At 30.8% G+C, this 72,089-nt stretch overlaps 3 protein-coding genes across 5 annotated transcripts; all 3 read right to left on the minus strand.

The window, feature by feature from the left end:
* Window positions 1-5,688: 5,688 nt before the first annotated feature.
* On the minus strand, window positions 5,689-7,890 carry LOC116765845 (translation initiation factor eIF-2B subunit gamma). The gene is made up of 5 exons (XM_032655468.2): window positions 7,763-7,890; window positions 7,490-7,660; window positions 6,585-7,411; window positions 6,191-6,420; window positions 5,689-5,895 (listed from the first exon to the last, which is right to left on the minus strand). Exons 2-5 carry the CDS (start codon window positions 7,647-7,649, stop codon window positions 5,733-5,735), a joined length of 1,380 nt encoding a protein of 459 aa, XP_032511359.2. The 5' UTR covers window positions 7,650-7,660; window positions 7,763-7,890; the 3' UTR covers window positions 5,689-5,732.
* A 715-nt stretch (window positions 7,891-8,605) lies between these two features.
* On the minus strand, window positions 8,606-14,686 carry LOC116765844 (myosin-9-like). 2 transcript variants are annotated; one of them, XM_032655465.2, is made up of 17 exons: window positions 14,142-14,686; window positions 13,379-13,933; window positions 13,239-13,316; window positions 12,854-12,917; window positions 12,741-12,767; window positions 12,619-12,660; window positions 12,266-12,552; window positions 11,917-12,197; window positions 11,746-11,852; window positions 11,562-11,674; window positions 11,252-11,354; window positions 11,055-11,167; window positions 10,459-10,659; window positions 9,974-10,341; window positions 9,770-9,902; window positions 9,030-9,126; window positions 8,606-8,957 (listed from the first exon to the last, which is right to left on the minus strand). In XM_032655465.2, exons 1-17 carry the CDS (start codon window positions 14,202-14,204, stop codon window positions 8,842-8,844), a joined length of 2,748 nt encoding a protein of 915 aa, XP_032511356.1. In that variant the 5' UTR covers window positions 14,205-14,686; the 3' UTR covers window positions 8,606-8,841. The 2 variants fall into 2 exon arrangements, with proteins under 2 accessions (XP_032511356.1, XP_032511358.1); XM_032655467.2 differs by lacking the exon at window positions 13,239-13,316.
* An 829-nt stretch (window positions 14,687-15,515) lies between these two features.
* On the minus strand, window positions 15,516-49,771 carry LOC116765652 (mucin-2-like). Of its 2 annotated transcripts, none has more exons than XM_032655212.2 (7): window positions 49,511-49,771; window positions 35,900-36,035; window positions 18,712-18,778; window positions 18,536-18,603; window positions 18,145-18,321; window positions 17,527-17,890; window positions 15,516-17,302 (listed from the first exon to the last, which is right to left on the minus strand). In XM_032655212.2, exons 3-7 carry the CDS (start codon window positions 18,776-18,778, stop codon window positions 15,873-15,875), a joined length of 2,106 nt encoding a protein of 701 aa, XP_032511103.2. In that variant the 5' UTR covers window positions 35,900-36,035; window positions 49,511-49,771; the 3' UTR covers window positions 15,516-15,872. The 2 variants fall into 2 exon arrangements, with proteins under 2 accessions (XP_032511103.2, XP_061377858.1); XM_061521874.1 differs by having other exon boundaries at window positions 18,712-18,796.
* Window positions 49,772-72,089: the final 22,318 nt, after the last annotated feature.

Raw genomic sequence — 72,089 nt, forward strand, 5'->3', positions numbered from 1 at the left:
AACGTCAAAAAAAGGTAATTATATTGAGATTCATAAAGCTTCTGGGTATTATATACATAATTTAAATAAGAAAACACCATTTTATTTCAATATACCTCATTTTAACATCCTGAGTAAATTATAAATTTTAAAGACGTTCTAAGAATAAATTGTTAGTTCTTGACAGGCCCAAGTGTTTTAGTAGGTTGTAGAGAGATTAAGCTGTTAGCTACCGCTTACATTTGTCATGAACCTATTCTTAGTGAGTTTGTTAGTGAGCTCGTAATACTTCTTGACCTTGTTGATATTATAATATTTTTAAATATTAAACATAAAATTAACACAAATTATTTGTTACATGTAATACAAGTTTATACATCAGAAACGTAAACTTTTTAGTATTATTATAAAAAAAAAAACTATTGAAAACAAAGCGTTTCTTCAGGAAATATAGACAAAAATCTAAAATTATATAAAATTTAGTTATAGTAAAATTTTATTTAGGAAACGATGTGTATATTATGACACGACACATATTTGAGAAATACAGCATTGGTTCAAACGTTGTGAACAAATCCAATGAGCTGCAGCGTTACATAAGGTAATGCTGATGAAATTACAGCACGCGAATCCAGAATACACATTAATGCTTAATCGTCATTTTATTTATACTCGTTTGATGTTAACTCTATTCGTTTACATTAAAAACTTTGTCCTTATTTAAGTAGGTATGTGCCAATTTATAAAGTTTTTGTTTGTATATGATGAAATTATTAAGGTGAAAATCCTTAGTAATGTAGATGTTTATTTTGATTTGACGTGGTACTATACTTTCGATGTATACACTATTTTGATCTCTAAAGATATTATCGATATTCCTCAAGTAGGAGAATGTAACAAGATAGTAAAATTTATAGCAATAGTTATTTGTTTGAAACGGAGAAACTATATGAAAAGTCTTAATAAAAACCAAGTAATTATTCTTCCTATTACGTTTCCAGTTTATGAAAGTATTAATGTTGTGCGACATTGTTAATTATTTATTATTGAATGTAGCTTTTTATGAGCTCCTCTTATGTTTATATATTTTTCTAGCCAGTACACACTTCGTCTGTAACTGTAACCTTACAAAATCTTCGCATTGTCACATTAGATCCGGCGTGTTTCCAGCTTTTTTATTTTAAAATCTTTGCACTTGACATTTTCAACGTCAGTTTATGAAATAAAATCTTCAAACCTTCGATATTTAAGTAGGTAACTTTTCGTATATTAACTCTTAAAAAGTTCATTGGAATGCGAACGCTGCTTTTATATAGCTGGATTTTTTTTACATATTAATGCTTGATGAGTTAATACGATGTTTAATAATATGCCTTTGTTTCCATTTCAAAGTATTCGCAGAAACTAAAACGATTCAATTTCTGCGAATACTTGCGAATAGTTGTGATGTTTTAAACTTAACTTTTTTCAAGCATTTAAAATGATTTTCAAGTGTGTTTTTTGGAGTAAGTTTATTTATCATCGCAATTCGGTCAGCACTTTCACTTCACCTAAATTCTACTTAAGAAAACACAGAATTTAAAATATGTTGTAAATTGCAGTTCATTCAATTAAATTAAAAAGTGGACTAACATATAGTTATTTACTATCTTTGAAATTTCATAGATACTTTATATCCATATTAATATTACTAAGTTTAGTCAGATAGGGTAAAGGTACGGTTAAGGTAAGTAGATGTTGATGGGATGTATGCTACTTCTTGATAGCGGTCAAACTCGTGTCACCATGATAGGAATCTAGAAATTGTACGTGAAGCGGTTAGTCGTTCGGTATTCAGTACTAATAATAAAAAATAACATACACACAAGTTTAATGTATCACAAATCTAAACAAAAATTGAGACAGGGGCCATATTTTAAAACGACTTCTATAGGGTTTTCCATTAAGGGCGCTTGATCTTTGAAATGCAAAAAAAATACATGTAGGAAAGATATTTGCGAAATTTTTTTTTTATTTGGAAGGTCTATCGACCCCATTATGTATGGAATATGACATCATTCAAATGACCGCCACGGCTTCGGTTGGTGGCGCGCACACGAAAGGTCCAATTTTCGTTGACTCTGGCGCACAAATCGGGCTGTATTTGATCGATGGCGTGGCGTATGTTGACTTTGAGGGCATCGGTGGTTTGCGGCTTGTTGGCATAGACCTGCGACTTAAGAAAACCCCACAAGAAAAAGTCCAGCGGGGTCAAATCGCACGATCTCGGTGGCCAGTTCACGTCGCCTCCGCGCGAGATGACCATGTCCAGAAATTGCTCGTGCAGAACTTCCATCGTAGCGTGTGCTGTGTGGCACGTAGCGCCGTCCTGTTGAAACCACATGTTGTCCAGATCCATATTCTCGATTTCAGGCCAAAAGAAGTTGGTTATCATCGACCGGTATCGCTCACCATTGACGGTGACGGCCACACCATTATCGTTTTCGAAAAAATACGGACCAATCACGCCTCCGGCCCAAAATCCGCACCAAACAGTCACTTTCTGCGGGTGCATTGCCACTTGGTGAACCTCGTGTGGATTGGTCTCGTCCCAAATACGGCAATTTTGCTTGTTGACATAGCCATTCATCCAAAAATGCGCCTCGTCGCTGAAGATGATTTTTTTGCCAAAATCGGCGTCAACTTCCAACTGCTCTAATGCCCAGTCAGCGAACACACGGCGCTGTCTATGGTCATTAACCTTGAGCTCTTGGGTCAGCTGGATCTTGTACGGGTGCAGGCTCAAGTCACAACGCAAAATTCGCCAAGTTGTCGTCTGCGAAAGGCCGAGTTCCTGTGCGCGACGCGGAATTGACTGCCGCGGGTTTTCGAGGACACTGTCGCGCACAGCGGCGATATTCTCGGCAGATCTCGCGTTACGTTGACGCACGGGAACCGGCTGATTGTTAACTGACCCGGTTGACTCGAATTTGTCCACCAATCGACGGATAGTCGACTCGGCAGGACGATCATCGCGACCGTAAAACGGGCGAAGTGCGCGGAACGTTGCTCGAACTGAAGACCCATTTTCATAAAACAATTTTATGATTTGCACGTGCTGCTCGACACTGTAACCTGCCATGGTGGTTTGGGAGGACGGAATGAATATAACACACTGCATTTGACAGCTGTCACTCAAACAACATGGCCGCAATCAGCTGTCAAAGTTCAAGCGTCCCTATTGGAAAACCCCATATGACCTCAACTTTAATATGTAAAGGAAGTTTTTTCTTAAGTGAAATAGCGTAGACAGAATATGAAATTGTGAAAAAGAAAGACGAGTTAAAAGAACTTTAAAAGTAAACTTTTGTTTAGTTTTAGAGCGCGGAGAATCGTTGTAAGAATTGTGAAAAAACTCGAAATTTTTAAGTAGTCTGATGTCGTTCTTTTGAATAGGATGGAGTAGAGAAGAGAGATGATGAAAATATTCTTACGGAAACGGTAGCACTTTTTATTTTACGCGAATAATAAATATATGGTCATATTTTCGAAGTCCAAGACAAAACTAAGGCAAACGTTTTGAAGATGCTCTGGTTTTAATAATTGTTCTTACTCAGGCTCTCGACAGCAAAAGTTTGGGTCATGTATAATGAGAAGAAGGAGAGATTGAGCAAAAACAATTTTACTAGAAGTTGGAAGAAAATTACGAAACTTTTTTAAGAAACAAAGAGATGTATACATCTTCCTGCTCAGTTCAGTTGGCCCCAAGGCTAAGTTTGATCTAAAATGACATCAAGGTTCATTCATTCATGAGAGCTTTAACAATTTTATTTTAGATTATAAGTATTATTGCAGGTTAGTGAATGTGCACCGGAAAAATATTTGTATGTCGTGTGATGATGGAAACTTGACTATGCAGAGTGCATACTGTGTCTGGAACCTCTTCACGACTCATCTGATTATATCAAAAGGAATTGAAGTAAATAGGATCTTGCGAGAGAAAGTAAATATCCTTTGTAACGATGAACGAGAACAGATTGGGTGAAGGCTTCATATAAAATATTTATAATTTTCTTTAATTTTTATCACTTAATAAATTCAATTCAATAAAATTATTAAGATGGCAATAGTTTGAAAAAATCGTATCCTATCCTACTAATATTATAAATGTGAAAGTTTGTGAGAATGTATGGATGTATGGTTGAAATAAGGTCTGTACTCTGTAGGTAGGTGATACCTTGGATTAACATATAGGCTACTTTTTATCTCGGTCAACAGGGGTGAAACCGTATAACTAACGATATTTATTTTACAATGTAGAAAAAAATAAGTTTTTAGGACCTTTTAACGAAAACGTTGCCTAAACCCTTTAAGATATAATAAAATAATGTATAGTGTAATTGTGTATCTTATATAGGTCTACATAAAAGTCCGCGTTACCATATGTCTATCTTTTAAGGGTGACATACTATATCCTTTTTAATACTTTAACAAATGGGCAATTATAGAACGCTAACTTGGAAAGCTATTTACACAAATACAGTATTATTCCTTATCATTTTAAATAGGCTGCTTGGCATAAGCATTTCATGAAGATTTTTTTTTTATATCAATCAAATTAAAAAAAATATTTTGGTTTATTTTAATTATTATTACTTAGGTTACGTAGGTTGGTAATAATAATAATAAAATTAATTCAGTTTAGTCCATGATTAGTATGTAGTTAATTATAAGCATTTCTTTGTTTTTATCTACATTGAACAGTTATACATAGGTAGGTAATCGTTGTTTTTGGTAACAATATACACTTGTGTGATAATAGAATAACACTTGCAGCGTGATTTTGTTTTAAAATTAGGAAAATAAAATGATTGTATTGCTGTAATTTTAATTGAAAAGGCAATATTGTATTTTTTTCGAAGTGTAAAAAAGTAGGTACATACTAAGAATTGTGTCGCGAAAGCGTAAGCCTAATCTTTCCCAAGGCTCTAATCATTGCAATTTCCTAACGCTCGAATTAAAATGCGCTTCACATTTTTGTATCGTGACATCTACCCATTATTCAAATAATCAGTTTATAAAATATTCCATCCCGGACCGGAACTACACGGTCGGAAGCATGAAGTGCAGTTCAGTTTTAGTGGCTGTTGTGGAAGAGAACAACCCTGATGTCCACGCTGACAGAGTCGCGTGCAAAGGCTAGTAGTAAATAGCGCGAAATGTTGGGAAGTGGTCATGGGCCTCATTGATACTTGCAGATGTCGGTACTGGACTTATATCCTATTTATTACTTCTTCTTCTTTTTGGTTAGTGGCGTTTCCTTATAGCATTTATTACTCAGAAAGAAAAAGTTAATGTAATTTCAATGTGTACATGATTTTTTTTTAAATTAAGTCAACTAGTAACATTGCTCGTATGTTTCTAAAAGGCGTTTGGCAATTTTTCTCTTTAATGTTCAGGCATAAACAAACGACTTTATTCCATTCTACAAACTCCTTTGTGTTTTCTCAGCACAGTACCCAATATTAAAGTTCGCCCAACAAATAAACAGTAACAGTGCGAATGAAGCCATAGCATAAAACAAAAAAAAAAGGTTTAGTCACATGGTGCACTTAGGGCTGACTAAAATTGTTAATTTTATATTAAGTGTACATTTATTGAAACGTATATAATAAATGTTAAAGTTGTTCTTATTTTAGGTTAATTTATTCAAGTAAATAAAACGTACGGTTATTAAGATAAATAAAAGTTTAAAATATATTTGATAAAGGCATTCAACCGAGTGTAATCATATTGTCTGTTATTTCAGCAAACAACTGGTGATTTCCTTTTTTCGATGACGATACAACGTGATGTGGCCCAACAATGCAGTATTGCAAGTTGCAATTCACATCCACTGTTACACCCGTATATAATATACAGTCTTGTAGAACACATCTGAAATTAAAAGACAAATTAATATGAAAAAAGTAATAAACAACCGTTATAAATATTTATTTGATTCTATCACTTTCATTCATTCATACATTTTCATATGGTGCTAATACCATAGTTATTTTTTTTTTATATAAATGTAAAACTTTTTGGGTTTGTTTTGTCGATACTCAGGGCGGGAGGTACTGACTGGATTCAAAGAAGAAAGGAAATTCCTTCCTAATTAGATTTATAGTATGTAAGAACATGCACACACATGCGTGTATGTGTGTGTGTGTGTTTGTAAAAATCAACTCACCCTTCTTTGACGGTAACATTATTCATTAATATGCAATTGGTTAATCTGACTTTGTTTTCGATGGTGCAATTACTACCAATGAATGTGCTTTTTAATGATGTCTTCTCACTAATGCAACTTTTTTCTCCGACTGTACAGTTTTCATCGATTTGTTTTGTGCTAACTTCACTATTAGGATGTATCCTCTCTAATAGTTCTGTACCTGTTATTTCTTGCCATTTTGATAGTATCTAGAAGATTTTAACATGTAAAAAAATTAACATATAATAATAGGTGAAATTTATTTTAACATATGGTACTCGGTTGTATCAATTTACTATGTGACAAAAAATATAAAGGTTTTTAACATAATCAGATAAGAAGTTATTTGTAAAACAATTATTATGAAAATTACCTTGCTGTTAGACAAGTACAATGCAGATAATGTGTTCACTCGGATACCAAAAGTATTTTTATCGGGTATATGGGCATAGCACCGCAAAGTATCATTATAGTAAACACCTTTACTTCCTAAGGTATGATCATTGTAAGCTGACATTTTTCGTATCTTACTCTCATAGCCTTGTTCTACGGCATAATCAAAAATATCTTTAGTTATATCAACATTCTTCTCTGAGGTTCCTTTTCTTTCAACTTGGTTTTTCGGCTTAGCGAGCTGTTTCTTAACAATATGAGGGATTAATTCTCCTTTGACTGAAGTAAATTTGTCTGTATCAACTACATAATTCACTACCCACTTCTTCATTACATATACATGGGCGTCTAATAGTCTACTGTACATGCTTATAGAATTAAATTTCTTGATGAGTAATCTTGGTGTTGTGACATTTTCTTCAAAATCACTAGCGCTGGCAAGAAAAACTAATCTTTCTGTTTCTTTGTCTATGCAAACTAAATCTCGATCTGGTTTGGCTTTAGTTTTAAGTCCAGGTAATTCAATCCATTCTTCTGGGCCATTGTTGAAGAAGAGTGTAGCAAGAGCTGCATCATGTTTTCGGTAAAGGTTTAATACATCATTTAAATTTATGTTGGTTATGAGATCTCCTGAGACTATTATAAGATCTGTGTTCACTTTACTACTAACATGTTTCAGAGAGTTAGCCGTACCCCAATCTTCTTCTGATGGAATAACAATCAAGTCGTATTTGATTTTCAATGGGCATTTTTCGAGTGCATTAATGATGTTAGATTTATCTTCATCCAATACAACCAACATGGTTTCTGAAACACCAATATTAAATTATTACTTGACAATTATTTAATTACTTGGGAAATTCAAAATTTTTATCTATAAAGTACCTTGAAATCCAAACTTTTCTAACATGTTTAATGAATACCATAGTACAGGATATGGACCAACAGGTAAGAGACATTTAGACACTGTTCCTCCTACATCAGGCATGCGAGATCCTCGTCCCGCCGCCAACACGACTGCTTGAAATTCTAGTATCTTATGCATTTTTTTTATATCTGGGAAAATGTATAGGTTAGCAATGATAATACCGAAGACTATTTATTATACTTTAAGTTATTTTTATTATGCAGTAGGAAATGTAGTAACTCTTTATTTACCTTTAAATTATAATTTGTTTAAAATTTTCAATTTAAAATGACGAGAACCAATTTAACATATTTAATGAATGACAACTGTCAACTGTGTACCTAACTACTTACGAATAAACGAATAGATAATTGACAATAACAGTGATTGTGTTGCCCGTTAGCAGGAAAACTATACTATATATATTCTTATCCAAAGCAGAGGAGTTAAATTAAAAAATAGTTTTAAAAATAATGGATATTGCTTCAAACTACAATACAATACAGTATATACGTACAATTGTACAATAATTCTTTTGCATATTGACAGTCATAAAAATAATAGTTTATAATAAATCCAACTACATACATAAACCACATCCTTTCAGGTCACATTAACCGTTTGCTTTGCTTTATAAATACATTTATTTTGATCTACATTATATATAACATATAATCCATATAAAAATAACAGTAACTTATTAAATGAAATAAATAATGCAATAAATATAAACACCGTTATGACAAATGTCATCTTGCAAACTTATAATACTGCCTTATTATCACTGCCTTAAACGAACTGAAGCTGAGAGATGTTTCTTCCGATAATACCATTTCCAACGTTCTCGTCACGTATTTACCAGTTTAAATTAAAAGTACGTTACACCGTCTTGTTTTTAAAAGAATGATAATTTCATGATAGTATTGTAATATAACTATATTTCAAAATGTAAAGCGTTTGCACTCGGAAAATCCAAAGGTCAGTCATTGTTTTCACTTCTTTGACGTAAACAAATAATCCTTATCGTGGAGTGGCTGACAAATGGTGTAATAAAGAATATTATTTAATGTAACGTAGTGTACAACCTTTACTAGTTAACGACATTAGAACTATAAAAGTTATTAAAAGAACGTTTTATTTTTAATAGGTATTCAATTTAATATTTTTTTTTACAGTAGGTACTTCAAATTTGTAGTAAAATGTACCGTATTTTTAATAGAAATAGAAGATTTATAATATTTATACTGATTAAGATTTAAATAAAAAAACAAGATTGATATTTAAAAAAATAAATATAAAATATTTAAATAAGGCATTCATAAAAATGTGTTTAGTCATCGTCGAGAGGGGGTGGTGGAGTGACTGAGATGCTATCCACCGGAATTGCTAACGATCCAGTTTGCATTAGAAAGTTGAGTGAAGCAGATTCCATGTCAACTGTAGGTGCTGGAAGAATAAAATAATACGAATATTATCTTTCTTCTAAAAGCATAAACGTTTTATGTTTGTTAGTAATACCTTCGTCAGCTTCTGATGGTTGAGGAGGCACTGGTTTCGGTACATTACAAGGTAAACAGGGTTTTATCTGCTGATCTGGCGCATCAGTCAAATATACCTTGTCAGGAAAATAAGTTTCAAATTATAAGCAAAGTACCACTAAAACTACTCTCCTAGTGCGAAATTCTGTTTAAAATCATTAACTTTAATGATTAAAAAAAAGTAAGAGTACATAAATGCAAAAGCTTTTCTTGAACAGTACATACGCAACCAAGAAAACACTAAGGATTCTACACACTACAACGTAGTAACTATGACCATAACAGGAACGTGTCAGACAAAAAAAATATTTGTATGGAAAAGTATGAGATTATGCCCACTAGCTCGTTACGTCGCCGATAAGTGAATAGTATTGTAGGGCATATCGTTTTGCATGTCACTTCTGATATGTTCCTAGAAAGGTCAAAGTATGTTACATTGTGGTGGGTAGACTCTTTTAATTGGTTTGAATTGGCGAAAAGATTGACCCGAATGAATTCTAGTATTTGTTACGTGGTAAACTGCCTTTCCATTTGGAATGTACTATTTTCCGGATGTGAAGTAGCAGATCAGTCAAGCTGAACCGATGATGAAAGTTAAAGAGAGAATTTAGTTTGAATATAGATATTTTTCGTAGATTGCATTAAGTCAAGCTCTAAAGGCAAGTTTTGTTATAGATAAAAAGAAGCCCGTATCCATGAAACTAGTTTGTAAGAATTTACTTTGCCATCAGTTCCAATTCCTGTAGTGATGCGTCTTTGGAGTGGAGTGATAATCATACCTACTGGAGCCCGACTTACAGCTCCAGTAATTATGGTATGCGAGCCTCCACAATACCTTTGACAAATATGGGATCTGCAATATTAATAGTAGAATTTATTTTTCTTATTTTATATCTATCAATAATTATTTAAACCCACAAATACCTAGGATCTTTCGGATGTGGGATTGGTCGACCTGGGTAACATAATAAATGGTCACCATCTTCCTTTGGTTTGTTCGTTTCACTATCAGTAGCAGGCTGATCGCCCGATTTTGGAAAAGCTGGAAGAGCTGGTATCAAATCAGGTTTTTCAAGTTCCATATTTGCTGGAGAAGCACATGAAAGGCATGCCGTATCATGGAACAGTTTTTTGGATACAGCGGCGGCATTTGGCTCTCCTACTATATCCATAATTGACTTAATATTTTTCCTTAACTTTTCTAAGTTAGCGTTTACATCATCACGTAATGACGCAACTTGTATCCAATCAGCTTTCTCATTCAATTCTCTTAAGAGGTCGTCTATAGCTTTCTGTAAGTTTTTTTTAATAACATTTTCATAAACGTTTTAATTTATATTGAAAATATTTCGAAACTGTGTAATTTTGATTATTGATACAATATGAGAATTCTATACTTTATTTCTTACTTGCCAAATAATCTCTTGATTATTAAATTTGTCATAAGCGGCACCTATGCGTTTTTCGAAGTCTCCCCGAACAGCGTCAAATTGCTGTTGTGATACAAGACCATTCAGAGCGCCGAGACCTGCTTTGTCTCTTAATGCATCAGCAACTTCCTCACGATCAGATTTAGTTTCACGAAGGATCTCAATTTGTTTCCATAAACCCTAATATGTTATAACAAGTTAAAAATGTTAAAACTGCTAGACTACAGATATTGCAACTTGATCATTAAATTTTGAATTAACAAAGAATAAAGACAAAAACATTATCCGTGTCATTAAAAATTCAAATAGAAAATAGGCCGTTAAATATTAATAGACCCGAACAGGATCCAATCTGCATCCGCTGGTGCAACGAAATATTCCGTAAGCGGTAGATTTGAATCCTGCTAATGAAGATAAATTATTCTATATTTTTATTTGAGTTTTAACATAATTATAGGAATTAACAGTTTTAACCCATTGATGAAAACGGTGTGTGAAATACTCTTATATTGCAGTTTATGGTCACAGCTTCAGATAGAATCTAGAACGAAGTATTTAAATTTTATACAATTTACCTCAAGGTCTATAAAAAGAAGACCCTGCTGATCCTTCAAGTTCTTCTGTTTAATATTTGCAGTATCAAATTCCATTTGTAAATTCGTGATGTTAGTGTTTAATTCTGCTGCAGCTGAAATTATATTTCAAACATTAATAAAATAGAGTTAGAAAAGTTGTTTCAAAACTTGATGTATCATTTTATTTTGGATCATACCAGCAGTATCTCCTCCAGTATTGGCGATGGCCTCAGACATTGATTCTAATCCAACCTCTAAGTCATGTTGCATTTGTGTAAGCTGTTCTTGATAGTCAGTCATCTGTCATAAATATTTTTGAGTTATGAATAAAAAAAAAAATAATTAAAAGATAACACTTCTGTAATTTATAGCGTTTGAAGAACAAAATGTTATTTGTATTTAGAAAATTGAACAGGCATCATTCATATCAAATAGGTTAAAATATCAAATTTAGTTTGGGGTCTCAATTTTTGGTTACCTTTACAGATATATAGTTGGAAAACTTACGTATGCAGATAAACCCGTGTCTAAAGAATTTATTTGGGTAGCGTACTCTGTTACTAAAGTTTCTAAATCATCCATTCTAGTGTTCAAATTCAGAGCATCGTTAAGTTTTCTTTCTGTTGTAAATTATAGAAAGTTGCAGATAAATTTATAACTATCTCAAAGTATTTTTTGTATTATTAGGTACCTAAACGAGTTGCAATATTTAAAGCACTATCGGCGCTTGATGATGATTTACCAATATTGATTGTTACTGCTTTCAAAAGGGTATCATGAAGTAGTGCCATCGCATCACTGTAATTAAAAATGTGTATAGATATAATATTTTAATTTGTAAGTCTACTCCTTAAAGACGCACTCTAATTCCTGGTGGGTGACCAAATTGGGCTTAAAAGCTGGAGTTAGAATATCTGAATCTCCTGATGGTGGTATGTCTTCATAGCGAGCATCTATTTCTTGTATTGCTTCACCAGACGTTGTGGGTGGTCCAATTTCTACTTTTTCATAAGGAGTCACTACAGTTGATTTTCTTATCCCTCGTAGTTGTTTTTGAGATTTTTTGCGTGAACTTTTCTGACCCATTTCTGATGATCCTGGTCCTCCAAACAAAACTTCAGTTTCAACATCCGCGCCGTCTTTCTAAAAATAAATCATAAGTCTTTATTTTGTCACATTAGATTTATATTAGGTAAATTTAGTGTACTAACCTCTAGCAATGTTGATATATCGACCCCTTTTTGTTTTGCAACATCAGTTACTAAAGTCATCATTTGCTCTAAAGCTTTTTCCGCAGCTTCAACGCGGGCTGATAGTTGTAATGCTGCCATAGCATCAGTTAAAGATGCACCCCTTCGAAGCTCTTGCATCAATTCAATATTTTCCGGAAACTCTGCTCTACCAACGGTACCGAATTTTTCTTGTAATTCTCTTACCTGTTTAGCTAGACGGTCATACTGATCTTGGGTTACAACCGATAGTGGTTGATCTCTTTTATCTGACAAAACAAAATGGGGCTATGACTATCATTATTTTTTTTTGTTAATGTTCGAGTAATTTATACCTGTTTTTGCTTCAACACCAGTGTCTGTAGGCACGCGCTCAACTGGAAAACAAAACTCCTTTGTCAGTGGCATGTTGACTTTTTACGAGAGCACCTTCTAAATGTTTATTTTAATATCTTACCAATGAGAAGTTTTTCGTATTGTGCCTCTGTAATTTTTTTTACTTAGTCATAATAAGTAGTGATACCGATTGAAAAAACAGTATTTTATTAAAATCTTTCTAATCTTTCTAACCCATTTCATCTAATGAAGCCATAGGAGTTGGTAATTTCTTTGCTTCCTCTCTTGAGTCTGCTCTCTGCAACAGATTTTAGATCAAATTACAAAAATGCGAAGAAATTGACTATAAATATAAAAAACTTGGTGATAAGTAAATAAATCAGTTTAAGATAATTAAAATGTATTAAAGGCTGGTAGGAAATTATATTTTTTATGTTGTTAGAGCTCCATAAAGCTGTCGACAATATTAATATTTCTATATTGTGTAATATACTTACCTGGATATAGGTGGTAGTTGGAAAATAACATGAAAAAAAATAAAGTCAAGCCACCAAACTGAGCTAAAAAAAAGAATAAAACAAAAGAATATAAACGCTGTATGGGATATATGTAGATGAACCTGATTGACAACTCGAAGTTCTTGCTCTCTCTGCTGCTCAATAATCTCCAACAGCTGATGATAATCTTGAGAGGAGAACTAAACAAAATGTTAGTAATATCTTGAAATATTATCCACATGTTATCGTTACTAGTGCATACCTTTTTCTTAAGTGACTCTGTAGTCGCTTCTGTAGAATCCTTAATGGTTGATTTCATTTCAGAAGATTTGTCTATACTCGATTTTTCAGTTTTAGAGGAGAGTGATGTCGATGTTTTAAATATTGAGGATGAAGTAGTTTTGTCTGTAGTTGACTTTGAAGTTGTTTTATCCGTCGAAGTTATTTCAGATGACTTGTCAGTTTCTGATTTTTCTGCAATGTCTTCACCTGCAAGTTCATTTCTGTCTCTCGTTTGTTCTCTCAGCCGTCCCCCACCAATTCCTTTAGCACTTTCACCAACCCCACCCTTTCCCTTTCTACCACCACCTCCACCTCCGCTACTACCGCTACTACCGCCGCCACCGCCACTTGCTTTGGGTTTTTTCCTCTTTTTTGGAACATTTGCTTTAATTTTGACTTCCGTCACTGAAAGAGTTGAAGGTACTCTTGCCATGTAGGGATCAATTTCAACTTCTACTTTTCTTTGCAAAAGCCGTAATTGGCTTGCGAGAATAAAGAATATAGTATGTAGTAGTTTGAAATTAACTACATTTTGCTGAAACAATAATTTCAAATTTAAATTTCAAAATAGTATATCATATATACATACTTTAAGAGAATGAGGCACCTCAGTAAATATAAGTTAAAAAATTGTTTATTTGTTTACGATGGTATATGGATGGTAGTCGGTAGATAGGTATGTTTATCTTAAAACAGTATATGTTTTTTAAATGTTGATGAAAAAATACATAGGGAAAACTCACTTTCTCTTCTCCGAAAGCTGAATCTATCATTTCTTGAATAGTCAATAGACTGTAGTTCGACATTTTATGTATAAATAATCTCTTTTAAACAAGTTAAATGTAATAAAAACCCTTATTAAATGAACTTACAATCTTAATATCTGAATGAATTAGAAAATAGTTAAAATCTGGTAGGAATTCGCATGAACTATCTGTCAATAAATAACAAATATATATTTTTATTTCTGTCCATGTGGATAATGTCCTATAAGAACTTTTTTTACGATTCATTAAATAATTTAAGTAATATATTTTGTTTTGTACTCAATAACCCCAAAATCTTTGTAGCGTGCCCTACAAAGTGCTCAGATTCTAGTTAATAATCAAACAGCACATTTTTTTATCGTAAAAGATATGTGTGCGGAGGAAGAAAACTACCCTTTTTTTTCTGCGTAAAAAAATGTTTCTTTTATTTTCATCTAAATCTTCGATACCATTATATACCTTTGGCAGTGTTGCTCTCATTAGAGAAGTTCGAACATTTTGAATTATCTCAAGGCATTATAATTTTGTACTTGTCTTAATAATCTTAATTCTTATTACTATAAATACCTTTATTGTGTCTATGATAAGATATGCATGTAATTTGGAGATTTGGAATGGATATTAACTTCCTTTCCTTTTATAAAATGATGTCTCTCCAAACAAATGTGAGCGAGTGATATATATATTTACATAACTTAACAGTTTAAATTTGCCTAAAAAAGTAAATAAATTTTAGTTATACAGTAATGACACGCACCTTTAGAGAAAAAGTATACTATGTGTATTTAAGTACTCGGTATATACTCGTATGTAGTTTGAAACAAGACTAAAATTACGTAATTACTTTTTTTTCTACACAAAGAAATCTAGCGACTAGTTTTTTGCCACACAGGATATCTTATGACAACATAAATAATTCACGACAATAGTTTTTAAATAACAATAATATTTTTCCTTTTTATCGCATGCGAATAACTTTTCCTTTTTACATTATAATCTTTTCAAGTATCGATATATTTTTCACTTCAAGCCCATTACATTTGTTGCCCACATGGTAGAAATGCACTAAAAATTAAAAAAACTCATTCCATAGTCGTTAATGTGCTGTCATGTTAAGTTAAAAATGATGTCACGAAGCTAACCATACATTGTCATCATCACTGAACGTCCTTTCATAATTCCAGCTCAATCGTTGATGATAGCTGCAAAATTGAATTGTAAATTTAATTTGAGCAAATTGCATACATGTAAATGCATGCATTACAAAATAAATAAAAGATTCTAATAGTGAATACATACTGATGGCATTTGGATTGAGGCAACATTTTTAGTATATATGAAATAAAAAAGTTATAAAAAAAAATTCTTTATTTTATTATACATACATATTTACAAGATTTTTTAATTATAAATATTAACATAATAAAGTTTTATACTATATCGGACACAACTGTTATGTGGTGATTTTAATTTTTGATTGGTCTTATTTACAATAAGAAATGATATTTCTTAAATATAGATATATTTTATACATATTATATTAAATAAATAACAATAGGCTGCAAAATGCATTGCAACATAATTATAATGAAATAAAATATTATTAATTGAAAAAATCTTTAAGTGCAAAAGGAATCAATCCAAATTATTTAATTTAACTACCTATTAAATATGCGACTACTTATCTATGTATTTAGTGACCTAATATTAGGCACGAATCCGACAGTCAGAAGAGCGCGAAGTAATGCAAGCGGGAGCCTCGATAGGAATCGGTGAGGTGACCGGCAAAGTAGCCTCAGTACCCACACTTTGACTAGAGATTTCATGCGCTATAGAAGACGTCGGTTTGGCTTGTTCCTTGGATATGTCAACCTTGTTATAATTCGATTTAATCCCAATAACATCGTTCAATAATCTGTCTTGTTTCATAATTTTTATATCCGTAACTAACACTGCTAAAGGTGGAGGTGGTGGAATATAATATGAATGTGGTTCATAATTATCATCAACATAGTCCTCGGGATTCCAGGCTGCTGTGGTTGTGGTTGTTGTAGAAGTTGAAGTCATTTTAATAGGTTTCGCCTTATGAATTGTCGGTAAAACCTTTTCTTTAATATTTTTTGCAGACATGGTTGCTGTCATTGGGACATTAACTATTTTTCTAATATTACTTGATCTAGTCTTCCTTCGTGATTGTAGTTTTGGCACATCGAGAAAGAATGGGTCAAATATGAGGTCAGATTCTTTATAATCATCGTAGTTTATTGCCACGATTGGCTTAACTGCATTAACCACATTACCGACGGTATAGTTCAACCTTTTGCCGTTACTGTCGCTTACAGATGCACTAGCCGTCACTATAACACGTGGTGGGCTTTTTGGTTTGGGCAGATTACGTTCTGTTACTGTAAGGGGTGGTACAGATCTTGCTGATAGTGAAGATTCATTTTCTTGGCTGGAATCCTCACTGCGTTTGCGATCATAATAAAATGGATTAAAAGGTAATGGTTGCTGCGGGGGTAAATGTTGTGGGTAATTTTGATGGCGATGTTTCACTGTAGTTTCTAACCTTTCAGAAGATTGTGAACTTTGACCAGGCCGTAATATTTGGTCTCGTGGATCAGCTGTAGTTGGACGAAAAGGCGTCGGCTGTGGACGCTGCACAAATGGCACTGGACGTGATGGGCGAGGTGCAGTTCTTGAAGATTCGTATTGGAAATGGTCAAACTGCTGTGGCGGGGCATGAGTTATATATATGCCATCAGCCGGACGAAAACTTTGTCTTTGAAAGGATATGGCTTCAGATCCTGGACCTCGATGCCGATATATAAATTCTTGAGGTGAAAGTAATGAAGGGTCTAAAGTTGATGACGGTATTATGGATGGTTTTATTGAGGGTATTTGAGGTGAATAAGAAGAAATAGATGGCGTAGACGAAGTAATAAAATGCGGTATAGGAGTGGGTGGCGACGATGGTGACACTGTCGATAGTGGTGGCAATTGGCTCGTTGACGGCTTTCGAGTTGTGGTAGATGTAGAAGTGATTCCTTCAGCAGTTGTTGAACTCAAAGGCGGTGCGATGTCTTCTTCATATTCGACGTCATCATCATCGATACTGTCATCATCCTCTTCATAATCTGTAATCACGGATATTTGGATATAATATTTTATTTTCGTATTTATATCTTTTTGTGACTTAATGTTAATATCACTTTAAAAGACATTCTAAATTTTCACATATAAGCTTTTGTAGGGGATGCATTTCCATATATTTAAATGTCATGTGAATAAAATGTTTTTCTTTTCATGTGACTGAATATTGTTTTGTTTCTATTTCATCACATGCTCCTGTATTAATTACCTTTCTTATTTTCTTCTTGTTTAGATTGCAAATTGGAGTAAGATGCAGAATTTTTGTTATCATCCTGTTTTATTTCCTGGATTGGGTCTTCAGTAGAATCTATGGTTTCCGAAGACTGATTTTGTGTCTTATCAGGTATAGTAGACAAGTCATTAGTAAATGGATCTGATAGGTCGGTTGTGGTGGGTTTATTGGATGTTTGTGTATTCGATGATTCTGTAGGTTTTGGTTGTAATTTAGTTTCTGGTATTTCAGGTTGTATAATGGGAGGTGCAGTACTTCCGTACAATTCTAAATTTAAACTATAGAACTTTTCAGACTTTGTACAGTCGACTTCGTCTACTCTTTCGCAGACTCTCGTTTCCTGGAATGTAAATAATAGAAGTTTTAATATTCACCATTTATATAACAGCAATATCATTTCAATTTATTTTACAAAGAATGAATACAATCTGTTTTTGATTTAATTTAAGTTTTATTTCAATAGTATAAGTATCTTTTTTAATGTGATTAAATCAAGAAACAAATAATTTTGAATGGAAAGTGTCTCTGTATATTGATATATTTAAATAAATTTAAATCATCACCATACCAGCCAATGCGAAAATGTGATCGTACCTGATCAAACACAGTGCCGTTGAGGCAAAGGAATTTGATATCCATAGGTTCTTCGTGCTGACCGACGGTGCACACGTGGAACATCTGACATGAAGTCTCCAAATCAGCATAATAACCCCCAATCACTTTGCCAGTGCATGTGAAATTCGTGTCTGGGAGGTTGTCAAAGTCCAAATACTGTAAAAAAAATCGGAATATGTTTATTTGGGCATTAGACATATATTTTTTATTGTTTGGTTATCGTACGGATATTATTGTCAATGACATTTAGCACCGCCGTTGTCGGATGCTATCGTTTTTTACTGTATTTAATCTTATGTTTAAAGCCTATTCAGTACAGTGCAATGTTTATATTAGTAATCAATAGAAAATATTATGTTTTAATACTTACTCCTGGTTGAATGGACCCTGATATCCGGAATTCATTTTGAAAAACAAACAGTAGCAACCACAGCCAAACTGAAACGATATAAATGAAATTATTGTATTTAGCAATAATTTGGACACCGAGTAATTTACATCACTGTCTTGTTGTAATATAAACAATAGACGTGTTAATGTATTTACCTTGTAAAGCAGAGGCGGTACGCGCTACAAGCGTGCCGCCGACTGTAAACCGAGCCTGCCGCCGCATCTGTGGAAGAAAAATATACTATGAACATTATTATTGTTGTTTATAATTATTAAAAAAATAAATTATATTTATTCAAATACATTTCTTTATTATCTACAGTTTTCGATTGCTAAAAGTATGTTTATTATTTAAATAAAATAAATTTTGTAGCAAAGTTCTTTGTGATATTATCTTTGTGAAATCTGTTTATAGTGTTTTAAGAAGAAATTCCATTAAGTACCAATAGTACAATAGTTTAATAGTGAATATTTTAAACAGAAATTATTATAGGACGTTTCAAAATGTCGAATTTATTGACCCATAATAAAATCAAAGAGTCCATATTATTTTCTTTTTTTTAGTTTATAATTATCATCATTTGTAACTTTTGCAAGAGAAGACAAGTAATTGTTATTTTAGTACGTAATGTAACGTTACAGGGAAATGGTTCTTTGTTTTGGAAGTTAGTAGGTTTATGTATTTCCTTATTACATAAAATGTTCGTTGTTGTCGAGTGATTCCAACATTGCTATGTAGAATTTAGACCATCAGTTTTCTAAAGTCCCAGCTTGTAATCAATGTTTACTAGTACTTCATTCTAATAACGGAGATCGATATAATGTTGCGATAATAATAAATCCAACAATGGCTTGTTCAAAATTTTCGCACGCGCATCACAAAATAACAATAGCATTTCGACATTTACAATTAGCCATCTACAATGAATTGTTCCAATATGTTTCATACAAATTGCATAAGAAAACAATTATATGTTTCGATGTTAAAATGCTCCACTTTTACGAACTTTGGCAGAAGGTGATTTATTTTATAAATGAAGTATACAATTTACACTGGATTTTTTTTTATACAGATTAAAAATTATGAAGATTTTTTTTATAAATTTATTACATGCATATTTAGCCAAACATGAACACTTAATTAACACAAAAACGTATATTTGATATTTTATTAAGTAGATTACAAAAGTTAAATATCCTTTTTTTTTTAATAGAACTGTTTTACACTCCAGTATTGTGTTTTGAATTGAATTTTAAACACAATATCCGGATTGGAATGTAAGTCAACAACGTATCGCAAATCTAAGAAGAGTAATAATTAGAATTAAATTAATAAGTAAGGATTAAATAGCGCAGCTTAATTCGGAAATTACTGAACAATTAAGAAGGGAAACGGATTTGAACAAGCAAACAGATACACCATCGCATCTTCTTTATTCACAATCACAATCACAATAACCATTCAGACACATATTATAGTTACTAGCCCCACAACTTGCAGTATTACACAATTTGATGCTTCTACACAGACATTTTGTTTGACAATTTGACATGACTAGTTCACAACACAAAAATAGAATACACTCTAAGCTTAGAAATCCCACAACAAGAAAACATTGAAGAAGAAAAGAATCTTTTAGAAACAGCACTTACAAAATTTCAAGGTACTGATCCTGACACCCGACTAAAATGACCGCGTTTAAAAGAGAGTAAAGTACTTTATGGTCTTATTTACACCTTTAATATTCGTATACTATCTACTTTTTTCTCATTGGATTCCGACTTACAACATCTACATACATTAATATATTGTTCTGATTTAGTAATAATAACAAAACTTGGCTATTAACTAGAGCTAGGAAATGTAGAAGATACAAGCATACAGAAGAAAAAGAATCATAAGCCAGCTTGGGAATTTAGATTAGAAAACGATATTAAAAAGCTTAGAGCAGACATTGGTAGCTTAACTGAATATATAAAAGGCAATAGATCTAAAAAAACTAATAGACAAAGTAGAGATAATATTAAAAAATACGAAATTGCACACTATCCACGTACAAGAAAACAAGAAACCAGAAGAATATATAGACACTCTTAAGCAGAAACTATCTTTGAAAGCATATAGACTTGAAAGATACACGAAAGCACTTAATAGAAAACACAACAATAATTTTTATTGTATCCACGAAAAAACTTTCTATACATCATTGAATAGTACAAACAATGAACAACAAATACCAAATAAAGATGAACTTAAAAACTACTAGCCAGGGATTTGGGAAAAAGGGAACGACCACAATTTACAGGCAAAATGGATTGAAGAAGAGAATCAGAATTGGGGTGATATGAAACAGATGGAATTTATAGAATTAAAATTAGATATTTAACTGAAGTTTTAAAGCAGACGAAAAATTTGAAAGCTGGTGAAATAGACTAGATACATAATTTCTGGTATAAAAAGTTTACGTCCTTACATGATATTCTAACGAAAACAATTTTAGACTTAATTAATTGTAGAGCTGCTCTTCCAAATTTATAACAACTGGTTTGACCTGTATGCTACCAAAAAGCCAAAACACCCATGATCCATCACACTACCGTCCCATAACATGCCTACGAACAATATATAAAATAATCACATTCTGCATTACCAAAAAATTCTGGATTTACCACCACTCACATACATCACCATGCAAAAAGTTGCTATTTTAAATACCTATTGGAAAGTAGGTAAGTTTTTGGAATCTGATAATGAGATGACTGACTTTTCACTCCCCAGAAACACTTGGTCACTGACCCGTGTGACTGGAATATTTGCCCCATTATTAGGGAGATATATAGTATAAGCTAAAAAATAATAATAGTTTGATATGACATTCTGTAAATTTGATTATAGATTATAAATGGAGAAAGTATACATTGCCAGTATTACTAATTTTTTTCGCTTTAACGAGGCTAATAAAAATTATGTAAAATGTGAACATTAAAACTGTAACACTATTAATACGTTACTAAAAGATTACAACAATTACGAAACAGACTTTCAAATTCAAGCCAACATTTTATTTTAATTACAATAATAGAGTATTTTTATACTAAGTGTGTATTGCTACAAATGGAGGATTATTAGCTTTTCATTGATAAATACTCGCAAATTATAACTAGGGTTGTTGAATGAGAAAGGAAAACGTTTTTAATGCAAAACATGTACTGAACACATATATTTCTAAAATTAAGAAATTTTATAAATTAATATATATCGACACATTTGCTATTTTATAATTTGTCATCATTATTCTCAATTGACTCTTTGTTTGCCTCCTTTTTGTAAAAAGTGTTGTGACGGAAAAATTAAGTTTGTTATGATAAAATAAACACCTGAAGGTTTTTGCAAGAATTATTGACTGTAGTTCGTTGTTGTCTTTAGGTGGTTGTCTAATATAAGTCTTTATTGTGAAAGCTATTGCAGCATTGCTACTATGTCCTAAGGCGTGGCTTCCTTCTAAGGCTGAAGCACGAAATTGGAGCAAAAGACAAAATCGCACTGAGCTCGACAAATTGATATTATCAAAGAAGATATTTTGTTTGTTCTTTCGTTTAATAATATCAAAGACTTTCGTGAGAAGATGTTTAAGATAAGACATTTTACTTCGCGATTATATTATATATATATGATTTTATTTTTAAAATCACTTAGTAAAAATCAAAAATCACAGTTTTATTTTTAATATTTTTTTGTTTTACAGAACAAATGATGATTATGTATTGTCAAGAAAAAAATAGGGTTGAAGTGTTTGTTAGGTACTGAATCACAAAAAAAAAAAAACACCAATAAGCCAATTTGAATAAAATGTCACAAACGAAATAAAACTTACGGAGATAAAACTTTATCTATTTGATTTATAAATCTCTATAAATAGAAAAAAAAAAACACTCATAAAAGTTCATTATCTTGAATAGAATAAAGATGTATTGTGTTAATAACTAAAACGTAATAAGTACTTACGAGTAAATATATCTTTTTAAAATGTACAGAAAAAACTTATCTTTTTTTTTGTAAATGTTTATAGAAATGAAATAATCATTAGTAATTATTACGTATACAAATATGGAATCTTTAGTTAGTGTATATGGAATTCATAAGTAAGTATTTAAGAACACATTAAAATTTCTGACGCTTTTTGAATTGAAACTAATCTCTATGACTACGGTGATAACTTATACGCGGCAGTTATTTGAGTATTATACAGTTAATACATATTCATTAACCAGCGGATGATAATTATATTTCAAAATTAAGTAATATTTACGTTAGACGTAAGAAATTGTCGGTTGCGTAATTTCAGAAATAGGCTCTGTCTTAGCTAGACCATTGGAATGTATGCTCTGTTATAAATTATAAAATATATCACTTTTAACCTACATTATCACGCTAAAATTACGGATGCGAATGTCTGTGTTCCTCTGTGAGCGTGCGCGTGTATATGTGTGTTTCTGAATTAATTTTACAGAACTAGTTAATTTTTTTTATAAAATATTTTATGTTTGCAGATGTAACCTGAAAATAGCACGAACCTAAATTTCTTTTTCTTTATTCCATCCCCTTTGCACTAAGAGTCAAACCACGACTAAAACAATAGTATTCATATATTTATATTTATCCTAAAAAATCAGCATTCAAATGATATGCAAGTGAGGATTTTTTTTTAAATTGAATGTTAACTGTGTTTCAAGTCCGTTATAGTAGTGAATTGTTTATAGCGGTCAGTTATTATTGAAGCTTCACCACAGCTACTGACTATATTAAAATAATGATATCAAGACAGCACGTGAAATGATATCAAACTTGTAAAGCGTAAACTAAATTTATTGATTTTTTAAATAAAATACATAGGTTTAAAATTGTATTAGTAGTATTGTTGGAAATCTTTATAGCTTGTGTTAGAGTGAAAAAGAAAGTTAATAGCTCGTATATAAATGGCCATACATAAAAAATTATAACATGATCGAGATTTGCATAACTCTTAAATAATATTAGGCGATTGGTGATTGTATAACACGTTTCTTCACATTACGTCCTGTTTGTCATGATTTAACTTAATTTGAACTTTGTAAGAATCTTAAACATTGTGGTTTAATGCGAGACAAATAAATGAAGTGTACTAATTGAATATATATATATATAGTCATTGAAACGTCTCTATGAATCTTCGTTTTAAAATTAATTAAAAGTGACACATTACATTTTATATTATACTTAAAGTCATTTATGTTGATAGACAAGCACGACACTGTTCTGATTTCAACACTAGTTCTTGTTTTATAAAACTGAACATGCTAAATGATTGTATTATAAAGTCAATGATGAATCGTAATATAAAAACAGCCTATTAAATTACAATGATTATGAATCCATTCGCTATCACGATATATCAATATTAAGACAGATCTGTAACGACTTAAAATATCATATATATAAATTTAAATGGTTAAAAAATAATCGTATTTCGGTAATAATTTGTTATTGTTTCAATTAATTTATTCAGTTAATATGAAAATGTTCTTTGTTTCTTTTATTAATCTTCGTAATTGTTTCATAAGTTTATATAACATTCAAAGACATTAAACTATATATTTTTTCATTTCACAATTCGCAATTAAGGTCCACCTCCACACGACTCAATTAGGCTAATAACAGACGATGCGTGCCAAATGATATCGCTTCCATATAAAGCTCATTTAACTACAGTTCATGAATACCGTCCTTTTTTAAGCTTATCAGATAACAAGCCTACGTAGAGTCTGCAGTCTATTTTTTAAAACCACATCACTCTTTTATGTGCACATAGAAACAACTATTAGAATCTAAGGATTATAAAGATTTATTTTATAATTTAACATTGCGAAAACGTATATCTTGATCGTATAAAAGAGAAACATTCAGGTATTTGCGGATGTTATAACGATAAGTCCATTGCATTATTGCATGACTTTATGTATAGTATTCTATATATAAGTTTTTTAGTATACATTTACACCTTACATGTTATCGTTTTTACTCCTGAATAATTTTATATTTATATCGTTAATTATTTATGAGCGAAAAATGTAAATGAAACTGTCTGAGTATCGTGTGTTGCTAAATTGTAAAAACAATCTCCCACTAACTGTACACAGTACAGGATAGCAGTGATAATGATTAGTTCGAACTCACGATTGACATGACTCAGTCTCAACCACGCTCCATCCGTTGTAAGCAAACAGGATACACTTATTTATTATCCTCTTTATATTACCAAAGAATGTTCCGTGGCACGTACATTTCATTAAAATGTTAACTCCCCCTTCATATCATTATCTGTGCAATCTAGCTTGCTGAAAGCAATTCATTACATTTATTTTTCTACCTTAATTTATGTTGTTGCAATTTGTAAGAATTTCTTAAAACTGTAATCGGAGTTGATTGTATGTCTAGCCGAGTTTGTCATTACGGTCGTTGTACTTATCAAATACGATTTCTTTCCTCTATGCATTGTAATTGAAGGTCAATTGCAAGGATTTCAGAAAACAGAAATTTAGTATGATATATTATGTTTGGAGAACTTTATATACTATATATTGAAAAAAATATATTATCATAGAGAGCATTTTACCTAAATACCTAATTGAATGTGTTCTGAATCGTAAAAGATTCGAATTTACTTGTAATATTCTTGTATTAATTTTTAATTTATTGAATTGAATAATCTATTTGATAATTCTCTTTACCCTTTCTACGCAGTGATGTCCAAAATACTATAGCTACAACATACCAGAGAGTGCACTAGGATTAGTTAGTTTTTCATTAAGTAAGTATATACGTACGTGTAGATTGCAATTACGTCTGAATTAAGGTTAAAAAGTAGGAATGAAAGTTGTAGACTCGTGGGAGTAATCACGTCCGCAGGATTTTATAATAGCCATACTTTTAATAGGACCGTATTTGGTACAAACGTTTGCTTCCTTTTTGAAATATCTCAAAATCAGCATGAGTATCTTTTTCTTCGAACTGTTTATTGTTTACTCACCAAAAAAATAACACGAAGTTGCTCGCGGATGCAATGATTTAGTAAGAATTATAAGAATTTTACAACATCCATTGACATACAGTTTTTATAGAACTGAATAATGTATTATTTTGTACTTAGTCACAAGGAAGTGTAACATAAAGAAATCGATTTAAATAATAATATATAATATGTGTACATATGTACTTTGCTACATAATTAAATGGAAAGCATTCTTAATATTGTCGGTAAGTGTTCAAATGGCGTCTAGCATTTATTATTGCAACATAACCAATTGCCATATATATATATAATAAAGCTGTTTTACAATTGGCATTTACAGTTTGCTTTATGTTTTCTTAGTAGTAACACTATAAAGTATGAATATATTTTTTTGGATTACCTTCTGTTTATAATTAGATTTTTATACGTAGCTATTTTTGGGAAGTAACCGATTCAAATGAGACAATGCAAACAGAAGTTCTGAAGTTTATGAAATTCTATTTTTGAAAAATAAATCATATGTCAGAGTATTTTACCAAATTCAAAACTAAATTTAATTTATTCTGTGTAGATATAAAAATACGATGTAAAAAACTTTGAACATAGTAATCAATGTCTAGACGGGATGGTAATCAAACGATACATTGAGCGCTATTAGAAGTTTTATAAATGTAATTATCGTTGAATTTATTGTATAAAATAATAAAAATAGATAAAGTCATCTAAACGACTTCTTTATTTTCGATGTTTTTCTAAAGAAGTTCAGGTTCTTTAAAAACAAAATCAATTATCTGTACAGCAATTTAAAATGAAAAATTCTACAATAACATTGCATTTTACTTAAGCAAAATCGTATGTTTTGTGAGGATTTAAATATAATTACGTAAGGTTATCAACGATTGTAACTTAGTACAGATATAACTTACTGTGAAGAATCGTTGAGTAAATACCGATTGTATTAAAATTTTGACACGCATTTGAAATCCTTTATATGATGCGGTAAGGTGTTTAAATTGTCATTATATAATTATATATATATATATATATATATGTTTTCATTTATATAATGATAAATGTAATTATTCGTTTGTTTCATACAAAGTACTTAATATATTAGCGTAGAGTTAAATTTAAATTATATGAAATTGAATTTAATATTGATGAATCAGTTTTTAGTTAAGAGGGATTTACATACATATATAGTTATGAAGAAGTAATTAGAATTATTTTGTCATTATATTATGTTTATTCCAACAAACCGTTTCCCATGACCTTTAATTTCGTGGCCGTTGTGAAGAAATCGTTTAGTTGTATTCCTTCCGACATGGGTCTTCCGAATTTTTGTTCATTTGTAGTGCGCTCAGAAGGAGAATTTTGAAGTATTTTATCCCTATAATTAGATTACTTTTAATTATTTCTTAAATTACACTTGTAATTATATGTTTTCAGGCGTTCCATCAGCATTAAACATTGTTTCTTTTGAAATAAGATCACAGAATGAGCATTACGTGATAATGTATGGAATTTTTTGCAATGATAATAATGTGGTACTTCTACTGTGACATTTCCTGTATTTATCTGCTTTTTACATTCGATAATTGCGTCAATACTACATTTTATTACTTTATTTAAGTAAAATTAATGTTCCGTTTGGATAAATGAAGGACATTTTATGATATTTTCTAAGTAATGGCTCAAATTTCTAAGAACCCATTCGTTTATATATGCAATTGTTTTAGTAGAATCCGGGGTCATTCCATGTAAAACTTTTAGAACATTCTTTTTAAATGCCGGATGAACACATTGTCATGAATCACGGCCAGATATGTGTCTGACATTTAAATAGCACAATACGATCAATATTATCTTGCATATTTAAAATTGTTATGCCCGTGTTATGCTCAGTTATGTATTATATGAATAAAGCATAAAGCCATAAATTTCCGCATCAAAGAAAAAACTTGTCTTAATTTTTTTCTTTCCTAGAACACCTAACCGATTTCAAATATATTTTTTAATTGAACAATACGATTAAATTGTAAGATTTTTAGCGTTAATTTTATAACGGTTAAGAAACTGGGACCGTTACCAGCATACAGTTGTTTATAATCTGGTGCTATGTCGTAATGTAATAGGCTCACGACTATTTAATTGCGAGCATCACGAAGATGATAGACGAACGTTACTAGATCGTTTTACGTTTATTTTCCCTTCAACTTGTAATTACATGTCAAATTTTAGCCTACTTAGTTATTACTTGGTTTCTAGATTATCTTATATTGTTCGCGTTCTTCTTGTCTCAGAATAATTGGGTTGATATTTTGTTTAGGTTCATATAGATTATGGAAATATGTTCAAATATATGCTGTAAGTTCTACAAACTAGTATTTTTGGATTTACTCCGTGTTTTTTTTATTATTTTAAACTACGTACTCCTGACGTTTCGGTTACATTGCAGCAACAGTGATCACGAAAAGGCGAGATGAAATATGTCGATCTGTAATATATAGGGTTTTCCATTAAGGGCGCTTGATCGTGCAGAACTTCCATCGTAGCGTGTGCTGTGTGGCACGTAGCGCCGTCCTGTTGAAACCACATGTTGTCCAGATCCATATTCTCGATTTCAGGCCAAAAGAAGTTGGTTATCATCGACCGGTATCGCTCACCATTGACGGTGACGGCCACACCATTATCGTTTTCGAAAAAATACGGACCAATCACGCCTCCGGCCCAAAATCCGCACCAAACAGTCACTTTCTGCGGGTGCATTGCCACTTGGTGAACCTCGTGTGGATTGGTCTCGTCCCAAATACGGCAATTTTGCTTGTTGACATAGCCATTCATCCAAAAATGCGCCTCGTCGCTGAAGATGATTTTTTTGCCAAAATCGGCGTCAACTTCCAACTGCTCTAATGCCCAGTCAGCGAACACACGGCGCTGTCTATGGTCATTAACCTTGAGCTCTTGGGTCAGCTGGATCTTGTACGGGTGCAGGCTCAAGTCACAACGCAAAATTCGCCAAGTTGTCGTCTGCGAAAGGCCGAGTTCCTGTGCGCGACGCGGAATTGACTGCCGCGGGTTTTCGAGGACACTGTCGCGCACAGCGGCGATATTCTCGGCAGATCTCGCGTTACGTTGACGCACGGGAACCGGCTGATTGTTAACTGACCCGGTTGACTCGAATTTGTCCACCAATCGACGGATAGTCGACTCGGCAGGACGATCATCGCGACCGTAAAACGGGCGAAGTGCGCGGAACGTTGCTCGAACTGAAGACCCATTTTCATAAAACAATTTTATGATTTGCACGTGCTGCTCGACACTGTAACCTGCCATGGTGGTTTGGGAGGATGGAATGAATATAACACACTGCATTTGACAGCTGTCACTCAAACAACATGGCCGCAATCAGCTGTCAAAGTTCAAGCGTCCCTATTGGAAAACCCCTTATTTGAATTTTAGTTTTTCGATTACCTTATTAATATCACCTATGTTTGCAATATGAAACAAAGGATATTTTAAAAACTGAATTTTTCTTTATGCTAAAGAGGGCAACTGAGAAGAGGGCCTACTTGATGGTGGTAGCACCGTCGCCCTTGGACATCCACAATTTAATTTTTCGGATGTGTTGCCATCCTTGATTAGGGAAGAGAGGAAGGAAAAAGTGGGAAAGAGAGGGAACAGAGAAGGGGTAGGAAAAGGTCGGAAAGGGCAACCGGCTCCTTCACTCATCGGACGAAAAGCAGCCATTAAAGACTACTTCACGCCGACCTTCTGTGAGAGGGTGGTATTTCCCGGTCGAGCTAGCCTATGTTCGAGCTGCAGTAACTTGACCACAGCTAGACTCTACCACCTACAACAATAAGAAACCTACCTTATAAGAAATTTTCAGTTTTTATAATATTAAATAATTAACAAACGTTGTATTTTGATATTAAATACGAATATTACCCCTGTACCTTTTATACCTCCATCTAATATAATGATCGATAAAATAAAAAAGGCATTTTCTGTTTTTGTATATATGTATTTGAGGCACTTTCCCGCTCTAGTACAATCATATATTTCAACTTATGTTCATAGTATGTTAATCTTACATTATAAAGCCAGATAAACTAAATTGTTCAATAAACTAAAGTTTAAAAAATTCCAAATAAACAATGGTGAAAGTTGTTTTTGTTAAGCACAGTCATATAGCAATTATTGTTAATGACTCGTAATTGTTGTCATTGAACCGGCCGTGATTAATCTCTATGAAGTGACTTTTGTGTGACTACATACGTTTCAAATACGTTCGGATCAAATATCATAAAGCATCTTATTGTGCAACATAAAAGGGCAAAAAGTATTGGTTAGTGTGTAAATTATCAAAGTTATATGTACATTTTATTTATTTAGAACATAATTTTTTGTACGAATTTAAACGACTGTTTCACTTTGAGTTACAATTTTTAAGTTTCTGTGTTATATTACGACAGTCTCGGTTATAGTTATTTTAACGGGACGATATTGTGTATGCGGCTAGTTTATATCCGGCCCATAGCAACATTAGAGAATTTTAAGTACCTATGAGACAATTATGCAACGCGCATACAACAGTTTAAATTTAAATATTATAAAAGAAGCTTTTCGAATTATTATTCGTTCGTTTGCCGGAACATTCTAACAGAATATTTGGAGACACTCACTTTTATATGCTAAGACTCGTATTTTTAGTTCCACCTCAAAAAGTCTTTCAACTTAAAAATTAATTTACTAATAGGTAAGTAATAAACAAAGGCTGAAATCTATATACCACTTTGTAAGTATTTATAAAAAAAATATAACAAGAGTTTTCTTAAGCTGCATTAAAATTGGGACCAACATATCATGCACTCCATTGAGTTATTCTTACATAAGAACGATTTAGTGATTCATCTGAGATGAAACATGCACAAATTAGTGGGTGGAGCGAAGCTATCCGCGTCGCTGGAAATCAACGTTATAAACCAAGGGCAGAGACGAACGTCTATACCTTTACAGAAGAAGGCCGCAATTCCACACAAACGCTGATCATGAGATTAATACAAAACATAAATCGTGTTCACTTAGTTTGATATAACTTAATATTGACTATGTGCCGGAAATTTGATTTGTAATAAGCCGCAAATGCCACCCAAATTCTATAAGTTTCATAATAATTTTGTGCAATTGATACCCAAATTGAATTTATATAACCGTACATTTGGTAATGCATCCGTATTTTGATGTATTCGACACACGATAGATACTCGACTTCACTATCGCACACTCAATAAAATTAATTATATTAAACCTGATACGGACAGGTGGGGTGAAGTCTTCCGAACAAGGGCGTTGGTGTAAAGGTTGCGACCTACTTGTATTAGTGCCAACAGATTAGGTTCTATATGTTGGCACTGTCGTACATTCTGTTGAGGACGTCTGGGGTCCAATAGAGAATTGTATAGCAGGCATTTGCGATTGACGCGTGACGGAGTACTGCGTAATGTTGCACAACGTTGGAACGCACTCAACCAGCTTTTACCGCCATTCCGTTTACATAGAATACTCTTATTACGTAAAATTGTATCAAAATTAGTATTCATATGGGGTCCTCACTTTTTGGTTATATGTATTCTATTGTTGGCTTTACTCCCGAAACAATTGGATTATTATAATTGAAACATGATGAGATATTAACATAGTTTATTTAACGTCCTTGTAAGAATTATAAATATGATATTTATTCACCAGAATATAAGGTAGAATATAATTTAACAATTGCTATTATGAATCTTATGATGTTTCACGTCGAGTAATAGAAAGACTATTAGTAATGTTTCATAATATATTTCACAATCGATTATTGTTTAAATTTTATATGCATCAACATATTTTCATTCGCGTTTTATACATATGAAAATGATTTAACACTAGAATCACTTAGACAGCTCTACGCCATCTCTTATTTTGTTCAAACACTGATTTAGGGCTGTCAAATCTATATTGACTCCAATCAATCTACATTACGATAGACAGGCCAAGTCTACTTATGCAAGGCGGAGTAACTTTTACTTTCATCGTAACACCCATTATGGATACAAAAAACATCATTGTTTTTAACAACTTTTTGTTGTATCGAGATATCAGTAGCTATTTTAATAGAATGTAAGCAAAAAGAAAAATAAATAGGTCCATATATTTTATATAACAAGGCTATTTTTCAGGATAACTGCTTTAAAAGTTTTAAAATCAATCGTGATATATATTTCGAATTGAATTTATGTAAAGCATTTATAATATCTTAGCTCGGTTAAATTGTAACACATTCAAATCTGCCCGAGGCATGTCAACGCGAGTAATTAACGAGGGTCAACATTCGTTCGAATCACGAGTAAGTTTTCGAGAAGGACATTATAATAAATGATATTCAGTACAATCTTAATCCATTAATATTCCTTTTCCAACGTTCAGACATACATATTATTATTTTAAGGAAAACTATATCACTATTTTGTTTACCTACAAAAATAAAGTTCAACATTATACTCGTAGTATATTTGATATTTTGACATTCAACTAATTATGCTGTTGATTTATTGTGTAAACTTAGTTAATATGATTGGTGTAATAAAATAATAACATAGTTTATCAATCCGAAGTATTTTTAAATATAGCATACTATAATTATAAAGAAATCCGAAGAGGTCAAACTATTATTGGTTTGAAGTTAATGTGAACCGCTCGAAGTCACTGCGCCCTTGACATTTAGTGCCCCGGTCGCATCTAAACCTTTTAATATTACCTACTTTTAATTATGCTACAATTGATTCGTTTATATGAGTGGAAACGGTTCTTGAGTAGCTTACAGATACATTCATATGTGCTATAAATAATGTTATTGATTTGCAAGGTCCTTTTGCCACACAGTTAATGGTACTTTTATTTATTTTAACTAGTATGTGAGCGCATGAATTACTTCATCTATTTGGAAATGAACCCGGTTCTGGAACAGTAGCCGTGCGGAATTCAAGGTCGATTTAAATAAAACTTATCTTTTAGTATTTTATTCTACATTTAATATTATGATAATTTTTACAGTCATATTATGATAATATCCTTGCATTTAATTATATGGTATTTTTCTGTTTGCTATAAACCTAAACATTCTTTAACATTTATGGTATGTAAAAGATATTTTTGATACTCTTAACTTTCTTAGAAGAAACTTATGTATTTGTTGCGAACTATGTGCTGTGAAGTTAAATAATTTTTTTACTCATATATTCTGTGTATTGTAAATGAGTGCCTAAAATTATTTTAATGCGTTATTGTTTATGAATTAAAATAATTTTGAAAGCCAAGAATATCAAGAAAGGGTAAAAGCTGTGAACGAAAATTTCACAAATTATAAATTCATAGACAATACAGATAAATTAAAATTACATAAATTATTCCATAAAAATAGTTATAAACATACACTGTTATTTTACCTTTTTTGATATTTTGTTCTGTTTATTTTATAAATGTTAATTTGTTAATGAAAAATATTACATTAATGATGTCTGTCATATTAAAATGACGAAAGCAAACGATTTGACAAACCTATCAATTTAGTATATAATAGTAATATTAATATTAAGTACCAGAATAATTCATATTTTTATTTAACTAAACTCCTATTGCATAAAAATCGGTAGACAACAATCATGATTGTCTGGCCGTTCGCTTATTTGAAACTCTTGATGTAAAAACAAATTAAAACCATAATAAAAAGTCCCTTATAAATCTGTTTATTGTAAATTTTTCAAGTTACGCTGATTTCAGAATATGATTTAATTGTATAATCATTACTTTAGAAGTAACATATCAAAATGTGTGTCATATAATATAACTTATAATGCAAAAGATTAAAAAAAATAAAAAAAATTCATTATCATTTATTTAGAAATTAAGAAGGTTAATTTTTTTTTAAATGGCAATACCAAAAAAAAAATGTCTTTATTTATTCAAAGTGAGTTGAGGAACGTATTATTGTGTATTGTCGATTATTTTTTATTATACATACAAATAAACATGTTTTATATAAGTTTGTAATAATTATTAGGGGAATAAATGACGATTGGAAAATTGTGAAATAAGTATATTATAAATCCTTTGTCTTATAAAATTAAAAGTCACGCAAACGAGAAGTATTTATTTTTGTTTCTACGTTTAAAAATTCATATTAAAAATTTTCAATTGTTTCTAATTCTTTCATTACCAAAATTTTTACGTGACATGCTTTGTATTGAGAATAAAAAAGAGTTATAACGTCGTTGGAGATACATATTATCAACTAAATTCCTTTCATCTCGTTCTACTCCTCCATCAAGTCTTTATTACATCTGTTTGAAATTAATTTCAAAATAAATTCTATCGCAAATAGCGATCAACTAAAAATAGGTACAATCATCTAGATCTCAGGCTTATTCTTATAAATTGAAAAGCTTTTATTAGTGAAAAAATTAATGTTGTGGCTTTAATACATGTGTCATAGAAATAACGGCTACAGAGGAACTGTAATTTGATTTAAAATACAATTATGATGGGCGTGGGTTAAATCTAATATAAAATAGATTATCGTTTTCAATATATCATTAATATCAAGGGATTTCAGATGTAATGAAAGAATCATTAGATATTAAAAGATATTGAAATGCATTTTCATTTTGAATATCTGATTGGACTATGTTCATTCGCGTATCATTAGTAAACATTCGTTACGGCTAGCGTGATTGATGTGGATTTATTATATTGCAATTTGTGGCTGTAAATGTATTAGCATTTTGATTTCTTATTTGGCATAAGTTCAAGTGTAATTCAGTTGCAAGATTCCTTTTACACTCTCACAGATATTGGATTGAGAATTATAAAAGTTTTTTTATGAAAAAGATTTCTAATTTATTCAAACTTCTTATTTAAGTTATTCTATGTCCAATAAAGAGAATATTATATTTTGACAAAAATTGGTTTTATTGTTAGATATAATTGAAATAAATTTACATATTATATTCATTGAATAGTTATAATAAGACCTGCACGATGTTAGCTATACATACAAAATTATGCAATTGGGCGCGTTCTATGTCAATAAAAGACGCTAACGACTTTTTGTTTGTCAAGAGAGTAAAGATGGATGTCACTGACGAAAAAAAGAAAAGGTTAAAAATGTTTTCCGTGTCATTGATAACAATTCAATATTAATTGTGTATGTAATATAATGATGGTATTATTAATCCTAATGATTTACACTATATGCGTAATCGATATTCATTTTGTACTGAATGTATCTATGTAACAATTTATAATGATGGTTAAGTAATGATACTATCTAATTCTATAAAATCTTATAATGTATTGGGATTGGATGATCGAATTAATTGGACATTTTTACAAAATAAATTAATTAAGAGACACTAAAAATTTTAATTGGAAGAAAAAGATAGATATGTAAAAATGGTTGCTCGAAGGTTTTCTGTTTGTTGGGATTCTTTTGAGTATATCTTCACCTGCTCTTAATTTAACGATAGAAGAATAATTATTAAATTAAAATAAACTACGAAGGTATATATTTTTTTCAATAATAAATAATAGTAGCTTTATTATAATTAAATAATAATGAAATAGATTATATTCAAATAAATGAAGTCATTACGTCCACAAAATTATTTATTATGCGGGGATTGAAGAACTCGATTCTGATTAAGTCTGTGTGAGGGACGGTCATATTTCAAAGTGACTGTAGATTATTACAGTAGTCTTATCATCCATTAGCGTCCTCGGCTTATTTTAGTACAGGACGGATCATTGACCTGTTTAAATATAGACATCAAGATCCATGTTCTGTTCCCTTTATAAACAACGATATCTTTCTTAATTACAGCCTATTGCGCTAAGTTTAATGAGTTTACAGAAGAGCTATAATTGTAAGTTGCTGTCATAAAAACGTGACAAAAGGAGAATTCGCAAGCGCGTCTATGCGCAAACTCTCGCCCGTTGTAATATCAATTTGTCCGTTGGCCTTGGCATACAAGCGTGTTAGTTTCTCTCAACTAAATGGGGGCATAGCTTTTTGTTCATAGTTGTAGTTATTAGTGTAAATCGTCGGGAAATGAGCACTTGCAACAGTCCATGTAACTGAAGTGTGAAACGGAGATGTTACAATATTTGACGTTGTTTTTACGATTCCAATAAAACCAAATACAGACTCCTACGATTATTCTTTTGTTTATATTAATTACAGTTGTACTTACCTCAGATGCCAGTTAACAAGCAGTGCCAGTCAACAACAAAAACGCCAATCGGTAGTTCACGGTGTTTCCTGCATGGTGTCGTCTGCTACCTCATGTCATGTGTACCTTATCTCCAGCACATCCAATAGATCATGTTCTAGAACAATATAATCACCAAACTTAGACTTGAATATAATGTTCTTTTTTTAAAAATATCAAAATAATTTTGTTTTTTATATCATATATTTCTGTACATTTTCTTGAATGGAAGTGTCTTGTATTTAATGATGAAAATTATAAGGTGTAAAAAAGTGGGTTTTTATATAACTTTCAAAAAAAGCTATTGTAACCCTGTCATATTTTTTTCCTTTAGTTTTTATGTGTAGAATTCTTTGGAGTGAAAATTTTAGGGCATAGTTTTTAGTGATAATAAATCTGTTGCGTAGACCACATGCAAACAATACTGTTGCCAATTGGCAAATAGATATCAAAAAAGAAAACGTGCTGACAGAAGGAAAGCTTTTCTATTCTGACTAGTATTTTTGTATTCTCTAATAATATAAAGGTACATAATCATACAATATTGAAGCAACTTTTTAACATTTTGCCGACATGAAAGGTCAATATTTACGTAATAGGTCATTTTGGGGACTTTACAGACTTTAAAGAACGATAAAATTGCAATAATGATTTCTGTTTGTATTACTTTATGATTTATTTATAAATATTTCACAATAATAATTACTTAAAACACTGAATTTTAGAAAATGTTGTATTTAATTATACATCAGAGTTATTAATGAATATCCTAATAGTGATGTTGCTGTCGTTTTTATTGAACATATTCAACGATTTCTTATAAATCAAGCTAAGGAATTCCGGTACATTATGTGAGTTGCTTGATTAAATATGTTTTGGTGAATGTTAGAGTTTATAAGTCAAATGTCATCCGACCGGTTTACTTTAATATCGGCTGCGCCTCTTTAAAGGCAAGCGAGATGATATAATTGGCGAAATATTCGTATTATTGACAAATCATGTGCTTGGCGACAAAACGAAATGTCGTCTAAATTGATACAAGGTTGTATGGTTACATTCTTTTCATGAGATGCGTTTTACGAATCGGTTTGTTTTATCGCCTTGATAACATATTTTTAAGGTGAAGGTCACACAGCGTTCCTACAGACGAAACGTGTGTGTCTAAGTTATTATAAAACTCCAATTTCAATATCTTTTTTTTCGAATAATTATTAATTAAGAACTACATAGTAACGCCTTATCAATCACCACAATCTGACAGTGATATTAATAATTTAAGCGGCACAAGATATTGTTATAATTAAATCTGTGATAGTTGAAATGAAAGCGTGTCTTATTTTTTGCTGCGCGGACGAAAAAACTTGTGCCCAAGGCGGGTGCGGGGTCGCGAACTGCACGTCTGGCCTCGTTGATAATAGCCAATAACAATACAATAATTGCTAGTTCTCTGACTCCTACGAAGGTATTTCGTTGTAAACTAAGTTATTGCAACAAATTAATCATATTTGTTATCGATTGAACGAGTGTGCCCAAGAGTATAGAAGGAACTTTTATCTGTTAATTTTGACCATGATTATTTCTTACAACAGACCCAATAATTAGAAAAATTTATAATGACAAAATTAATTTAGTTTTAAAACTATTCTAGTATTGAATTCTCTCTACATTATATTAATGCCACAAGTCACAAGACTATAATTGGTACAAGCTTGTATAAACATCATAATACTGAGGCCAAATGATTTCCTATAACATTGCAAAGTCAATAGAGAAAATTGATTTAAAGTGAGAACCGATATTTGTAAATTACCGTAATTTTTATAGCATATAAATAATTAATCATTATATATAGACATATAAGTAGTTAGTTCATTTCGTTATTTTTCAATTGGCTAGTTACGTCAAGGTTAACATTTATGTGCCGAATATGAAATTCAATTATCAATTATATCCATTAGTGGAGCGAATTGTTCTTTTGTAACTATGATCATTTTTTTATAAGGTACATACAACCTTCACGACTATTGAGGCTTTGAGCAGGCTCTGCGTATAAGTTCCGCGTCGCACGAAGAAACAATGTCTTAATAATCTTATAATTGCGCTGAAACTTCATTATCATTTGTAAGCGTTTTAGTGATTTTTTTTAATTTTCAAGACTTACAGATATTTTATACCGAAAGAGTTGATATTTTAGGTATTAGAAACCTTCAAATCGGCTCGTATAACATTTGATCTACGGAAGCGTACAGAAAGTTACTTTATTTATATTATTTTCTCTTTATATATTTATTTGCTATCGGAAAATTTTCTATAATACATAGATTTATATAATTATCATATGTTTAGGAACATGGAAAAGAATTTCTAATTGAAAAAGTATTATGATAACATGATATCCAAAACCTTGTTATCTATTTCTCGTTATCTTAGGCGAGGAGTTTTAAACTATTTATCTAGTTATATACGGTTCGTATGTGAAAATATTTAGTTTATATCAGTAATAAATATAACGTTTTAGAAAATTGCACTTAATGCGATATTGATGTTAAGGAATTATGTGTGACAGCTCTGGATATGATAAAAAAGTAATAACTCCCTCATAATGACATGTCATCATAAAGAAGTTGTGGGTTTTAGAAGTTTTTTGCCGTTTAACACACGCCAACTTATTATTTGTAATCCGCCCACTCTTGTATCCGCCTGTCAGAATGTATAATGCTTGTGTCTCAATAAAAAACAAAAAAATTGCATCCGTAAAACTGCATTCCATGTAACTTTTAATTCGTGTCTAGCAAAAAATGTATGTATTAAATAGTTCTAAAAAAATCGCATAACTTAATTCCGTTGCACAGGAAAAATTCCTTAGTACAGATCATTTAGATTTCAATAACATTTTTTTCCAGATATATGTATATCAGTAGAAATAAGATTTGAGTGTCAATATTTTCTTTTACACAAACATGTAAAAACATTCACAAAAAATAATTCATATCAATGAATTAAAATGATTATTCTAAGCTTAGTTTGTTTTATATTTGTCATACAAGAAATACAATTTACAACAAAATACCATACCACATGTATTTATAAGAACATATTATAATACTAATAAAGATACGGTTAACATATGCGTAAACAGTTTACCGTTGAACTAGACACACTCAACACAATGGGAGCCGTGAGAAAGGTGGCATTTACTCGTGGCATCTTCGGTTACCTAATTCATACGTAACAAACACTACGAGTCGGGTGCTCTCAACTCGAGATGTGCAACTAATATATATAAATAACATCTCCATAAGGCTAATGATTTATTATAAAACTCATTTCGTACTCATATATGTAATGTGATAAATGTCTGTTATTAAATTATTGTACTGAAATATGCAGCTATTGGAAATCACTTTCAAAGTAATTGTAGAGAAAAAGACTGTATTGCATATAGTCCACTAAACATACTCAGTTACTTACATAGTTTTTTGTTTTTAGTAAATAAATCTTTGCATATATATTGCATTTGAATGTGATGTGGGTATTTGGGCAGAAATAATTTACGGATAGGTAGCTTCAAAAGGACATATGACCATGTAACTCGTACTAAAATTACTCTTGCCACCATATCGAACGATAATACGCTATGAAAGAATAAAAGACATATCTTTGAATGTTTTGTTTATTGATTATTTGTTTTGTGAGTTGAAATTTATTTGCCCTACTTGTTTTTACTTAAAGCTTCCGCCTTATTACTCTTATCATGAAACAATAAAAGTAATTAATATAAAATAATTTTTATAACCCTAATTTCAGTTAAATTGTTGAACTATTTGAAAATAGTTTTATGGGACCTTTAATTTTATATATAATAATATCCTAAATGTTTTTATGATATATGTACAATGAGAGGTGTTAGCCATACATTATATAAGGTGTGTGAAAATTGGTACTGGTACAATTTATGTGTTGTTCTAATCATTGAGAAATGCAGAGTTATGAAATTCAGTATTTTTTTTTACTTACCCGCTTAGAGATTTTGATTTAGATAATTTAAGGTTCGTCTCTTCTTTGCAAGATAATAAAAATAGAGACTGAATTTCTTTCAAAATTACTCTGTAATTTCTTAGTTATAAACAATGACATTAATAATAACTAAACTAACTAAATATTACGATGATAATATTTATAATTTACTTTCTAAGCGTTATATAAAAAAATAATAATGCAAATCTAGTTTTCTTACATAGTACCTAAAATTTATTATTAATGTTATAATAAAATTATATAATAATATGTTAAAAAAGATGTCGTCGTCTATATTCATAGAAATTATATAAAATGTATGTAATACATATTCATGATTTTGCTGGACTTTAGAAGGGAAAAACTTTGAAAGATTGAATTAATATTTTATTTAATACGTGTGATCTAAAATATTTAAACTCCCATCTAATAATAAAACAAGTAATTATACGAGATCTCGTCTGCCCGTGATCACGGTTGCTGCGAAGTAACCGAGACGTAAGAAGTATGTAGTTGAAATAACAAAAAGCGGTTAGTTAATCCGAAAAAATTAGCTTTATTTAAATAAATACCCTCCAAAGTCTTAGATCTTATTACTTATTATATATCTCTTGTTAGAGTGGCTTTATAGAGTTAAAAACTATAAATAAGATCACTATGTCATCTACTTAAAACAATTTGTACACATGATTATGGGTACTGAAAAGAAATTACACCTGCAACTATTTACAAATATTATTTGCCAAAATACGTATTGCATGAAAATAGTGCAAGCTTACAACATGAAGTAACAATCTTAATTCTGAAATTGTAACATATTCTAGAATAAAGATTTACAATAAAAAGAAATCTTTGTTTTGAAATTTACGAATTATTTTCGAACTCTTAACTATGTATAATTAGTTACCCTTTGACTTTTAACTTTGCCTTTACCAGCACACAGGTTTTTTATACCGTCGCTTATCAGTCACGGTGTTGGGCAATAAAAAATATTAGGAGCCATGGCGCTAATCACCTATTTTGATATAATTAATAGTTTATAGTGTGACCTTAGCGTGTATGACTGTGAAATTTTTGTCAACCTTTAAACAACCATATATAATGTTGTTTTTATTTTAAAATATATTTTATTATGCACGAGTTTTTTTTTTTAATTTCATTAGATATAGAAAATGATTTTACATTCTTAAAATTAAAAAAATTAATGACTCTGTCAGAAACCTGAGAGAAATGCGATTTATTTTTGTTTCTCAGACGTAGATTTTATCTATGTCATAAATGTATAACCCTGTAAAAGTTAATACGAGATACATTTTTCTAAGTAGAACAACGAATACAATGTTTTATTTATAGTCTATTATAGCAAAAGTAAATTAAATACCGAACTATGATCACCTTAAATATCGTTTTCAATTATAAGTTTCAGCTTAATTTTGTCCTTAAAAAGAACACAGCCGTTTTTATGAAATTTATTATAATTCTATTTCAAATAAATTACATGTCTATATACCTCAGATAACTTTGAGTTATATATAATTGTGTGAGTTATATATATATATTAGAATACATTAATAAAATATATATATATGACAAAGAAACGTGTGATGTAATAAAAATTGAATATTAAAAATAAATAAATACTAAATATGTCCATTGTAATCGAATTATAATGTGTCTTAATCAAAAGCTAGCTGTAACCGAACGTATAATTTTGACAAAAAAGTGGTCAATTAAATGGCAGTTATAGCACAATATAAATATAATTTTCATTATATTCACATAAATATATGACAGTTTTAGGCCTACGCAACACGGCTCATATTATAATTGCCTTATCAATGTTGTTTCAACATCTCGTTTTTCGCAAGCAGGTCGAATCAGTCGCAATGGGTTAATCGGTTCTTAGTTGATCCAGTATAGCGACTTCTGGTGATAATTTGATTATACAACACCAATAATATGCGTAATATTTGTAAAGTAATATATTTATTATTATGTAAGGTATGTTTTGGATCAAAACAAACATAAATAAAATAGTGAATTGAAAGATAAAACTTTTTTTATTTGAGTATTTACATTTCAATAGAGCCAAGAAGTAATTAAGATTGTATTAAGTGTCTGGTCACAAATTTTACTAAGTTCTGTGTCCAGTAACGAAATTCAGACGTCACGTCACGTTGTTTTATGGAAGGCAGCTAAAAAATTGACGTTTCTAATTAATTGCAACAAAATATTAATATAATGAATATTTATATAAAAAATGTGTTAAATGAAAAATGTTATATTTCCGAAAGTAAAAGCGTAACGTTTAATATTTATATTATTTTACTAACGACTAGCTGCTACAATACGGAACTATTGGATAATATTAGAGGTGTGAATTATTTTTTTACTCTTTCTAACGTTTCACGGAAGTTGCGCTTCACGCTACGATAAAGCTAACAGCAGGAATTCACTACAGTGGAGTATAGAACCTAATTATTACGTTTGTCAACAACTAACGTTTTTGACGGAAACGATAAACTAAGACTGAGAAGGCTCTATTGATCTGAACCTTAAAATATGTGACTTCGATATTTATTTACAAGTAATATGTACAAATAATATTGATGTCAATTTAATCAGATTATATATAAATTTTATTTATAGAATACGTAATGTGCGTTGAATAGATTGCGACAATAATAGCTAGTGTTATCATAATTGAACTTCGCTTGTATTTCACGGTCGTATTCAATATATCTCTGAATACAATGCCCTGAGATAAAGTAGACGTTTTAAGTTTACAATGCTTTTACGTACACAGCTTATATGACACACATATTTGACTATAGGAAGGTAAACTTTTTGATTATTATTGTGAGAAAACTATGTTTTTTAAGTAAATTATTTGTTTTTTTGGTGTATAGGAATGACAGAAATAGGTTTACGTTCCGGAATGTCTTTAAGAAAATATGTATGGTGAGTTTCATTTAGTTAGAGACTATTTAATATTTTTTCTGAGTATTAATTTTTTAAAAATAAATATTGAAAGCATGTTTCGTTCTGTTATAAGGTAAATTAAAGTAACTTATAATAGGACTGACCAGAAAACATCACCAAAGAGTTTAGTTACGGGTGTTATGGCAAACATTTTCGACTTTTTCGATTTTATTTCATTATTTACGTACTATACAACCTGCACCCTCTCAGGTTAAACAGGTCCTGCAATTGTAATGAATATTCATCAAAACTGCTAACAGTCAAAACAGAATTTAACAATGGCAATTGATAGCAGACAATTACGATATTCTGATATAAATGATAACGAAATATAGGAAATACATCTACACGTTAGTTATGCTACCTTACGAATGTACATTATGTTTAAACTGACATAAAGATAATCGTACAAGTTTATTGAAACATGGACCGAAACACTACCTGCGAGCTCAGCATGTGGAGTGTAACAAGGAATGCGGTGTTTTGAAAGTACTGCGAGCAAGGACAAGGGTGCAACACTCGATATGACAATATATCCGTTTCTAATATAGAATACTAATGCATTCAATCCGTCGATCCTTATTAGGCGTTTATAGTATTAAATTACATGTGATGTTTTTTGTTCATTTTTATACAAATCATTGCCGTTGTGATTATGTGCCTATAGTCTAGGATCAACAATTTTTAAGTCTACACCAAGATGAGCCTGCCTTACAAGTTTGGTTTTGCATGTATGGTGTGAGTTTTATTATGTCTATCAACCAACAAGGCTGTTGCGATATGCTCTATTGTAATGTCTTTATAGAAAGTTAGATTGAACAAGTGAAGCCAGTTCGTGACCAGTAAGATGTCGATAACTTATCACCTGGACACAATGACCGACTTTGCGAGACACATGAGCCAATAAAGGTGTTGTGGCATAGACTATTGTTAATCGTAGATATGACATTCATTAATTACTTTACAATACGGTGATGAGACAGGTAAATAAGAGGAGCTATAATTACATTTCTTTATCGTCTTCGATTTCCATGTTCAAAGTTTAAGATCCTTGGATTATATTACAATTTGTATCACTAAATTTCCAAATAAAACCCATTGCATTAAATTTTTATAGTGTAGTGATTGTTTTGTAACAAAATATTCTTTCAAATAACATCGACATTGCATGCGACGGTGTGGAACAATTTTCGTCATAATGAATTAATTCTTGATTGGTATTTGTTTTATGTTACTCTACTCCGGTATGAATTATGATTCTGAACTTAAATATTCTTAATTCTATTATTTTAAATTGATAAAGTTGTGCAGTTAATTATATGAAAAGTAAACTTAAAAATAAAAAGTTAAAATATACGTGTATTACATTACTATTTGATCTCGCACGAAGCAAACAGTTGTATATATATCACAAGTTTTAAGCATTGGTTTATATAGTAAAGAATAAGTAAACATTTGTTCTAAATAATAATCTGTAAGTTCATATATTGGTCGGGTTTCAATGAGTGACGATAATAAGGATACCAAAAAAAGTGGAAAAAGGTGTCAAAATTGCAAAAACAATGGTTTAAAATATTTATTTTATTGTGATTTTAACCAATACAAAAGTTTTTTTAAAGATTTTAATGTAATAACGAAGATAATATAAAAATTTCAAAGATTTGTTCCTCTTATTATCTTCGGACAATTTTACGTTTGATTTTACTATTAAGTGAATGCCTATGTTAAGAATGTATGATATATAATAAACAAGTGGTACTAACTGTAGTGACTAAAAAGTATCACGTAAGTATATTAATTCGTTATTATTTATAGTCGCCAATTAATAATCAACTTATACCTTATAAAGACGACAAATGTTTATGAAGTTTGTTTCCCTATCACGATGCTTTTATGTCACGAAAGTTAATTAGTTTAATATTTCGTGACGGTTACAACAGAAGTAACTCTTTCGTAAAGAAAAAAATAATTAATACATTTATAACAATTATTCTGCAATAATAAGAAAATACTTAGAATTTGCCTACAATTTTTTTTGTTTCTTACTTCTTTTCGTATTGATTTATAATAGTGAGTATGTTTTTGTTTCTTAACGCGTGATGGTTTTCTATGAAATTAAGAATATGTATATCAAGTTCAATTTTTATTCAAGTCAATACAAGCAAACCAGGAGTAGAGACTTGTATGTATATAAATTTATGATTTGGTTGTGATATATGTTTTGCCTCCGAGGTATCTAATTGACAAATTGATTCATACGTAATTTATAAGCATATAATAAAATCTGTTTCAGAATCTCTGACTAAAAAAAAAATTATTATATTACACTTAAATTTTATGCAATTATTTTTATTTTATTTATTTATTTACATATGAACAGATCAGGAATATTTTTTGTAAAAAAGTAATGCATAGTTGATATTTGGGAACATTAAAAATATATTTATACATATTTCTTTTAATTTCGAACAGTACGCAATAAAATTTATAAATATGTTGGACAACTTTAAAACACAAATTCTTCGACGTTATTTTAAATAATTTCCCTTTTATTGAAGATTTATTGAAAATAAACTATAGGCACTAGATCAACAACAACTAATATGTAGTAACAGTTTGAGTCCACGTAATCGTTTCTTCATTGGTGCGTCACTAAGAGCATCACGAATGTCAACACCTGACATACGTCACGTATTAATATATCGATAGCATTAATTAATTATTATAAACCCGTTTTAAAGTACATGAAATATTAACAAGGTTAGATAGTTTTGATAAAGCGAGGCTATTCTGATATGCACAGTCCAAGACTACTCGTCACACAACATGCGAAGCGTTACCCGTTTTTCATTCAGAAGCCTGCGTTAATAGTATTATAAGCGAAAATTTATGAATGAGAAAAAGTTAATGTTCCGTATGTTGCGTGACGATGCCAACATAAACAAGCATAAGCATACTGCACTTCAAACTATCGTCAATCTGTGATATATTTTACGTCATACATCAAGTTCTAATCTGTAAATTTTGTCTGTTTCTTACGGTTAATATCTAGAATGGCTGGACTGATTTTGATGATAGTTTTAAACGTATTTAGGTTGTGTCAAACGAGGAACTGTAGCTACTTTCTAAACGACTTCAAAAAAGGGGATGTTCTAAATTGCACTAAATGCTTGTTACGCTATAACTTCTTAATTTTTTTTAATCGATAGTACAGTGTTCTACAATAGTTCCGTTGGTACCAAGTCTGGATCTGATTAAGAAATCATTAAGAAATCATTGAGAAATCGAATTAAACCTGACAATAATGATAACGCGCTTTTCAAAGGGTGTTCATTATGTGGACAAAGCCGCTGGCAACAGCTGGTTAGTGACATAATTAGAGTGTTAGATGTCTTGATTTCCAAGTTCATTGATAGTTTTGTATCTTTAATAAAAAATAACGTTAATAGATCTTTTAGAAACTAGAAATCTTCGATTTCCAAAAATTCGATTACAGAATATATAAAATTCATGGTTATTTATGAAGACTAAACAAATCGTTCAGAATAAACCGCCGCCTCGTTAACTTTCAGATATATCACAACGATAATAGACATACCGTTCCGGGAAATTTTTGTTGCTTAATGTATTGTTAAATCGTTGTACACATTGTTTGAAATTGAAGCGGAATTTTTTGAGTTTATATCAAACTGTTGATTCTGTCAGTACTCGGATGTTAAATATAAAACAAGTTACATACTTTTGCTTTTTTCATCCGTTATTGAACACTGTTTACCATGTTTATCAAAAACATTGCTACATGCACATCAAAACGTCTATAATTGTCATTATAAATTCTTAAATGCATATCTCACAGCATTAGAAGGGTATATTAAATAGGAAATGAATCTAATTGTGAATCTTATATTTGATGCAATGACGTTATTTATGCCGTTGGTGTTCACAAATGTGAAGGTCGGTGTGTGTCAAACAGTCATGAGTATAGCCAGAGACCGGTCGAATGTTAAACACCTGTCGAAACAACTCATTATCTAATTGTCTGGGAAACATTGCACTACAAGACGTCTTGCTATTTTGCAAATTATAGTTTGCTGTTTCATTCATTCTTTATACATTTTCTAGTTCGTTGCATAATACGAAATGAATTTGTGATATTTTTCCTTATAGAGTATAAATAAATATATTGTGTAATGATTAGAGAACAAGTTATTTATATATATAAATATAAGTAAGTACTTGTGTGTATTCACACCTTTGACAGATTTTACGCTATCAGTGACAGGCCAAAATTATATATTGTATAAGTGAGCCAAGCATTTTCTATAAACGCATTAAGAATCAATTGACGAAAGAAATGACAGATGGTGATACCATTATGTCAACTTTTAATAGACAATGGTGTTGAAATATATGAATGCCTTAAATCTATACCTTAATTTAACTCATCGAAATATCTTAAATTGAAGGAGTAAATTCTTTTAAATCTATAAGTATCTGCTTTTACAAAAACCTTTATATACATGATGTTCTTTAAATGGGCTAATGCTTAAAGTCGGCTGGAAAATCGATTCTTTATGACTGATTTAACACACGACCCTGCTTTACAATTTTAAAACGAGCTAACTGGATTAACGGATTTAAGTATAAACGTATTTTTTGTGGCCACATTTCAAGGTTAGGTTATTGTTTTCGTATCAGAGTTCGAAAGTGATTGCTGAAGCGAGTCGCATGCAGGTTGCTTGCGACAATCTAAAGGTTCACTACAAATTGAGTGATAATAGCCATTTTGATTGACTCTTTATGTCTATATAAAATTTTATAGATAAACTTACACTATAAAGTCGTAATATCTATTGATAAGCGAGATTATATTCACTATTTATCACACTTGTAAAATAGAACATAAAAGTTTTTGCGGCTATTCAATGTCCATAAAGTTAAATTTACATTCGCAGATGCCCCTAAATGTAAATAGTTTGGAATGTCGGATGAGGTATAAAATCAAATAGCTCAAGAGGCGTGACCAGACTGCTAAAAGTAAAGTTTACTCAGACCTCTTAAGTCGTTAGATAAGCATTAAGCATTTCAAACATTACTTTTATTGTTAGAGATGATACTTTAGTGCTATATATAATTTGCTAAAAACTTATTGAATTTGTTGATATTTATTGATCATCTTTTTATAGAATTGGTTTTGATAATGAGATCTAAGATTTTCGCGAGTATTCATTTAAATGAAACTAGTATTATTCGGATTTACTACGCGGATTTTATTATTTCAAAACTACATAATCCCGACGTTTCGGTTACTGACGAGGTGTCTGCCCGTAATCACGGTTGCTGCAAAGTAACCGAAACGTCGGGATTATGTAGTTTTGAAATAATAAAATCCGCGTAGTAAATCCGAATAATACTAGTTTCATTTAATTGGTTTTGATAATTAATATTTTAAAATATGAATCTCTTTTGTGTTAAAAGTAAAACGATATCCCGAAGAAATGTATACACGGAAGAGAACATAAGGAGAAAATGGAAAATTAATTTCCTGTAATGTATGCATGTGTCTTCGACAGGAAAATAGCAATTACTACATTATGCTAAATTCTAGACAATTATTTATTGTTTTTCTTTCACTGTTTCAATTGAAATTTAATGCCTGCCTGCCATTATTTTTATTCATTCAAACGAGGTGTGAGTAATATACGGGATTCGTTTTTTGAATTGCAATCAGTTAGGGAAAGCAATTTGTTCTATATGGTTCAATCGTGAGTAAAATAGACTATAGATAGAAGAAAATATACTTAATTTACGTTGAGTGAAAAAATAATTAAGCGATTAAACTATTGCACAACTCTCATTGCCATAAAATTAACTTCTTACTCAAAATATATACTTTCTAGTCACTAGAATACAGATACTGTTGAATATTAAATTAATAATTTAAATCCATTATCATTTTTATATATATATGATATAACATCGTTAGAACTTTGACATTTGTGTAATAGTTTACAATATTTTTATACCCCATGGCATATTCCTTTACAACAAATTTGACGAACTCAATGGTATGCAAAAGAAAATGTAGGCATGGCTTATAAAAGAAAAATAACTTTAATCGGAGATAGCCATCTAGATATAATATAAGGAAATTTCATCCTAAATTGAACAGAAATGGACAACATTTACAGCGTTTCAGCGATTGTTTTTAAACCAGGTTCAAGCAAGTAGTACGTGACAACTCTTATGTACAGGTTTCTTTAAACGGGACACGTGTCTGCATGGAAACCTGTTTGAATGGCTCCATTGAATGTAGCTCATAATCAATCGTTACCCAAGTAGCCCGCAGACCGATGGGAGGAAATTGACACTTTCGATACTTCATTAAAATTCACTTAAAGCAGACAGAACAAATATTGTATGAAATCTGATTACTCGTTTTATAAATAGTTTATACAAAATAGAAATTTTTCAACTTCTTGTATGAAATAGTAGTAATAATATAAAAATTATTTTGTAATAAAAATTCAAAACAAAACAAGGAATACTGAACAGCCTTTATAAAACACGTATTCTAAAATAAAAACAACTTACGGTGAAGCGAGCGTAACATCCAAAGTGTCGTTATACGAACTGTCCTTTATAAGAAATTACATTTACTTCGAAGGAAACATTCAAAACACTCTCAGTTGTTCACAGTGATGTTTAATTTGATCAAATATTAAGATAAACAAATATTGAAAACAGAAGACACAAACTCTATTTATATTGGTCGTAAAAGTTTACCGGGCAATACGTATTGCCCCGCAGTAAGTGCTGGCAAAACTGACGTACGCAGCGCTCAGGCGCCGTCAAGGTATTGTTAAAAGTTACTTTTACTTGCTATGCTTGCTCTAGGTTGGTTGTAGCTACACTAGAGACCTCGTTGCCTGCGCACGCGCACGCGTCCTCCGTCTTTCATGATCATGAGATGTTATAGTAGCTGTTCATATTCTATTTCATCGGTACCGATTTGATGTACAGTAATTTATTACTGTTTTTAAAGACGCTGCGGAAAGTATCCGTTACGGTTCATTAATATTTTAGGCTGGTATTGCTTCGTTTCCTTGCGTGGAATGGTTAACAAGTGTACTTGAGCAACGAAGTTTATGAAGTAAAACATATCTACATCAGGTCAAAGACAATAAGACGTCAAAAGAAACAATCAATTGTTTCCATAAATTCTTTTTTCATTAATTAAACAGATATAATACTTTATCTGTTTTTTTTTTATAACAACATGAAGCAACTTTGACAGTTTCATTAAAATAGAATGGAACTTGAAAATATCGACCTTGATATACAATATTGAACGGGTGGTGATTTTATTACTATCAAATTACTGTAAACTTGAAAGACTTGTTGTTAGCCTCCAACCTACGTATTAAATGAAAATATTACCAGTAACGATATACGTTTTTATACTGTTTAATTATTCAGGCCTACTCTTGTAATATAGGAAACAATAAACAAATAAAAATTCTCGATTAGCACACTGACATTAAAATTTAATTTAATAATAAAAAAATTATTATCAGTTTTAAATTGAAGAGGACATCCATGTACAGCGTGAGGTAATTTAATACTAGAAAATAATCTCAATTTAGAAAAAATAAACAGATTTTTACATCACTTACGGGTAGAGTTTTATTCAGAAGTAATAGAACACTTGATTTTTATTCAATTTTCGATGATTTTAAGAGGAAATGTCTTATCTACATATTTTTGTACAAATAAATTGTTGATGTCATTGTTAGAAGTGACAGGAACGATTTTGTGAGCCTTTAAAAATATGCGTGTAATTATTATTTAAAAAGCTATTCTTTTTTTTATTGCATATTCTTCAGTAGAAATATTCATTTGTTCCCATCTGTATGTTTTGAAAAATAACCTAATGACTCTTTTAACAATAACATTAAAATTTCAATTAAACCTGTGTATCTTAAGTTCAAATTTTGTACTTCTCAACGATGACCTTTGCAAATGGTTTAAAAATTTCATAATTAAATTATTGAATACCTTTTTCGTACAAATAGTAAGTAAAATCTATATTTGATGAACATTTACAATTCTCTTTAATGCGGCTAGAACTTTTGAAGTACTTACTCGGTAAGAACATAACTTTGCTGGGTAAAATGTTGCTTAAGAAGTCTTAAGTTAATCCGCTCCAATATATTTTTATGCTGTAATAAAATTTTACCGTGTACAATAGATACTTCGTTTTTATTACTCTATAATGGTAAATAACGTTTGTAGTAATTAATACTGCATATTGCAGAAGGTTCATATTATTAGTGATAAATTATAAATGTTTTAACTATTAGGTTGTCCTTGAAGGTAAAAAAAAATGTATAGTGTGAAGTGCTAGCATCGATGTAAATAAGATTTGAATGCTTATTTAACACAGTTCAAAGAAAAAAATATTAAAATATTGACTGGCTAAAATGTTACCGTCATATAGACTCTCAATATTTTAATAATGAATACATTAAATGACAGAGGTTTATCGAATATATTTTAATAACGTGTCACTTAGATTTATTTTCTGAGACACTTGGCTTTATCTATAAAGTAAAGATATCTTGATATTTTATAAAGTTTTTGAATTTCAAATTTTTTTTTTACAAGTACAACGGTTGACTAATGTGCTTTCTAACGTACAAGAGAATTTCATTATTAATTTATTAAAATTGAATATATCAAACGACGCCGATGCAGTTACTTGTATCGCATTTGAACTTATTAATAATAGCGCCATCTGTTTGCTAATAATGAAATTAGTTCTACCTTTCACATGGGTCCTATATCACGCACTTCAGTGATGTCATGTAATATAACAATGTTAAGAGAGATGTCGCAGGCAGTACCGTCATATTCAGAATAATAGACAAAATTGTAGGACCATGATCTCCAACGCCCGGAGCGTCTCCTGCAACAGCTTGAGTGTGAGGAGGATTGCTTCCTAACAAGCTCCGCATCCTCCTTAGCTTGCATGACTGCATTGCAGAAGGAGAAGACGGCTTCCCAGTACCTTTCGCTGCGCACCATGGCCTGAACTAAGATCGGGCGCGAGAGGTCGCCGCCACCGATCACTTCCCTGAGAACACGGCGGTGCTCAGACCAAGCAAGGCACACCACCACCAAACATGCACTATCTAAGAGTTCGTTCCTAAGAGATTTAATTATAATTGGGTCACCATTTAAGGCTTCGTTTTCATCAGTAACGTCGTGGTGGCCTGGAGCTTAAAGACTCACCTCTCACACATGAGGTCGCGGGTTCGAAACCTGGCAAATACCACTGTGATCTTTTCTGAATCATATGTTCTTTCTGAGCGTATTTAGACACCAATAACAGACGGTGAAGGAAAACATCGTGAGGAAACCTGGTCTTATAATTTCAAATTATAAGATTGAAATCGACAACCCGTCTTGAGCAAGCGTGGTGATCAATGCTCTAACCTTCTCCATGTGCGAAGAGGCCTTTACTCAGCAGTGGGCTCCGATAGGCTGATGATGATGATGATGATGATTTCATCAGTATCAATTATAGTCATGGTCTAGCCCGAAAACTATAAAAAATATTGCAAGAATTGTAAAACATATTTTTCGTGAAAAGAGATGTTTTTTTAATTTAAACTTTTATAGCAGTTGAGTAAAAAATATTTGCAAAGAACTGCGGTGTTTTATCATTGTCATTGTAGAAACATCAAGAGTCTGTATTCAACATGTATAGATTTCAGCATATTATTCTTTCTTATTATCCGTTTTATAGGAATAATAGATTTTTACCCGGACAGGAAAGGAGACGGCATTATTAGGGTGAGGGTGGTACGTTATCGTTTCTTTAATCAAACGCAAGTCCTTTGTTATACACGGATGCTAGAATTTAATTGAGAAACAGTTTGTTTTATTCGTTATATTTATTCTTGTCGTACGGAAATTCTGAAATATGTTCGAACGTGTGTATTATAATCATCATTTCTCTTTGTTTTATTAAAAAAATTTGGTCTTCAGTGGCGCTCTAAATACATGACTATCTTGGAACATATTATTATCTTGTATCCTCAGTATATGGCTTCACAATTTATAATTTAGAGGTTAAGAAATAATATAAGTATTTTTTAGATAGATACAATTTTGTGGAAGACAAACTTTGTTTCGGTCCTTAAAAAAGTTTTATTTTAATGTTTATATTTTATTATTCATTGATCAGATATTGATGTATTCAGGATATTAAGTTTAAAATTACTATTTTGAATGTGATGCAGTTGTTATATAATTTGGAATAAGTTTTGTTTGTTTTTATGTAAGGAATTTATATACATTAATTTCTAAGATACTATTAAAAAGGTTTAAACCTACACGTGCTTAAGATGCTGTTATTACTATACGCAAAACGCTATTGTTTTTCCCGTTATTTGTTATGATTCGTTATTAATCCCCTTCTTTAAAAGTTATTAGACAGTATTGTCAGGAGATAGTAACAGAATTTTAAATTATAATATGTAAATCTGGACGGATAAAAGAACTTTAATATTCCTGTGTAAAATATTTTAATGTTTCCCTTTTCAGGATTATTCAATTATTTTATATTTTACTTTTGTTTGATGCTTTATAGAGATGCATTTTGTGATATTACCATTAGATATAAAACACATACTCCTTAAGTAGTTAACAGCACGTTGAAGTGTTAGCTGGTTCAAGTATCACGCTAACTAGATTGTTAAAAGTTATAGCGCTGTCAGCATGACACAAGTGTTTTTCAAAATAGTATATACCACTATGTCATCAGGAAGAAACGTAAAATAAGTGAAATTAAAAAGTTATATCTGTACTGATGTATGATATATTCTTTTGAAATGATTTTGCAAATCAATAAACGAAAATTTAAAACGCCATTTTGTTCAAGTCTTAGAAATACGATTAATGTGAAAACTATTTTTATTACATTTTTTGTTTGAATCTTCGCTACTAGTAGAAATTGTTGTTTCTTACGATTTCTGATTCATTACATATATATGGGATCAAAGTTATACAGATATAAGCTTTAAGGGGAGAATAAAAAGAAAACATTTTCATATAAAATTCGTTGAAGATTTTGAAGTGTAATTCGCTCCAGCGAAGCGAATGTGAGTGATCGATGTTCTAAGTTTGATGAACATCTTATATTAAATTCTTACAAACGGGATGTCATCGCGATCATATTGGTGATAATTCATCTTCAACTTTTCACAGTTTTTATTCAAATACATGCGAAACTGAACTTTTAAAAAACAAAAGTCATAAACACTATTACTCTTTGTAGGTTTTGCAAAATAATAAATTCTTTAGGATTATGTCTCTGAAGTAACTAAATTTAATTACTTTCTTGGACAAGCGCTGCTCTAAGGAAAGTTTTATTTCTATTTAATGTGAAATTTATTCATTCTAAAATTAATATTTTTTTCATATATATGCAATTCTAACTCTTTATATAATATTATGTCTCTAAGTTAAGAGACTATGTTTCACATTATTTCTGTTGTAAATAAATCGTCAAAGTGAAGCTTATTATCAATAAAGCCTTATATGTCTGAAACTAATATTCCATTGTCTCACAAAGTCTTTGTTTTTGAAAGAAATTTTACATCAAATGGCAAACCTTAAATCACTTATAACAACCCTTTCAAATCCTCTTGTCAACCTCCGTTTCGCCAGAGGAAACTAATGTCGGAATATTTGATGTGGACGACTCGAAGCCATTTAGCCACCGGGCGATATTACAGAAGTTACAGTGAGTGCTATTAATTATGCGGATTCAAAATTATACTACGTCCTTAATCAAACATGAGTTTTTTAAGGGCTCCATAGAATTTATTTAACTTTTTTTTAAGATATTAGTATTTCAGCTTCTGTAATTATATATGAGATGTTAAATTATAAGTTCCGTAAAGGGGAAAAAAGAATAAGTATAAATAATGTATCGGAGAAATAATGTAATTCAGCAAAATCGTGTCTATTAGTGTAGTAATTAATGGTAATGTAAATATAAGTTTTTTTTTGAAATTCCATTACAAAATAAACTCAATTTTTATCACATGAATAAAACAAGATATACCGTTGACAAAATAAGGCCTGATTATCTCAATTAAGGAATCTCAGAGTCAATTAGTACCATTTTAATCAAGCATTCGAGTGGATGCGAGAAACAATAGGCAAAAATCAATGCGTAACAATGATCTACGTCACTATACGTTTGAATGTACGTACATAGCAGTAAACTAAATTAATTTTATTGTTGAAGGCTTGATTTATATAAATGTAACATCTGACTCAAAATTCAATTTCATATATTGTTGTTTATTTTGTAAATTATTATGAATTAATAGTAAACGATAATAATTATTGTATATTAATGAATGTTGAAAGAGGCACTAATTGTTATAACTTCAGAATTTGGAAAAATACATTTGTTGTAATATTAAAACAAAAATATACATGTGGCTTTTTAGAAAAGTTATTGGAAAAATATGGTACTTAACTTTATATTTAATCAAATTTACCAATTTTGAAGGAAAAAATTAAAATGTTGATTTCTTAATTAATTAATTTAATATAAGATTTTGATTCCGTCTCAATCTGAAACCAGACCCTTTCTGTGACCGTGCACAATACAGACCCAATGTGCTCGACATAGTCGGCCTGAAGGACGCGATCCTCAAATTCCTATTGATCGAAGTGCTATCCGAGCTAGATTCGGACCACAGACCCACCCTAATCCAGATAGTTTAACCAACCAATTGCCGGCAATGTAGACAAAAACTATAAGCAATTGTCAGCTGATCGAATAGCAACTCCCACCAGGCTCTTCGCGCATATCACATCATAAGTCACCTATCAGAATCAATAGAGATCGACAAGAGAAAGTTTTCTGTCCCATAGACGCTGGGGAGTTCGTGATGAAATAAGAGGGAAATTAAGTAAGAGTGATGAAGAATGACGCTATTTTGGTTATGTCTTTTTTAATTAGACCGAATTAACCACTTGGCTTCGATCGCCATAAGAACGCCGAATGACTAGTGTACAGTCTAGAGAGCTTTTTCAAAAAGCGTGTGACCCAGGTCAGTTATATAAAGTAGGCAAGTACAATGTTAAGAAAATCTAGCAATCTCCGGTAGACACAGAAACTGAATGTCACTATTGGAAGTGACAGGTGAACAAAGTGCTGCAACTCCTACTGGCATAAGTTATTGGACGTACTATTCTAGTCGCTACTGAATAGATGCGCGTTTTTAGACCAATAAAAAGAAACCATCGTAGTTGGTTTAAATAAACCGGTTAAACCATGGAATCTCCTAATGAACTACAGGACAATTACTCTGCTCAACATTTTCGGAACATTCTGCGTCTTAAGAGACTAAAGCAATAAGTGGAAGCAATAAAAATGATCCCTAAAGAACAGTTTGGCTTAAGAGAGAAACACTACTGAGTCCATCTTCAGTGCATCGCTTAAACAATAAACTTGGTATACAGAAAACAGATTCGTTTTACTGAGCTCTAAAAATAATCGACAGAATGATGTCAATTTAATGTTTAACTTTCTGCTAGAGTCTATTTAGTGGAATCCGATTAATACCTAGACAGAAAAATAAATTTTTGAGGTGGTAGAGCCCAGCTGTGATCAAGTTACTGCAGCTCGAACATAGACTGGCTCGACCGGGGAAGTACCACCCTTTCACAGAGGATCGGCGTGAAGTAGTCTTAACTGGCTGCGTTTCATCTGATGAGTGAGACAGCCGGTTGCCCTTTGCCTTTTCCCTCCCTTTTGCACATTTTCCACCCTCTCTTCCCCAATTCAAGGATAGCAACACACCGCAAAACTATTTTGTCATTGTTCATGGGCGACGGTACTACCTCCATTAGGTAGGAAGTCTGTTCGGTTGCCCCCTTTAGAATAAAAAAAAATCAATCTAATCATTTTTTTCTTAAATGCTACTTCAATAAGCTACTTCAGTAAAATAAATTTCGGTTTAAACAATGTGCTACTCAATGTTAGTAGCATGGTTAAGTTTCTTAGATAAGGGGCTGCAGATATAGTAAAATTTCGATGGACATGTTTGAGCTGGACGGATGTATTTTTAGATGGAAAAGAAAGTTTTTGGAATTATTATAAAGTAAAATTTATAACCGCTTAGCTCAATATTTTTTCCAAAAAAATAGCTTTTGCTTGTTTGGTCAAATATATTTAACCAATAAATGTCATCATATTTAACTTATAACTATGCAATGTTAAAACCATAATTCCGATTTATTTATTTTTCGTTTTAAAAGTATTTGTCCAGTGGGGTGCTATTATTAAAACAATACGCTTTATACTGTTTCGGTAACTTTACATTATTATAAGCACGTATTTAAATTACCATGAATAAAATCACGTCATAGTGAAAATAAAATTTTATGGTTCCTTACATTCCTTTACATACCTTTATCGGAAAAATACATCGGCAATTGGTTATATAAATCGACTCGAATAGTGTAATATCATTATACACACCTGCTTTCCTTCAATCATTCATAAAATCAAATCTCATTCATAAAATCAAATCTTTATTTTATTATTACGACGTAATACGAAGTGAATATTTTACAGAGTATTTATAATTAATATAATGGTTAAGTTCAGCAATTACACTTACATTTTTAGGGTTAACGTTGACTGATTTCAATAAAGCATTTCCTTTTTTATTTCTATAGAACTTAAAAGAAACTTCGGCATATTTTTTAATTTTCTGGATTATTATTAACATAGCGTTAGTTTGAAGATGTTAAATGCCAATTTGCTTGAATTTACTTTTTGCATTTAATATTCCTAAATAGAACCCACGAATAAAATAAGTTTACTGTATGCCTCATATTTTATTAATAATAAACTTAAAAAATTGTATTTTTAAGAAGTATTGATCGCATTTTACATATTTTATAAATTATTGAATAACAACATCTGAGATGAAAGTTCTTAGCATTCAATAGATTCAACGTGCGGGTGCTGCGTCTATCGCGTTGCAGGGAGAGAAGTTTTAACAGAGCCTGGGATTTGTGACCCAGGTGTAGGTTTAAGGCGCCCTTATCTAACGCGCGTTAAACGCTCACCTCCACCTATCAAGCTCCTCTCTCTCTACCTAACGAAATTTAAAAAGAACCTATTAGGGCTGCCTTAGTAGTACGTTCCAAGAATGAATCTAAGGTAGTTCTGGACAGGCTCAAGTCTTTTAGTAGGTTATAGAGATGTTTATCTGTTATAACTTTTGCACCCACTTCTATCAATTACAAATCTACGACGAATCTATTCCTAGTGAGGTTGTTAGTGAGCTCGTAATACTTGTGAACCTTGATGGTATGGTCTTTGGGGATGTTCTTTTCCCAAGGAACCATAAGCTCTATTAACACAACGCGCTCTGAAATTCGCGAATACATTAATATGTCTTATCTGGCGAGCAACGCTCAAATATCCTCTGGAATTGTTTCTGATACGTATCCATTATAACTCAATCCGGAGCCACTTTATGGATAGAGTAAGGCTTGACGTTCGATTTTATAGCCCGAGTATCTACTCTCACAAAACCTATTAATCGCTCGTTTGTAGTTATTTCCCTTCGCGTTCTGGCTAATGAAAGACTGACCGTTACACGTATGATTTCCAGAACACTATCGTAATGACGCGAGTATTCATCGCTACCTTATGTCCCACCAGCAAATGCTTAGCGGTGCAACTGCTTCCAAAAAACAACTAAGTTTTTTCCGGTACCTTTACCCCATCTTACTAAATTACTGTTATCGGTGAGAGTCAATTGGAATTCATTAAGGTAAAATTTTTAGCAGTGCTGGTGATCAATCATTTTAGTGCTGGTGGGTTGCAAAAATCTATGTCTAACCACTCGTTCTGCATCTTCAAACTTATTGCATGGGCCTTATATTAAGTTTTTCTGTTATGCCGAATAAAAGACTTCAACATATCCATATCTTGAGGCTTCTTAGTTGATCCTAACTCTACTGTTATTATGTGCTCTTATCATAAACTGTTTATGGAATTGAGGTCTTGACTTTTGGGATCTTTCTCTTTTGGGAGTGATGTAACGACGTCATCATGGGATTTCCCCAGGATATGTCTCTTGGAAACCCTTAGGTGTTCATAGTGCTCCGCTGGACTTTTTAGACTCATTCCAAAACTATTGATCGATCCCTGAATAACGCTGACGAATCAGCCTATAGCGCGAGCTCGATCTACAACTTCATCTAACTTTGACAAAAGGCTTTAATTAAAGTCATAGATGTAATGCAACTGCAATTAGTTACTAAGTATGTAGAAGTCAAAGAAGTGTACAGTATATATTTAACAGATAAACATTTAATAGAATTATTAAAAAATATTGGTTTTAAAATAAAAAATTAAGCATGACTTACTCATCTACATTATACTCATATATTGTCGGTATTTTTCGTAAAACGTGCACCTACTATGAATCATCGTTTGTAATAAATGGTAAAAACAACGTTGTTTCAAAAATGACTACTGGACATGATACATATTACAGTGTTGTTTTTATTTAAGAACAACTTCAATACTAATTGCGAATATACATGTATACTTATTGAAGTAAAAAAAAAAATATTGATGGATATTCACATATGTACTCGTATTTGTGTGTTGATTTCTGATTCTCAAAGATTTACATAACGGTTTTAAAAACACTTTACTGTACATAATATAAGATATGGGAATAACATGTCGGCTTTAATTTACCTGGAAAATTCATTATATTTATTTTTAATATAGTTCCGTATTCCCGAGGGTAAGTAGCGTAACAAATTTAATTTTACAAGAACTAATGTAATCCAATTGGTTAGAATATCTATTTTTATGTAATAAATAAACTTGTAACACATATTAACTTGCACAAATTCGAAATTTCGGGTACATATCTAGTTTAATAGTCAAATTTTGGGCGAAACTCGGAAGGGATTTTTTTGCTCGCGTTTGATCAAATTACTCAACGTTCTTATTTAAGTATTCGTTTTCACACAGTTTGAAAAACCTCGAAAATAAAATCAATCAAACAATGTTATTTATTTCGCTTGTTTATCTTCACAGGCAAATTTTACGATAAGCTATATTAAATAGATGATATAACAACATTATAAGTCGTAAGGTAAATGTGAAAGGAAAAAAAAATATTAGGCGATTTTAAAATAAAACTCTTTGATGCCTTTATCCTGCAATTTTCTTTGAGTCATTTTTAACCGGCTCTTTATTTGATCCAGTATTGTGAAAAAGTATTATAAGTAAACAATCCTCTATTTTGGGTGTTGTATCACGTTTGATTAAACATGTTGTCGCATAACCAACCATGCATTATCTTCCAAACTAAATGTGTATACAAATTTTCAGTGCAATCGGTTGAAGATTACTTCTTTAAAATTGAGTTGGTAAATCCTACCAGAACAAACAATTACAGTGTTTAAGGTAAATAAATCTAGTTTACTATACTTCCTAAGTGCTGATAATTATTCCACTGGAATGAAAAAAAATAATTACTATATGATATTCGTTTACATAGAATGTTTATTTTCAGTATATATTTGAGTAAAATAAAAGCATCCGAATAGTTTAAAAACCAAACATTAACAGAAATTATCGTTTCAAATTTAATACTAATGTTTACACATTATTAGTTGTTCTCTGAATACACGAAGACTTACTAAATCATTCCTAAAATGACTGACTTTTATGTAATTCATAATTTTTTACACACGTAACACTCATATATTAATTTATTTTTATGAGGCCACATCCCGCAGTTGTACATGAATCGAGCGAACTCTACCGTGAGAGTTTTATAAGCATAGCTTAAAACTATAATCTTTTGTACTGCAAAGGAGAAAAATATCTGAAATGCAATGTAATGCTGATATATTATAACTTTAAATGTTTTTTTTTGACACGAACATTAAATCGATACCAATTTACGATGTGAAATAATAGGGATCATAAATTGACCCATTTAGTTTCAATAAAACATGGCATGTTGATTAGTGATTGGATTATGATTGTGTTCACGAGCCATTAGCAAATAGTCATTAACAACACGAGTGTAATGCATTTAACAAAAATTAAAGGTTTTGCTATATAATATTATTTTTTAATATTCACCGACTAAATAAGAAATTATTACAACATTTGTGACTTTTTTGTCACTTGGAAATAGCCTAAAATTGATAATTTATTGCAACTTTTCTCATTGGGGCTGTAAATGTCTGGAATTTTATTAACAAATAACTAAAGTTAATCTATTTAAATATCTTGTAATGAACATTTTTTTATGGTGACAATAATATTGTTATAAAATAATTCAGGTATTTATTTCATTGCAGTTACTCAAAATAGAATAATTGCTATTTTTATTTATTGATATTATATTAGTCATGACATGACATTATTGTATTCTTATATTAGTTGTTAACATAAAAAAATATATATCAAAATTTCAGTAAGGTTCGCAATTTCATAAGTAAATTTGTTGCTTAACGTTGGGAGTTGTATTCTTATCATGATTAACATTATATTTCAGCTGCCGTGAGGTAATTTTTCATTTCAGTACATAATAATTAGACAATAACAGTGCATTAACAGTCATGTGATAAACCATTACCTTAAACAATTCCCATTTGAATAAAGATGTATTGGTCTAATCTGAATTGGTAATCACTTCGTTCTCCTCGTGCTTTGTATCCATCGGATAAAACCTTTTTTACTTCAATTTTTTTTATCCATTCTCTGTTTAGAGAAATATAATATGACATTTGTAGATTACAGTAATATTTACTTAATGTCATTAAAAAGAATATATCGCTAAAATAATTTTAAATATAATTTGTATTCTACAATTCTTTTGTTAAGAGAGTTGGCTAAATAGGAACTCAAATTTTCTAAAAAACATTTACGGAAAAATTCTTATCAGCAGACAGGTGGAACCGTGGATAACGCGAAACATGTTGCAAAACATAAAAACCGTTGCAAGGTAATTCTGAACAAAAAAAAAAAATTCTTTAACGCTTCTGGTACATTTGTTATCAACTTTTTGTTTTATATGAGGCCGCCAGCTTAAGGGATTGTATTCAACTGGCAGGTTGTTAATTGCATTTCGCAGATTTTGGAATCAGAACGTATTAAAAAATAATCCACAATTATTTGAATCAGTAAAATTTATTGCTGATAGTTTTTCTCGTTACAAAATTATCAGTTTAAATAGTTACTTTACCCGGAGGGCGGTCGGGTTGAAATAAACCCAATGAGCAAGTTTCTTGTTGTTTCGGAGTAACTGTCACTGTGATAAGTAGGTGCTCAAAGTGAGGTGGAAGTCCATTTAAGTGAAACGACCTCTTAAATGACGGAAGATTTTAGTTGAGCGGAAGTTTATATTTAAGACATTATAAAACAGAAGTAATGTTATTATTTAAATTTGTTTATGAGTTTAAAGTGCATGAAAGATCCACAAAATCTATTTAACTGCTATAACTTTAAACAGATTATAATGTTATAAAATTGCTTGTCCATTGAAATCTTGAATGCACGAATGAATACAGAAATTCAAATAACGTCTTGACAATCTGAGATAATAGGATATATGGAATAGTTGGGGTCTGATGCGGTGGTACAGAGGCTGTTGGTTTGCTCGCTCGGATCGCGGGTGACGTCAGTCGACCGGGAGCGGATGAAAAACGCATGCGTTCGATACACCCTCTCACCGTCACCCCCGGCACCCTACACCCTCTGTAGCCGCCACTTCTTGGGAGGCCTGCGGCCCAGCCACTCGCTCGCCCGGCCGTAACTTTTACATTCGCGCAAAACCATAAACTTTGACTAACAGTGCGTATTTAAATAGATATGGACTGATAACAGTGGAATTGTTTGATGGGACTTTATGAGTGTCCGATCCTGTAAGGAATTCAGGTAAGATTAAAATTATTAAAATTCATTAAATATACCTATTCATTTATATTGAATTAATGTTTCTAAATATTACTGTTAAAATTTAAACGCCACTACTAAATTACTAGCTGTGTATCCTGAAATGATGAAGACAAATTAATAATCATGAAGACTAAGATATATTGTTAAATCTTAATTGGTAAAGAATTATTCAGGGTTTAAATAAATACCTGATTTATATGTAGTTGTAGGTAGATATGTTGCGTAACTGGCTGCGCCGATATCAGCCTCTCTGATCTAACACTTCGGATGTGCCTAAGTGGCTTGTATATAATTTCAGAAGCTTTTGCGATGCAGCCTGAATTTATGTTCCAAACACTCGAACAATACTTTGAATAACTTAAAGCGGTGTTATATATATACATATATATGTATAAATACATTTATAAATAAAATGTATCTTTTAAATTAAATGAAATTTAAATCCGGAGTCAACATTTTATAATCTATGTATATACATACATATGTGGTTTAATTTATACCGTCAATTCTAGAATTTTAAGATTTTTGTGGTAATAAATTGTAGTGTTTATAAAAAATTTGGCAGAGATCACATATTTGATATATATACACGTGGTCTTTAAGTTTATATTTTAGATCTTACATTAACTTTTGACTGAATCCTTAACCGCCATTTTTATATCCTAGCCCTTACTGTACGATGTTATCATATAAATATAATACTACGCAGATAAATATATCTACAAAATTATTTATTGAAAATGTAAATATTTTATGTCTTTTTTATGTATTCATTGCCAACATGCCATAAAATTGGTAGTAAATATGATATTCATATGGACGACATAGAAGGGTAGACGTGTAAATGGATTGATTTATTAGATCGGCTTTAGTATTATTGTTTGAAAATATATATATGTACATATTAATTTATAATTTGAAAATTTTTTTTTAAAACTGCCGATAAAAGTTTTTTCTAATATAAGTCTTAATTTTGATTTATTAATTACTTGAAATGAAACTAATATTTTTCGATTCACTAAGTGTATTTTATTATTGTAAAAAACTACATAAACCCGAGGATTCGGTTACTTTGCAGAATCTGAAAAATATTGGTTTCATTACAATGAATACTAGCGAAAGTCTTAGGTATCATTATTAATTACTTGTTTAATACTATTCTAGTTTTGTATATATATTAAAATCCTATTTTTTAGCTATTTCACCGGTTACTTGAAAATAAGTTCTGAAAATCTTTGCTTTTGCTATCTGTAGGGATAAACTATCTGTATCTACATTTGTGAGGTAAATTTAGGAGCATAAAATCATTTTTGAGACTGAAATTAATAAATTATTTTTTTTACATGAAAAGGAATATTTTCCTTCGTATATAGGAAAAGTCTATTAGTATAGTCTGTAAAAAGGTGTGATAGCTTTATTTGAAATGCGAACCAGTGTGACGGCTAATGGGATTTATACCCACATCACATTCCTTTTTTTCAGTGATGAGACACTTCTTCTTCTGGCTTCTCAAGTGTCATTCAGGTTTATTTCTACTGATGTCCATCAAACTTTTAAATATAATAAACCGAAAATATTCTCATTTATTTTAAAAACATAGACCACTTTAAAAGACTTTATCAAAAATCATATATAAATTTGTTTATAATTGATTTAAAAATATACATTTATGGCTCAAAAATGTTGGTTGATAGTGGAACGGTAATAAATTTTCGGTTATTATATAATTAAAGCGAAAAATATGAAGTACATTTAAACAAATAGGATTGAAAAAGTCATAAAACACATTTTATACTACAAAGATTTGATAACATACATATTTCAGATATGAGAATGGTAAATCATTTCACATCCAAAGTTTTCCTTCACACGCTATATAAAAGGTCTAACAGTGATGGCCCTATTAATTAAGACAAGAACATCTTGTTAGGTCAAATAAAATAGCAAAATTCGTGAAAACAAAGTGCTTGTAGCAATTACCCAGTAAATTGCGGCGCTGTGACTAAGACTTAGGGCTCCACTCAAGCAAAATGTCTTTAGTCCATTGGAATACATTACTGAACTATTTTCTCATAGATAGTAATTTATTCAAAACTAGAAAAGAATTCCCATAATAGACTATTTATTGTCTGTACTTTTCTCAGTTCTGTTAAGATTTGGAATAAAGTTATGTCGTTATACTATAAGTGGCTTATAATGTTTCTTCATTTAACGTCGTAATAAAGATAAAAATATTTTTCGTTTGTTTCAAGTTTTTTGATTATCTTTGGACTTTAAATTTCAAATCTCATTTAAATTTTATAAAAGTAGTACACGACACTTGGTACTCGGTAGATTATTAGAATTCGTGACTTAGTTCTTTAAATGCAAAGCGTGAAGAAGTGAGAAAAATCTAATAAGTCTATGACATTTTATTTACTCTCATTCAAAATAACGAAACTGTGCATTTATATAAAGCGCTACTAGATCCTTACGTTTACAACGTTACTTATTGATTGCAAAAGGCTAATAAACTATTGAAGGCCTTTCAGCGATAGTTGAGTAGAAATATTGTAGGCTATTTACGTAGCATTAAACTATTGATTACACTAAGAACAAAGCTAGGACGCTATAAATGAAATACTGGATATGTCCCCCGGTTTTGTGCGTGTTTTAAAGATTACTATCTATCCTATACATAAAAAGGAAATATAGAAAGAACCTAAGACAAAGTTGCTGTTTAACAGCAACGAAAGGACAAAAATAATCTTAACACATACCAACTCATACATTTATAGTAAGTACAATAAATGTGTTCAATAAATAGTTTAAAATACAATAAATGTGTTCAAGATATTTTAATTTTATGGTTCATTTAAAAAATATGTTTTATTGACAATCCCTAAAATATACATAATCTTAGTCTAAATGGCATGCCATAGGGAAAATCAATGAGTAAACATGATGCTTTTAAAAATAAGTAATAAATAATCCTCACTATTATGCAAAAAAATTAAATACAAATAAAGCGTTTGTTATTTTAAGTCTTTGAAATCCTTTTTGAATAAAATAATAACATCTTTGTTTTAACATTTTACAATTTTAAATCTCATTATTATTTCCAGGGCATATTAAGATAAATACAAATATTATCTTTTTATAAAATTTCAAAGGACGTGGATCCGTATTGGCTTGAAATGTTTGTGTGTGTGAGTGCGTGTGTGTATTTTTTATCATGTTCCAGTTCCTTTATGAGTCAGTCTTTTTTTCGGAAACTGGCGTGGATTAATTTTTCTTTCTACATTTTTTGTTCTGATTTTGATTCAAGTATTTAGCTGACTTGCTTTATTGTTAAATGCATTATTGTCATGGTGAATTAATTAAGTTGTGGTTGCCTCTGAAGCCATATGTGTATTAATTTTATGTGCATTTTATTACGTTATGCCAACGGTCTACTCTCGTTTGAGTGTGTCTCGATCCTTCGGGAGTAAGTGTATAACCGTCAGTGTCTTAATTACTTTCAGTCTTGAGTATCCTTGTTTTAATTTTGTGAATATAATTTCATTAAAGAGAACAAACTTCTATAGAGTTTTGTTCTCGTTTTGACTACAATGCAGCTCATTTTGTATACGAATTTTAAGTTGGTGTTTAGATTAGAATGTTTTTTAAAAATAAATAGCTAAGCCAAAAAATATAGTATTGCATTGCAGACATAAAAAAAATGATTTAACAAAAGTATTTTGTTCATACATTTTTTACGATAAACGATTTTTGAAATTACTTGTTTATTAAAAAGTTTTCTCGCCTCGGTTAAATTCCTAGCGCTCCACTTAAAGCCTTTATGAACAAAGCAAGCTCCCAATTGGTCGTGAACCTCCAACCCGCAAGAGGGGATGAAAGCATTATCTTCACACCAATTTAAAAAGTTATTACGTTTGTAGGTTGCACCTATAGCAGGTAAATTTTGAAATTGCCCTGTAACCCATTCTTATATGTTTCCTAAAAATTATTTTAGTCATTCCATTTTATAAATTACGTATATTTATCACAAGTTATTATCGTTGGAGGAAGTTAAAAAGAGTAATTTCTCTTCGGTAAACCAACTTATAAATTGGTTTGAACAATTTTCTTTTACCTTTACCAATAAAAAGTCGTCAGTAAAAAACAGAGTTGTTAAATTCAATTTTATTTGTTTTGTATTTATCGATTCCCATTCCACTATTATTTTATCTCGTAGTTTTCAGTGAAATTGCTTTAATCTCACGGGTTTGCTTTTAGGTTTCAATTAACTGTCGGTATTGTCACGTTTCCTAGTCTAGAAACCTGTTAAGACATGGTATTTATAAAACTTTCTTAAATATTTTAAGTAAATTTCATTTTTTATTTTCTTTTAATGATCAGTATATGTTTATAAATGTGCTTATATACTATAAGATCCAAGAGATTACATCTATATTTAAATAATGTAGGAGTAAATACTTGATCTTTTTCTGCTGTTAGTAGTTATTGATTATTAATATTAAGACAATATTAAATTTTATGACTCTGATGTTCCTTTTCCCTTATAATGTTATTGTTGCCATACTAAACTCTATAACTTTTAATATAATCGAATATAAGCAATCAGGAGTAAACGAAAGGCTGGTGTAGTAATTGGCTGTGTAAAAAACGACTTCAATTTCTCTACCACGGCTGCGGGTAGCATCAACACATTTGTCAAAACAGAAAAGGGTGTGTGGGCAGATGTGAAAACAGAATACAAAGCTTTTGAAACATGATTGCTTCTGGTCCCTATCATCTCTTTGGATATATTAGCTTATTATATTTTTTATTTTCAATATGTCTAAAATACATGTAAGTGAAAGTATTATGAAACATCAAAAACTTGAATAGTAAATAATATGCTTATGATATATTTATAAAAGAAATTTTAATCAAATACATATAATATAACTTTTTCAACTAAGTATTTTCTTGCAGTTACTTATTGTGAATGTGACTATTATTTTTTGTATTTATAGCTAACAATTAAATATTAAATGTATATAAATATAAATAGCTTTAATTTAAGATTTAATGAAAATAGATTTTATTTACAATTAGGTTTTTACTTATTTTTCTTCTTGATAAATTATTGTTTTTAGTTACTAAATTTTGAGTAAAAGTAGATGTAATAAATTCAATATTTTATTTGTCAAAAAGATCAAATTATAGTAGAATATCACAAACAGTATGATAAAAATTCCTATGGATAACTATTGTATAAAGAAAGTAAATATCATCTTAATATAATTTAGTGTTTTCTGTCATATCATTATTAAGTCAACTCCTTGCCGGGTAGATTTAAGGGATCATCAGTAACCCAACTAAGGGTCATTATCTTTTAACCCTATTTTCATATTTTCTGCTTTGATGTCACGAGCAGGTCGAAAACTTCATATATATGTCATACTTGGTTATCTTAGCGAAATTTACATTTGGTGCAAAAATAATAGCACGCTTAGACAGCTGTAAAGATTGAGATTCAGGTAGATATGCAAATGTTCTGTAGAAAAAGCAATAAATTATTGAAACAACGACGCTCTTACATACAGATTACGGCTTAATTCCGTGATTGTGTTTAAAACGTGTTCTGGGTGTTGGAAAATTTATATGCGAATGAAATTGTACTGTATAAATTTTTGAAGGAGATTAATTATTATTGAGTACATAAATTAATTATCACGACAAACATTTTACTTCATAACGCAAATATTTTCTATTAACGAATTTAATGAAATGATTGTTAAATTTAACTCTTATTTAAATGATTATTCTACGTCTGATGTCTATTATCAAAATTTTTATTGCATGGTTTATTGTTTAAAATTTAAAAATAATACCTCAAAGTCTTATATAGAGCGACTTAGATCTAATGATGATCGTTTTACAACATTATTTTGCGGAATAAAATTATTTGTTGCGATATATGTTGTTTTATGTTACAGTTTTGGCTTTCTATGGCAAATGTGGAATATTTTATTGAAATAAACTAAGCTTAAATCGTAACTATTTGGATAACATTACGTTAAGTTTTGAGCTTAGTATGATAATGGATTAAAATAACAAAAAAAAAAAAATACTTTACGTACATAGGGAGTGTTGTGACAATTGGACCATAATCAGTACATTAAGAGGTTAATGTCTATGCTTGAAAATGTAAGGTGAAATCTTCTATGATGTGCCGTTATAAAAGCGTTCAATACATTTATTTGTGTTGTTATCATATTCTTAACAAATAAAAACTACAAATAGAATTCCACATACTATGGGAATGGTTTAAATATTGTTTCATTTTGGGTAATGACTTTCTTTAAACAAATAATATGCATAGGAAGGGTTAGATAGTTTATACAACAAATTTGAAGGTAAAATTCACTTCACAGTTATTTTAATAAAAAGCAGCACAGCGTCTGAAGTCCTACTTAATAAATTTTATTTTAACTTATTATTGAATATAATAATTATATCAAACAATCATTCTTGTTACTGGCTATTATTGAAAAATATTTAATGTAGTATTGTTACTAAAAATAAACAAGGAAATATTTTTTTCAACATTATTAATTTCTAAGCTTCGCTTTTGAGTAATATTTTTCCTTTTTCATCTTTTTTCTTACATAAATGAATTCTTGTATGTATTGTTGAGCATCAAATGTTTGCTAAAGATTTCTTACAAGACGATATTAAGTAAACCTTGTAAATTGATTATTACAGACGCTGTAAGAAAACAAAGACAGCGGCTAACGAAAAATCAAGTACAAATGTACATTGATATATATTCGTTACTTTATAAATTCTTAAAATGAAAACTTTTTAGACTTCTTAAGTGTTTCGTTTTTCTTAATTAAGTTTAATTTAAAAAATATTTTTTAAAAAATGTGTATTTTGATTGTATATTATATCAGAACAAAACTTTTCATGATAGTGTTTAATGTCTAGTTAGAGTTACAACAGTGACTGTACAGCAGCAACAAAAGCTAGTTAAACTTTTGTTCGACAGCTAATTTCAACTGAAATTCAGAAGACCGTTATCCCTACAAAGCTGAATGAGCGACGTAAAACCACAAATTAAGGTCGCTTTTTGGCTTTAAAACACCTATCACGAAATGTTTGAGTAAATCATTTCAGAGTTTAAGGAGTTGAAAAAAATGTGCATTATTTTTCACCAGAAGTTTCGAGTGTGAACAAAAACTGGGTATTTGTTTGACATGAAATGGTGTTATTATTCATGACAATTTATTTTGAATTAAAATTATTTGGAATATTTTATGGAATGGCGAAGACGAGATAATTCCTGGATAATTCGAGGGTCAGAACTGACTAGAGACTTAGGTTTCGTTCACCAATACTAGGGCTATAATGCTGTATGTAGATTCCGCTTTGTCGAACCGAGGCATACCTACAGTCACGAGCCAGATAATTTGTTCTGTAACATCTATGCTACACACTGTTTTAGAGTAATTTGTGTAGGAATTTATATGTCCCATAACGTTTATTTTGACCAATAAAGATATATTTCACTTTTAACACAAGACAAATATTAATTAATTCTGGACATTGTCACAAAGCGAAATAAACGATAATACATTCACAATTTAACATAGAATTTTAATAAGAGTAAAGCCACGAAGAAATAAAAACAAAAAAGGGAGAAGCAGCTATTATATACAAATAGGGGGTTAACATTGGGGTCAAGTAGGGGTTTGGGCGGCTCTAGTTACAAAGATAAGTAGAGGCAAAAACCTAAATGTAATTTCCCGCTTCGATCCTTGTCTTGGGATTTCATTCTGTTCTATTCAGAAAAGCTTGTTTTATATTATCGTTTAATCGAGCGCGATTATATTTAAGTTATTTGGTTGCGGTTTTATAAATCTATATAAATACTAACCTGTATATAAAGAGTGCTGTTCAGTTTTGTACGATATAATAAGCATAGATTTTAACGAATATGTTGTTTCAGCGGCTGACATTTTTATTTATCTTAAAATTAAATTATTTTCTTAAAAGCAGTAACATTAATCCCTAAATTTGATTTATCCAAATTCTAATTTGAAGATTCACTCACCTTGGTTGTATTAAATTTCATGTCCATGAATTATTTCAAAGATCATTGAATAAATGTGGTGATGTTTACATCGATACACAATTTTTATATAAAAACCAATTTGAAAGAAACCTTACTCGAAGTTTTTACTTAGAAAGTCGTGATTTAATCATTTGGAACTTTAAGTCGGTTTTTATTGCTCCATTTGAAATGCATGAAACCAAGATTTTAGTTGGTGGTAAAGTTATTTCCATTCATCTATCGAAGTACATAGTATTCACAAGTTTATAAAATAAAATGGAATTTAACGATAATCCTATATTGCAAAGTAAAGAATTGATTCAAAATCAAACATATCACATATAAATGAACAAGATAATTTTCAAATACTTACTCATCCAATTTCTGTTAAGGACGTCTCAGGGCGGATTAGTATCAACGACAAATGGTCTCGTTTCGGTATCTGATTTATATCTCAGTGATCTTGTTTTATCCAAGTTTTATTATAAAGGGAATCAAAAATAACGATTTGGTCATAGTTGTCTGTTTGTACCCATCATCCTGCTTAAACAAGATGCTAAATTGAAAGGGAAAGGTGCTTGGAACTTAGGGATAATTCGCCTACTTATTTCTACGTTCTCATAGTGAAAATAGTACAGCAGTCTACTAAAAGTCAAATCAAATTCAAATTTAGAATGATCAAGAATGTAAATGAATGAATACAGGTATGAGAATTCCCCAGGTAGAACCAAAATGGGTAAAATAAATATATAATTATAATCATGTAAATAATGTAACATTACTACTATAAAAATTGGTTTTAGATTTTTTTCAATAACTGTAAATTTATCTTTACATAAACAACAGTTTATTTACTTAAAACTAACGTTTGTTGCGGCAGCCCTAGTTAACAGTCCAATCAATTGTGGTCTGAATGTGTTTGAGCGTCATGCATAATCGCTTTTTGATAAAGGTACTTGAATCTCCAAATGATATTTTAGGCGGTTTACAATCATAATTGAAGTCTACCAAGTATGAAAGTATTTTTATTTTTCCATTAT

The sequence above is a fragment of the Danaus plexippus genome, chromosome 11, assembly GCF_018135715.1.
Source record: "Danaus plexippus chromosome 11, MEX_DaPlex, whole genome shotgun sequence".
NCBI classification, from domain to species: domain Eukaryota; kingdom Metazoa; phylum Arthropoda; class Insecta; order Lepidoptera; family Nymphalidae; genus Danaus; species Danaus plexippus.

Excerpts from the sequence above, each read along its gene's own strand:
- LOC116765845 (XM_032655468.2), bottom strand. The coding sequence starts at position 7,649 with ATGCATAAGATACTAGAATTTCAAGCAGTCGTGTTGGCGGCGGGACGA. Across the intron at positions 6,421-6,584 it reads TGTACTTGTCTAACAGCAAG|ATACTATCAAAATGGCAAGA; the intron begins GTAATTTTCATA and ends AAAATCTTCTAG. Across the intron at positions 5,896-6,190 it reads AATGTTACCGTCAAAGAAGG|ATGTGTTCTACAAGACTGTA; the intron begins GTGAGTTGATTT and ends TTTTAATTTCAG.
- LOC116765844 (XM_032655465.2), bottom strand. The coding sequence starts at position 14,204 with ATGTCGAACTACAGTCTATTGACTATTCAAGAAATGATAGATTCAGCT. Across the intron at positions 13,934-14,141 it reads CAGCTTTCGGAGAAGAGAAA|CAAAATGTAGTTAATTTCAA; the intron begins GTGAGTTTTCCC and ends TTATTGTTTCAG. Across the intron at positions 10,660-11,054 it reads TTCTTTTTATAGACCTTGAG|GGTTTATGGAAACAAATTGA; the intron begins GTAAATTGTATA and ends ATAACATATTAG.
- LOC116765652 (XM_032655212.2), bottom strand. The coding sequence starts at position 18,778 with ATGCGGCGGCAGGCTCGGTTTACAGTCGGCGGCACGCTTGTAGCGCGT. Across the intron at positions 17,891-18,144 it reads ACGGCACTGTGTTTGATCAG|GAAACGAGAGTCTGCGAAAG; the intron begins GTACGATCACAT and ends TTTACATTCCAG. Across the intron at positions 17,303-17,526 it reads ACAAGAAGAAAATAAGAAAG|ATTATGAAGAGGATGATGAC; the intron begins GTAATTAATACA and ends CCGTGATTACAG.